Below are 72,089 nucleotides of genomic sequence, written 5' to 3'. Positions count from 1 at the left end.
CCCAAGTACCACCAGAACATTACTTGCCCCACCAGGGGCCCAAACATTTTAGACCACTGCTACACCACCGTGAAGGATGTCTACCACTCCATCACCTGACGTCATTTCGGGAACTCCGACCACAATGCCATGTTCCTTTTCCCGGCTTACAAGCAAAAGCTCAAGCAGGAGAACTCCTTGCTGATACAGGTAGAGTGCTGGTTGGAGGAAGCAGAGGATCAACTCCGGTGCAGTCTGGAATCAGCTGATTGGGCCATGTTCAAATGGTCCACAGGGACCTTGGACGAGTACGCCACCACCGTCACAGACTTTATCAGCAAGTGTGTGGAGGACTGCATACCAAGGAAGTCAATCCAGGTGTTCCCCAACAGGAAACCCTGGATGAATCAGGACATACAGAATCTGCTAAAAACCAGATGTGAGGCCTTCAGGTCAGGTCCAAGCCCACCTACAACTCACTCTCCCATCCTGGCACTTTCCCCTGCCACTGCAGGAACTGTAAAACCTGCGCCCACACCTCCTCCCTTTCGCTGCTCCTTGGATGCTGCCTGAACTGCTGTGCTCTTCCAGCACCACTAATCCAGAACTTCAGATCAGGAGACCTACTCAAATACATGGACTCCAAATTTGACCTTTGCAGAGCCAATAAGACAGCCAAGGACAAGTACCGATCCAAACTAGAGACCCAGACAGGCACCCAGTGACTATGCCATGGACTGAATGACATCACAGGTCCTATAAAAAGACAGTGTACGATAGCAAACGATGACATATCCTTCCCAGATCGTCTCAACGCCTTCTGTGCTCGCTTTAAGCAGAATTTCGGCGGAGAGGTAACACCTATTCCGACTAGTCCTGACGAACCTATCCCAACAGTCACTGCATCAGAGGCCAGATCAGTTTTCCTTCATGTGAATCCAAGGAAAGCGATGGGACCAGATGGAATACCAGGCCATGCACTCAGAGCATGCGCAGATCAACTGGCAGAGATCTTCTCGGACATCTTCAACCTCACCCTGCAGCAGGCCACTGTCCCTGCCTATTTCAAGAGGGCTAGCATCATCCCTGTGCCTAAGAAGGCTCATGCAGCATGTCTCAATGACTACCGCCAGTGGCCCTAACTTCGGTGGTCATGAAGTGCTTTGAAAGGCTGGTCATGGCATTAATCAACTCCAGCCTCCCCACAACTCCTGACCCACTCCAATTTGCCTATTAGACCAACAGGTCCATGTCAGATGCCATATCACTTGCCCTTCATTCCTCCCAAGAACATCTTGACACCAAGAGCAGCTACATAAGATCCTACTCATTGACTACAGTTCAGCCTTCAACACTATTATCCCCTTGAGACTGATTACTAAGCTTAGTGATCTTGGACTTAGCCCCATTCTCTGCAACTGGATCCTCAGTTTCCTGACCCACAGGCCACAATCAGTGAAGATTGGGGACAATATGTCACCATCACTAACACTCAACACCGGAACCCCCAGAGGTGCGTACTCAGCCCCCAACTGTATACCAATGACTGCGTCGCCAAATACCAGACTAATGCCATTTTCAAGTTTGCTGATGACACCACCATAGTCAGTCAAACCTTAGATGGCGATGAAACAGACGACAGATGGGATGCGGAAGACCTGGAAAAATAATGCACTGAGAACAACCTAGCTCTCAATGGCAGCAAAACCAAGGACTCATTACTGACTTTCAGCGGGATGTTAGTCATGCCCCCCTACACATTAACAGCACAGAGATGGAATAAGTGGAGAGTGTCAATATCCTGGGAGTGGTCATCCACAACTATCTTTCTTGGACTCTTCATGTGGACGCACTGGTTAAAAAGGCCCAACGTCTCTTCTTGCTCAGGCAGCTGAGGAAATTTGGCATGATGGTGAATACTCTTACCAACTTCTATAGGTGTACTATGGAGAGCATTCTGTCTGGATATATCACTACCTGGTATGGCAACTGTACCATTCAAGATCGGAGACGGTTACAGAGAGTGGTGAACTCGGCCCGGACAATCACAAAGGTCAACTCCCATCTATAGAATCCATCTATCAGGACACTGTCAAGGAAAGGCCGACAGCATTCTCAAAGATCCATCCCATCCTGCCAATGCTTTTCTACAACCTCTGCCATTCGGGGAGAAGGTACAGAATCCTGAACACGCGCACCAGCTGGTTTTGAAACAGTTTCTACTCTACTGTTGTTAGAATACTGAATGGACTCACAAACTCTTAACATTCGCCTGTACCTGTGTTTTTATTTTTGTTTACCTATTATTTACTATCTATGCTACTTAATTCTGTGATCTACCTGTATTGCTCGCAAGACAAAGCTTTTCACTGTGCCTCCGTACACGTGACAATAAATTCAATTCAATTCAAATCAAGTAGCTGTATTATAGAACAGTCAGCATAAGGAGTTATTGAGGCAAATTGCATCAATGCATTAATAGGACACCAGTGAAAGGAACAAAAGGATATATTATTGAGGTGAGATGAAGTACAGTGAGAGAGAGGAAGCTTGTCTGCAGCATAAACTTCAGCAGGGGCCACTTAATCCAATTAACCTGTTGCTTTTTAAAAATCCTATGTAATTCTGTGTCGAATCTGGCCAATAATGTTCATCTGACCACTGGTTCCAAAGCATATACTATAGCAATTGCCAACCAAAGATCAATATAAAGGCAGCCAAAAAGATAGAAATAAACTTGGAAGAGAGTACTTACTGTTCCTTGTAAGGGAGAACTATGTTCAAGGTTACTTTGTTATCTATGTAGAGTCTATTTCTAACAGGTCAGCATGAATCTGTAAATGTATTTCAATGAACATTTAAATATTTTTTTCTGAACGACAGAATTGAAATACAAGACAAAACTAAGTTAGTTTGGGGTATTCAAGAATGTCCACATTGATGAAAAACATAAAGCACATGATTTGGATACAGAAAGGACATATTATTGCCATTTTTAAAAAGCCATCAAAAATACATATTTTGATTTATTTTCTCATCTGGCATGTTTGCTAGCCAGGGGTGTGCTTTCAAGTTCCACTTTCAGAACTCTGCAAGTATGACTGCAACAAATTCCAGAAGAAAGTGAGGATTGCAGATGCTGGAGCTCAGAATCAAGAGTGTACTGCTGGAAAAGCACAGCAGGTCAGGCAGCATCCGAGGAGCAGGAGAATCGACCTTTCGTGAATAAGCCCTTCATCAGGAATCTGCAACAAATTCTGTACAATAGCTGAGCCGAAGCAATCTAGGCATACTCAGATGTATACCACTACCACCCCCTCTAACATGGGACCACATGAGTCTATACTCAGTATTTTCCCATGCAATTTCTTTTTATTCATTTGTGGGATCTGAGAATCGTTAGCTGGCCAACATCCAGGATTTTGACCCAGCGACAGTGAAGGAATGGTGATCCCATGTATCAGCTGCTTTTATCTTTCTAGATGGAAGTAGTTGTGAATTTGGAAGGTGCTGTGTGAGCATATTTAGTGAATTTCTGCAGTGCATTTCGCAGAAAGTACACACTGCTGCTACTGTGCATTGGTGGTGGAGTGAGTGGATATTTGTGGATGTGGTGCCAATCAAGCAGCTGCTTTGTCTGGATGGTGTCAAGCTTCTTGAGTGTTGTTGGAACTGCACCCATCCAGACAAGTAGGGAGTATTCCATCACACTCCTGACTTGTGCCTTGTAGATGATGACTTTGAGGAGTCAGGAGGTGAGTTACTCGCCACAGTGTACCTTGTCTCTGACCTGGTTTTATAGCCACTGTACTTATGTGGCAGGTCCAGTTGAGTTTTGGGTCAAAGATAACCCCAAGAATGTTGAAAGTGGGGGATTCAGTGATGGTAACACCATTGAGTGTGAAGGGCGTTGGTTAAATTGTTTCTTATTGTTAATGGACATAGACTTGCATTTGTGTGGCACAAATGTTGTTTGCCATTTATCAGCCCAAGCCTGGATTCTATTCAGATCTTGCTGCATTTGAAAATGGACTGTTTCACTATACGAGATGCTGAACATTGTGCAATCGTCAGTAAACAAGCTTATTAGATATGACAAATTGCCAAGGTCTTTTTTCCAGGGTAGGGGAGTCCAAAACCTGAGGGCTTTGATGAGAAGAGAAAGATTTAAAAGGGACCTGAGTGGCAACATTTTCACACAGACGATATTGCATATCTGGAATGAGCTGCCAGAGGAAGTGGTAGAAGCGAACACAATTACAACATTCAAAAGGTACATGGATAAGAAAGGTTCAGAAGCATATGGGCTAAATACAGGCAAATGGGACTAATTCAGTCTAGGAAACCTGGTTGGCATGGACAAATTGTGCCAAAGGGCCTGTTTCCAATCTGCATGACTGACTATGTGTCTCTGACCTTATGTTGGAGAGAAGGTCATTAATAAGCAGCTGAAGATGTTGGCCTGATTCCTGAAGAAGGGCTCATGCCTGAAACGTCGATTCTCTTGCTCCTTGGATGCTGCCTGACCTGCTGCGCTTTTCCAGCAACACATTTTCAGCTCTGAGGACACTACTCTCAAAAGGTACATGGATACCTTGCAGAGGTCCCCTGGAGTTGAGATGACTGACCTCCAACCATGACTTTAAGTTGATGCTGAGCTAGGAAACACTCATCAGATTAAAAATCTAATAGAAATTTGTACTGAATTTTTTTGGAACAGCACTTTGTTAGGCTGTATAATCCCAAAGTAATTTGTACTCAAAATCTGAGTTTTTAAATTAAATAGCTTGTGGAAGAAAGTAAATGATCATATTGAGAAATAAAGATGACTGGATTTTAAACATATGTGCAATCCATGAACTATTGAAGAGCCAGAAAAGACCATTTTACTGCCCGGTCTAATCTTCTTAATCAAAGTTGCTTAATTTAAAAGATCTCATCATTTGTTTTAAACAATAAGTTCCCACTTAGGTGTATTATTAGTGTTGATTGATTCAAGTTATTCATCTCCTGAAAAGTTTCAGCATTAAAACAAAAAGAGCATGTAGCACAATATGATACAGAATGCTACAGATTATAATTAACACTTGGAGCAGCATGGTGGCTCAGTGGTTAGCACTGCTGCCTCACTGCATCAGGTACTGAGGTTCGATTCCTGCCTCGGGTAACTGTCTGTGTGGAGTTTACACATTCTCCCCGTGTCTGTGTGCGTTTCCTCCGGGTGCTCCAGTTTCCTCCCACAATCCAAAGATGTGCAGGTCAGGTGAACTGGCCATGCTAAATTGCCCATAGTGTTAGGTGCATTAGTCAGGGATAAATATAGGATAGGGGAATGGGTCTGGATGGGTTATTCTTTGGAGGGTTGGTGTAGACTTGTTGGGCCAAAGAGCCTGTTTCCATGCTGTAGGGAATCTAATCTAAAACACTACACATTCATTATTTTAATCAGTTTAATTAGGCATTTAGAAAAAATAGGGTGAATGATATTTGTTAAATGCTTACAAGAATTAACAGTGCACAATTACGGTCACATTATATGCAGCTGGTGAGTCTGTAGGAGTGCAGTATAATTTTTCTTTTTGTAAATCTTGCTATTAGATGGTTCCTAAATCCAAACAATCATGGCAACACTCCTCCTATAAACAAGAGTAAGTTGAACATTCTTCTTCTGCCTCAATCCACGCAATTAAGGCTTTTCAGAGAGAAAATCCTTCACTGCATCATTTTAAATGACTGATACTAAACACGTCTTTTTAGAATCAGACCTCTTGGGTACCTCCTCAACTTCAGCTCTGATCACTAAATGCTTGTTCCTGAACCTATTCCCTCTGTGCCCTCTCACGTATTCACAATTTCTGTTTTCTCACCAGTGAGCCCTCCCTTCTGATTACAACAACTTCACCCTCCTTTGTCTTGTTTAGTATCTGGACTACTATACTGCCTTTAAGTGTTTTGCAGTCATTTTATGAATGGTATATGCATTTAAATAATTGATGATCAGTACTTATTATACATAAAATATAGACATCTACCACTATCCAATTGTTATATTTCCCTTTCATTATTGTCCTTACGCTAAGAATCTATTTCTACAAACATATCAGCAATCCCAGAGCTGCTATTGGTAGTTATGTTCCTGATTCATCTCATAGAATCAAATGTTTTTGCAATATCAAAACAAGCTATCAAACTCACCAAATCTATGTCACCCATCAAATTTGTGAGTCCAGCATGAGGCATATAATTTAAATACACTCGAATACGAATTGCTTTCTTCAAATGATTACTTTCTATCATTTATCTATGAATCTAGTTCTGATCTTCAAGACAAAAAGGTGAATGTATCCTTTCTAAGTCTAGCCTATCAAAGTCTTTAACAATCTTAGACATCACTTTCTCTGTATTCCTTTCTAGTTAGAAGTGTGCCAGCTTTTTCAGTTTTTCTAAAAGGTATAATCTCTCGCTTCTGGTTTAATCCTAGTTAATTTAATTTGCACTTTATCCACTTCACAATATTGAGATTATATTTGTCAAAGTTAATCCAATGTGGGCTCATCAAAGCTCTACGCAAACCTCTCTGCCTTTTGAAGGAAAGTAACCACGGTTTTATTTTTGCTTTTATAATAGTTTCATTAACCAGTTTGGATCTTGTTTATTTCTTTAAATTTTAAACTGAACTTTGTTGCAGCCACAGCCAGTTACATGATAACAGATGACCACAATTTCTGGAAAGGTCCAATCAGCAGTGCCAGATAGCTCACACAATACTTCTGGAATCTCACATCTCCCATTGTGTGTTCATTGCAGTCAAAAGGCACACAAAGGCTCTTGTGTCTCCAGATCAAGTTCTGGACAAAGGTGGAAGGTTATTGAAGCTCATTATGCCTCAACTGGCACTAACAGCACCATTTACCTCATACCAATGAAGAATAAGCAGGCCGGAAGTACAGAAACTACCTTGTTGCTTTTAAACTTTTAGTTGCATTTCAGCCTCATGCTCCTGATTTATACTTGCACTGTTTGGACAAGGCAAGCAGGCTGCAAGACCTTCACTAGGTCCACGTCTGGCTAGAATAGCCATTAATAGGTCCAGATAGTGGAATATGGAGAAGGTCATTATGTCAAACTGTTTGCCCCTCCTTATGGTTATGATATTCCAGGGTATCCATGGAGGGAACAATGCGGAGTCAAGTGGCATCGTACAGGCCTTTCATGTCTGGTGGGCTTTGCAGAGGTTGGGTACATAATTGAGGGTGTGGTGCTGGAAAAGCACAGCACGTCAGGCAGCATCCAAGGAGCAGGAGAATTGATGTTTTGGACATAAGCTCCTCAACTGGATAAGCTTACATCCGAAATGTTGATTCTCCTGCTCCTTGGATGCTGCCTGCCCTGTCGTGCTTTACCAGCACCACACTCTCGACTCTGATTTCCAGCATCTGTAGTCCTCACTTTCTCCTCCTTGGGGTACATAATCACCTGTGAAAATTACATTTTGCCTATTATGAAGTTTCTGTTAACATTTTTATCTATTTATGTTATACTGCCCTAAAAAGGGGCTGTCTAAGCCATTATTAGTTACTTCTAAATTCAGGTACCCTGTCACATGACAAAAACTCCTGGTCTCTGTAAAAGGTTTAATTGTACGTTCTGGTTTGACTTACTTCAGTCTGGAGAGAGTTAGTCTGCTGTTATCATCACTGCTTGCAAGAATCTCTCACAGAAGACCAACAAAACCTGCCTTTAGTCTCAATATCTCCAAAACCTGATTTCTATAAGAAATCGTACCTTCACCTGAAATGTGGACCAATCACACTTCCATGCCTCCAACCATATGAAACAGGATTCTGCAAGGTAGACTTAAGGAACAGACCATTCACTGATTACAGACATTCTGGACTTGACATAAATCAAATGAATTAATATTCATAACTTTTAATTTTAAATTATTCCCAATCGTAACATGTTTCGTTCCTTCTTTTCTCTTTGTTCTTCTTTGTATGTTTGTGTATGTGTTGTGACAATCATCCCTAGTGAAGATTCGGAGATGCCAGTGTTGGACTGGGGTGTACAAAGTTAAAAATCACACAACACCAGGTTATAGTCCAACAGGTTTAATTGGAAGGTCTGAGGCTGAATGTCCTGGACCACTGAAGTGTTCCCCAACTGGGAGGGAACCCTCCTGTCTGTTGATTGTTTTTTAAAGTTGCATTCTCGGGTTAGCAGTTAACAATGGTGATAGCTAGACAATATGTTGAAGGTAAAAGGGGTTTCCTGATGAAGGGCTTTTGCCCGAAACGTCGATTTTGCTGCTCGTCGGATGCTGCCTGAATTGCTGTGCTCTTCCAGCACCACTGATTCAGAATATTTTGAAGGTGTTAGCCCCCTGTGTTCTCTGTCTATGACCTGATGTTTAGATTGATTCCAATCTAAAAAGTGAGATAACAGAGTTTTACATAAATTCATGCAGTTTTTGAGCTCAGAGTTCTACATGAATGTATGTGGTTTTTGAGCAAAGTGCAATGTAACTCTGAAAGTACCAAAAAAATTCACCACACAAAATATATGTGTGCATTGTCTAGCTATCACCATTGTTAACAGCTAACCCGAGAATGCAACTTTAAAAAAAAGGGTTTTGTGATTTACACATGAAAGAAGTGAAACTATCACTGTATTCTAACAGATGAAAGGCTTAACAGACAACCAATTCTTCAATGTATAATTTCAGTTACATCACCCTGCAAATTTTTGCTATAAATCCTGTGTTGCGATCGAGCCCTCCACAATCACCTGATGAAGGAGCGTCGCTCCGAAAGCTAGTGTGCTTCCAATTAAACCTGTTGGACTATAACTTGGTGTTGTGTGATTTTTAACTTTGTAATCCCTAGTGAAGGAGTGGTGAAACATTTCCGAGACAGGCTAGTGAGTGGCTTGGAGGGTAACTTGCGTGTGGTGGTATTTCCATGTAATTGCTGCCCTTGTCCATCTAGGTGAAAGTGATTTTGGTTTGGAAGGTGCTATCTAAGGATCCTTGGTGAATTTCTGCAGTGCATCCTTCGATGATATGCACCACAACTACTGGGCATCAGTGGTGGCAGGAATGTGTGTTTATGAATATGGTGCCAAACAAGTGGGCTGAGGTTGAGAGATTACAGTTATGATGAGAAACTTAAGAATTTAGTGCCCTACAGTAGACCTGAGTCCACAAGGTTGATGTGGTCAAAGTTTCCAAGTATAAAATAACCAAATTTAACATTGTTTAAAATGGTTCATGAAATTATGATGTATTTAGATGAGCATCAGTCATTGAATCATACAGTATAGAAGAGACTCTTTGGCCCATTAAGTCTGTACTGCCCAAAATATACTACTGCCTACACTAGTCCCATTTTCCTGCACTAGGCCCATAGACTTGAATGTTATGACAATTCAAGTACATATTCAAGTGTTTTTTAAAGGTTCTGAAGTTTCCCGCTACAATTACCCTCCAAGGCAGTGCATTCCAGAACCACAGCAAGGTCAGAGGCTTGGAATCCTCCAGCAAGTAAGTCATCTTCTGACTCTCCAAAGCCTGTCCACCATCTACAAGTTAGGAATGTGATGGAATACTCCAGCCTGGATGAGTGCACCAACATCATGACAAACGCGCACTGCATGTTTCTCATTACTTCTAGAATTTCCCCTATGATGGGATATGCTCAGATTATAATTGCAGCCTAATTAAGGTCATGTACAATTTTACTCCTTTATTACATACTTTGAAACAAAAAAATGCAGACTTAGGCTCTCTGTAGCAGCAATTGGAAGCACAGACTATCACCAATTCCAAAAAGGAACATGACTGGCATTTAAAGAAATAAACTTTCCAGGTGTACAGGAATAGATTAGGGGAATGGGACAGATTGGATTGTTCCATCGAGAGATAGGCAATCAAAAGGCACAAATGCAGATACATGGGAATGGTCTGACTGCCATTACAGAATTTGGTTGCATGGAGACCAGATCTGAAATTGAATATTCAAGGATAAACAACTGTTTAGGAAGGATAGACAAGAAGGAAAGGGAAGAGAAGTTCTAGTGATTAAAAGGGATGATCATTGGAAAGGGAGGAATTTGATTGGGTAGAAATGAGAAACAGCAAGTGGCAGCAGTTATTGATTGGAAATATTTGTAGGCCACCAAATTTTGGAACATGAAATACACATGTAGCATGAAAACACTGCTATCATGGGTAATTTCACCTGCATGCAGAGTGGGTACACCAGTTGAGCACTAAAGCTGTAGAGGACAAGTTTCTGCGTGTGTTCAGAATGGTTGTCTAGAGGAGTATGTTGAGGATCTTCTATTTTAGATGTGGTATTATTTACTGATAAGGGACTAATTAACAAACTTGTAAAATAATCTTTAGTGATGAGTGACCACAATCTGATTGAATTTCACATTATGTTTGAATGTGAGGTAGCTCATTCTGAAGCAAGGGTGTTAAATTTGTATAAAGAAAATTATGAAGGTGCAAGTCACAAATTGGCTGACTTGTGGATTGGCAAAATACATTAAAAGGCATAATTGTATATAGACAATGGATATTCTTTAAATGACTACTAAATGACCAACCATAACTAAACATTCCTTCAAAATGCAAAAACTCAAAAAAAAAGTCAGTCAACTGTGGCTAACCAAGGAAATTCATGATTGCATAACGTTATAAGAAAAGGACTATAATATTGCCAGAAATTGAAGTAATTCTGAGGATTTGGAGGTTTATAGAAGCAACAAAGCGGACCAAGAAACTGGTAAGGAAAGGGAAATTAGTGTATGAATGTAATCTAGCCAATATGATAAAGAGGCCTGTAAAATCTTCTATAAGTGCATAATTAGGAAATGTTGGGCTAAAGCAAATGTGGGACTATTGAAGGCACAGTCAAAAGAATTCAGAATGGGAAATAGAGAAATAAAGAGAAGTTAAATGATAACTTTTTAATCTGTTTTCACTGAGGAAGATCCAAGTGGCCAGGGAGAGTGAAGATTTGAAGAAAATTAGATTAGTAAGAAGATTGCACGAGAGAAGTTAATGAGCTGAAAGCTGGATCCTCAAGTCCTCGTGGTCTTCACTCCAGAGTCTGAATGAATGGATATCTTGGTATTTGATGCATTGTGATTATTTTCTAAAATTCTATTGATTCTGGAATGGTTCCTATGTAAAGTGGCAAATGCCATCCCACTATTTAAGAAAGAAGTGAAGGAGACCTGTCAGCCTGACATCAAAATCTTGGCATTTAATATAAAGACTGTAAGATGCAGGCATAGAAGTACGCTATTCAGCCCAACAAATCTGCTCTGCCATTCACTGAAATCATGCCTGATCTGATAATTCTCACCTCCACTTTCCTGCCTTTTTCCTATAATCCTAGATTCCCTTATTGTTTAAAAATCTATCTATCTCAGCCTTGACACCCTTCTGCAGTAAAGAATTCCCCAGATTCGTTCTGATCTAAGAGAAGAAATTCCTCTTTGTCTCTATTTTAAATGTGGGACCTCTTATTGAATCAAATGATTCATTGTCACTTGAATTTTAGTGAATAATACAGGAAAATAGTGAAAAGCTTCAACTGTTGCCATAATCTGGTGCCATTTTGAATAATTTAAGAATAATACAAAAAACTGAAAGAGATCTATCTTTGTTCTGCCATGAGTCCTGAGCCAACTCATCAATGACACCTGTGCCACTACTCCACCTCTACAGCCTTGCCAGCAACTGTGCCAGACCTGTCATTGTAGGAGTCTCCACTCTTTAGATGCCATCTCTTCACCGCTGGGCCCACCTCACTAACACCACTGCCAATGACAGGTTCTGTGCTGAACCCACATTCACTCCACAACCAGGAGTTCCCAGCTCTACAACTGCTGCTGCCTCATGAATAACCAAGTATCTTTGTTGATGATGCCAGGATTCCCTACTATGGGCATACCATGCTGCCAACGCTGTCTTGCCAACACAGATGTCCCTGCTGTAGGACTACTGCAACCAAGAGTCCCTGGCTTGGCTGCCAGGCCCACTGCCATTGCCTCACCAAGAGTCCCACTCCGGCCACGTTCCTCCAAGATGTCACCTTGTTGGCACCACCATCTCCCACAAATGAGAAGATTGGAATAAATAGATACCCTGGCTAGTAATGATTCGATTGGTGGTAGTGTAGATTTGCAAATGGGAAATGATGTTTGATGATTTTGTTGGGAGTCTTTTTGAAAATTTTACTAATGCAGTTGATGAAGTAAAACTGATAGATGTAGTTTATTTAGATTTTCAAGTGTTTTGCTAAAGTTCTGCATAGAAGGCTAGTTAGAAAGATTAAAACATACAGGATTGGATGAACTGCATGGATTCATGATTGGTTAACAGACAAAAAACACAAATAGTAAGAATAAATGAGTCATTCTCACGTTGGCAATCTGTGTCTCATAGGGTACACAAAGATTAGGATTTGGCCCCAGCTGTTCACAATATATGTCAATAATTTGGAAATGGGGACCAAATGCAATATTTCCAAATACATGGATGATGTGAAACTGAGTGGGAATGTGTGTTGTAAGGAAGAGATAAAGCAGCTTCAGGAGAGGTTTACTGAATGGGTAACAATAGGCAGATGCAATATATGTCAAAAATGTGAGGTAGGAGAAACAGATGTACAGAGTATTTGTTAAATGGTAAGAGGTTGGAAAGTATGGATGTAGAAAGGGACTGAGGTGTCCTTGTTGATAAATCACTGAAGGCTAATATGTAGGTGCAGAAAACCATTAGAAAGGCTAATGGAATGTAGCCTTTATTGCAAGTGTATTCAAGTACAGTAGCTTCAATTTTGTATAAGGTTGGTTAGATCACACTAGAGTTATGTGTGTAATTTTGGTCTTATGCAACAAAAGTTTGCCAGATTTGTTCTTGATAAGCACAAACTATTCTATGAAGACAGAATGGGCAAAGTCAGCCTATATTCATTAGAGTTTTGAAGTAGAGGTGATCTCATTCAAATCTACAAAATACTTAAAGGGATAGGCATGGTAGATGAAGTAAGATGTTTCCTCCATTTTGGAAAGTCTAATGCTTGAGGGTATGTTTTAAAAATTAGTGGGATGCCCCTTAGGTCTGAAATGAAGAGAAATTATTTTATTCAGATGGGTTGTGAATCTTCAGAATTCTCAGGGCTACAGAAAATAGGAATAAATGGATCATACTTTGATTAGTCTATAGGTTGATAGATTTCTGATCATCACTGGTGAACAGGTTTGTGGGGCTTGAATGAATGGAAGGAACCGAAGTGTTCCATGAGCTATGGCAGTGGCGCAAGTTCGGTGGGCTGAATGGCCTACTCCTATTCCAACATTCGCGGAGCTGGTACAGACTCAAAGGGCAGAATGAACCTTCTTTGTCGTAAATGGCCCCTATTTGAAACCTAGCCATTGAAGGCCGTCTCGATTTCCCTCTGCTCACCATCAAAACGTACGAGGGTTCGCACTAAGCCGCGTGTACGAAATGCGCCAAATGATGAAATGAACAGCCCTTCCGACCAAGAAAATACTGTCAGCAGGAACCTACCAAGTTTGGTCCAGATACCGGTGGATGTGGTGATTGACAGCTATTTGACGAATAGTAAATAGAACTCGCTGAGTGGCGAGATATTGGCTGGGCGACTGACCAATGGATGTGGAGGGACCCGCCCACCATGTCCGCTGATTGGCGTATGGCCTAACACCGTTTGTTTTTACCTCTTTCGTCTGTCGGGCAGCTCGTTCAGTTTGTTTATTTAAATCTAACGGTTGGAGCTGCACGTGCGGTAGCGGAGTGCGACAGGTTTCTGTATTCACCGGGTGAGTAACCCAACTCGAGCTGGGGTTTTAGTGCTGCACTCTTTATTTCAAAAGAAACGCAACGAAGCGATTTTTAACAAAAAAAATACCATGGGCGAGAAACGTAGAGCGTCTAGCACCAGTCTGGATCGAGGGGGAAGGCAGATGGAGAGATGTTTTTGCTGGAGGTAGACTGGAGAAAGTTGGAGGGGAGGAAATTTTTCGAGGATGCTGGGGAGGGAAGTTCGAGAAGGTTGGATGGAAAGCTTGCGCGAGAAAGCATCAAGGAAGAATCGAGAAGGCGGAGGGGAAGGTTACGAAGAAGAATCGAGAACAACGGAGGAAACATCGAGAAGGGCGGAGGAACAGTCGAGAAGGATGGGGTGGGAAGTGGGAGGAAGAATCGAGAAGGACAGTGGAGCAATCGACAAGGATGCGGGGGGTGGAATTTTAAAATGGATCAACAGGGAGGGAGAGGAAATTCGATAAGAAATGTTCCGCCTGGTGGGATGGAGGTACTGGGCTGGAGGGGAAGAAGCTTCGAGAAACGGCTGAGGTAAGGCGGAGTGTGCTTTGATTAGGAAGGGCGCAGCGGCGCTCGGCGGTAAGAAAACAAACACCGGGAGGCTGGGGGAGAGAAATCGGTAAAGAGGTAAATTTTAAAGTGCGCGGCGAAACCGCTTTCCCAACCGGGTTCTTCGTGAACTCCATCTCGGGAGTCACAGCTGCTCACAAGGATCACGTTTTAATTTGATTAATACTCGATGGTAAACATAACACGCAACGACACCACTGTCCCTTCTATCTGCTCATTCTCTGAAAGCTATTAAAGAAAGTAGACCTTGGAGGCTCCAGATGTCTCGTTCACCTTGCTGTAAAACCGAGGTCTGTCCGACCTCCATTTTATAGAAATTAGCAGCCTGAAATTTAGGGCTTACTTGAGTTTTGAGGCTGTGTTATTTCTTTGACTTACCACCTCCCCCAAAAATTGTGGTGATGTTTCTGGGGAGGAATTTGGGGGTGTCTCAGCTTTTCAAAAACTGCTCGAAAGAAATACGCATTTATTGGCTGGAAAATCGTATTTCCATTTGTGGAATTGTTTTCCAATATTTTCTTTTACATCTGCAGCAGACACAAAGTCATTGTGTCATTGCTCCACATTGCAAGAATCATTTTAGTAATGACATAATTCTGTCAGAAATCTAATACATCTTTCACATTTTCCTTTTTTTTAAACTTGTGAAGGAATATAAAAAGCTTTTGAGCCCCTCTGCTGTTAAAGCAAATAGTGGCAGATATGTCCCTCGATTTCATTTAACCCACTTTTTTTTGATATGCATTACCCCTATTTTAATTGTCCATCAACCACCTCTTGAACATTTCAATTAACAGCAACCCCAATTGTCTTTTGACTCATTAATTGTGTGGATTTCCATTCCCAGCCCCAAAGTTTGTCTTCCTGTACTACTCCTTTCTGGAAGGATGTAGGTTGCTCTCTAGTTTAAGGTACAGGCCATTCTGCATCCCAGTATCTATTCTACTGGGAATCAAAACTGCCCATTCTGTACAATTCTTTCAACAGAGTATCAACAAATCCTATTCATTCTTGCCTGGTCCAGTCTGTAGCACTAAGAGTTGAATTGTAGATTATTACCCTTGGTTCTGTTTCTTAATTTGGAATTTAACTTTTTGAAATTCCTTGGTAGAATCTTAGACCTTCTGTTATCTATCTTGTTGATCCTTGTGTGAAACAGGATGCTGGCTGCTCACACTGCTATTCTAGGATTATTTGATCCCTCTCCATAAGCTTGTCTGAGGAGTAACATACAGCTCTAGATCATGATCACAAAACTATTTTATCTTAAACCTCTGACTGTACATTCCAATCTTCAACCCCCTTGCAACACTCAAACCACTGCTTGCTTGTTCTTTGTCTGCACTGTTTTCTCCCATGGGTAACCGCTTGTTGCTCGCTGTGGTGAAACTGTTCAGTGGTTAGCCGCCTCTTTAGAAACATAGGAAATGTTAAATGAAAGAGCATGGCGCATCTAATACATCCTAAGAAATCCTAGCAGTTGCATAATTCAAAGGATAAATTAATTTTGTTACCTCTATATCCACATTGCTGGTATCTAAACACCAATTGCCTCAATTTCAGCTCAACAGATGGTCCCCTTTCTGCCCTCACCTGTGGTTTCCTACCCTAACTGCTGATGGTCACCCAGTCTCCTGTGAATATTTTACTACTAGCAACCTGTGAGGTGACAACCTTCTGGAATGCCTGCTCCAGAAAACTTCCTCCCTGTCAAATGTTGCTGTGTGCCCAGTTTCCCCTCAAGGTCTGGATTGTGGTTAGCCACCTTGGACTTGTGCTATTTTCTATTGCAAGATAAAATATTACTTTATTTCTGATGAAAAACAGACTAGAAAAATAAACAATGTGTATTCAAAAACCAGCCAATTGCAATTTTCTTTACATATAATCTCATGGTTAAAGCAAATATTGGGTGCTCCAGCCAATTAAGATGGTATGTGAGCTGTATCCTCCTGTTGTATCTTCCGGATTTCTGTTGCCAGGAGCAGTTCGAACTTGGAATAAGTGTGACGAATGCTTCATTTCACATGGGAGACGGCAGGTCCAAGTCACGGTATGAAGAAAGGACCCTGTGGGATTAATTTTTCATATTTCTCATTTTGGATGTGTGGTCCAAGCAGTGACAGATGACTTAAGATTTTGGAGCTTTTAATTTAAGCGTGGCGGAATGCTAATTGAAGCACGGTAATTGACTTGACTTTTGTGTTTGATCTTAAATGAAAATTTATAGCTCTAGTTTCAACAGTCTGTGTGAGAGCTTCTGCAGGTCAATTAAAGATGAGATCATGTATCACTCCAGTGCATAAGTGAACTGTTAAAGGGTTCTTCGTATGCCAGCAGGTGATCTTGTATATTTTGTTCCTAAGATTCAAGTCTTGAAATATACAGTGAAAAGTTTTGTTTTGAGCATGATTAAAAATTATTGGGACAAAGTCCAAATCAAAAATTATGGCCTGTCCTATTTCTGAAACACCGATATCAACTAGAACCTCTCAGTGTAGCAGGCAAAACACCAATCTTTAACTGTTTGTGTTTACTAGAAGCGGATGATCTCCTAACCAATATTCTTCCCTCAACTAACTTAGTAAAAATAGATAACATCTTTAATATTTTAATGTTAGTGCTTTGTAAATTGACTGTCATGCTTTCTATATTACACAACCATTTGAAAACAATCATTGATTCAAAGCTTTGGGGACATTCTGAAATGGTGAAAGATGTCATGTAAAGTAGCTTTGCTCCACTTTTGCTTTGGTTTGACCAGATAGACCAGCACATCATTTTTTCCCAATACATAAATTAAGCACTTAGAAATATTAGTTTAAAAAAGCACTAAACTGTCTGTTTATTCAGTTGTGTAATAGAGTTTGAACAAGAAGCTTATTCACTGCAAATTGAAATATTGACTTTTGTTAGTTTTTGAATCTGACCAATTATTATTTGGCCTTTTGTTTCTCAGCCTTCTCACCTGTTTATTTTCTTGGCACTGAATCTTCATCACTTTCCACCAATTCTTTCTCAGCTGTTGTACTCTGTTTTCCTCTAAAGATATTACTTGCCTCCAGATGTTCATTTATTTAATGGCTTGAGCCAGTTGTTTCCTTATGGTCCAATGCCTGTGCTTCCATCAAACTTAAGGTGATGGGTTTATGGCTGACAGCAAACCAAGTGGTTGTTTGATGAACCTGTACAAAGTTCTGATTGCAAATAGTAGGTGGGAAGACCTTGCCTCTTAAAACTCTATCCCTTACCTCAAATTAATGCTCTCTAGCTAATGCATGAGTTCCTACTATGCTGTTTTTCTTTTAGACGTGCCTTGCATTCAGCCTGCAGTTTCATTAGCTTCAACTGCTCAGAATAAGTGTTAAGGCAAGGCAACATACTATATTATGTTTGACGAAAGTAATATTTTTGCACATGGAAGGGTAAAGTGCAAACTGGTCAGTTCCTTTTTGTTAGTAAAATGAAAATATTTTGACAGATTATTGCAAAGTCAAATTTTAAATTGCAATATGTGATACATGAACTACATTTTGGCATCAATTTCAAGATCTTACAGAGCAAATGCTGTGTTCTTAAAGTCCAGTTACTTTTAGTTTACAATACTTTAAGTTAATTGTATAACTAGAAAGAAGGTAAGTTATATTCCCTGATAAACTGTTATAATAAAACCCTTTTGGGGAAATTGTTCGTTACACTCATGCAACAATTTCAGAACTGTTTGGTGCATTTTAAATTCAAATAAATCAATGTTCAAAGTTCAGTTACAGTAAATAGTCAGCTCATCTTCAAATTGCTGCACTGTCGACATTGATTCAAAGAGTGATTAATTAAAACTCTCTAATCAAAAGTATGTGCTACATGCTGTACTTTAGGTTGTGTGCCTGACTGAATGAAACTGACTGCATTCTTTGCAAAAAAAAGTTGTGATCCTGAGATTGACCCATTTTCCGTAGCTGAACTGCAGTGCTCACTTTTCAAAACTGCTGGTAACTAAGATGGTGAGTGTTTTTTAAACAGAGGTACCGATTTTTAATTGATCTGTAAAATGTATACTAAAATTTATAGGTTAAACAAAGGGAGGTTATTACTTTGATTCTCTAGAAGCAAATGATATAATTCTCATGGTAATTGCAGTTCTATTGGTAAGTGAATTATGATCTTTCGCTAGCAACTGAATTTGCTTCAACAAGCTTCTTTGATATTTATAATTACTGTATTTTCAAATGGCGTTGTCTTTCAAAATATTTAAGTATTAATTGTTCTTCATTTAACTACTATGTTCATGTATATTTGTACAAAGTAAGGTAGTAATTTTAGAAGTTGTGATTCTTGACAATGCTAGAATCTGTCCTTTTTAGTAGGAAACAGAGTTGGCCTGTGCTTTCCTGAGCTGTTTGGGATTGGTAAGTAACACATACACAAGTTATAACCCACGTTGCTTCTAGTAATCTTTTGAAATGTTGATCTATGGAAGCACAAGATCATGTACAACAGAGCCCAAAACACCATTGCTTCTGTTTGCAAGTATACTTACTGTTTGCAAGTATACTTACTGTTTGCAAGTATACTTACTGTTTGCAAACTTGGATGTGAATGTTACATTTTCTCAAAGCCAATGGAATACAAGTACTTGCAGAGATGGCGTCTAATGTTTTCAGTTGTGGATTACACTGTGAGATCTTGGGAATTTTGCATCATTTTTTTGGAAATGTTGACAAGCATTTACAATCTGCTTTTGTGGCAAATGTTTTTATACTAACAAAACCTTAATGCAGCTTGTAACATCCAGTTCGGTCAGCTTGCAAACCAAGGCTGAGTCCTATGGAATAACCAGACTGGTTATAATGCAACGTAAGATGAAGAACCATCAGGTTAAAGTAAATCGAGCTAAAAATCCTTGAGATTTTAGCCTTCAATTCAAATTCGTGGAACTTTTGGTACATGGTCTTAGGATTTGTAGAGTAAATTGGTATAGATACAGTTAACATATAAATTGATTATTGTTTAACTGGCTTATTCTTGTCGCCATGCTATATTTTATTTTGTTGTATGTAATCTGTGTAAATACTTTTAAATGCAAAGATGGTATTTCACAGAAGAAAACAAACTTATCCAATCCAGTCATCTGATGTTTTTTTTTAAATTTTGTATGAATGTGTATGTTTTCAAAGTAAGTTTTTAGTTTGAGTTGAAATGTGGAATATCATTGACACGGTATCTAACATTTTAACACTATCTAGGTTGTAACCCTATTATGATATCGAAATTAGTTTAGAGATTGCGGTGGATTTAATTCATTCTACGTTCTTATACGGTTCAACCAGGAGGGGGGTAAATAGTCAGGTCTGTTAATTTTTAAAAATTTATCTATTTCTCTAATCATATTATTACATACCTCTGGAGCAGGTGGGACTTCAACCTGGGCTTCCTGATTCAGGGATGCTACCATTGCAACATAAAAGTCCCCTTTAGGTGGGACTTGAACCCTTCTCTTTTGGCTCTGAGGTAGGGCACTGCCACAAGAACGTCAAGTCTGTTAATGCTAACCCTACCAATTAAATCCACTTGATACTAATGCTAACTTTGAGGCAAAATTAAAGGCTACTTGGGAGAAGTTCTAAAATTATTCCCTAATGTAATCAAGCAGAAGGTGGTATTATGCATGGTACGTTATATTAAGCATATTTGTGCCATGTATCTTTTTTGCTCAATTTGAACCTCTGGCTATCTCTTCTCAAATGTTTTTCATAATTTTGCTTTCTCTTCTCCCTAATATATGCTTGCTTAGCTTCCCTTTCCATTTATAGTATTTGATTCAACCACTAATTATAGTAATTAGTTCCATCTCACCAAATCTTGGGTAGTTTTAAAGAAATTTCTCATGGAATCCCTATATGTTGTTCCCCTCAAATGGAAAGATTCTTGTTTGCTCCCTTCCTCCTCTCCTCTGTTTCCCCCCCCCCCCCCCCACTCCCACCCCATTCTGTAGAAGATTTTTGTAATTATCAAGGCTTCTTCTGTTAAGACAACTCTTGTCTTTGTTTTGAAGAGAAAGATGTCTAACTCTCTGCATCCCATTCCATTTATTAAAATGTTTGTAGATTGCCTTCTCTGCACTCTCCCAATACCTCTATGCCCTTTTTCTTCTTTTACAATGATTGCTCAGTTCTGTTGCTCTAGACATTAAGCTTAGTGCTTAGTTTTTAAAAAAATGGGCTTGTTAATGTGGTTTAGTGCTGAGATGTGAAGTATTACGACAAGGGGGTAAACCCCTCTGCTAATTTAAACCTGACACAGAAGCTAACCTCGTGCCATAATCTGTTGAATTTCGAGAGGCAAATAACTATCCCAGAGGTCACTCTTTAAAGTAAAGATTAACAAATTTATTCTTTAAGTCCAACAGAGAATATTAAAACCAACAACAATTTACAACTCCTTTCTCTTAAATCTATCTTTTACCTCCCCACTCTACAATACTGGTTCAATTTAAAAACCCAGATTAACATTTGCAAAAAAATTGAATTTCAAAACCAGCCAGTTGTGGAATCTTCTTTGTATTTTCCTCAGTTGCCTTTTCTTCAGTATTCTGCTTCATAGGCCTTTCATATGGACTGGTCTTTCCGAGAACTATTTGGCTAGCAGACTATACTTGGCAGTTCCTCCCCCTAAGTGTTCAAAATGACCGGTTTCATACCCCAGAACATCAGATCATTTCATTGGTTTGATGTTGTCAAAATACTAAATTCAAATTTTATTGGATTTTTGTATCTGGGGCATAATTTGAACTGGCCAAATTTGAATTTGCTTTTGTATCATGGCAACTCATCTGCACTATTGGTTTCAAAGAACTTAAAATGTAACATTTGATTTTCAGAGCACTTTGTGCCTGCCAGAAATTTCCGCTCCCTTGAAGGTACAGTACACAGTGATACCTTCATAACAAGGTCAAGTGGTATTGTCAGTTGGCTGATGATTCGGCAATCCAGGCTGATGCTCTGGGGTTTTGCGCTCCGATTCCACACTAATAGATCTGGATTAATGATGCATAATTATATCTTCCTTCACAGGAGGAAGTCTTGTCCTTGCTGACACAAAACTCTCCATCCCCAATGCAGCTTTTGGGTTGACTTGCCCAAAAGTGAATCTCGCCATCTCCCTTTGACATCAGTGGGATTTCTAGTACTGAACCCCCATTCAACATCCTGGGGTTATTGTGGACCAGAAATTAACTGGACCAGAAATTAACTGGACCAGCCATATAACTACTGTGGTTACTAGAGTATATCAGAGGTTGGGAATTCTACATTCAGTAACCCATCTCCTGAGTTAACAAAACCTGCCCACCTTGTATATGGCACAAATCAGGAATGTGTTGGCATGCTGTCAATTGGGGACATGCAATAACTCCTTTTAAAAACAAAAAAGCCTAATACCAGCCTGCTTGATTGCCTACATGTGGCCTGCCAGAACATATCGTGTAGCCTAATGTCTGCTTTACTAGTAGACAAATTTGCACCTCGCTCACAGGGTTCTAATAATTAATGGTTATGTAATGTTACACAAAAGGATGGTTAGGGCAGGAGAAAAGTGAATTAAAGTGAATGGTGATTGCTTTGCCTTTTTCATGTTATTTTAATTTGGCGTTTCAAAGGGCGTAAGATAAAGGAACAGAAATAGTCCATTTGACTCATGTCGTTGCCACTGTTCAATGAGGTCATGAGATAATCTTCAGCTTCACTTGTCTGCATGGAGTCCTTGATTCCCTTATTGTTAGAAATGTTTTATTTTTCTGTCTTGAATATAGCTAATAATCCAGTCTCTAGAGCCCACTGAATACTGAGGGAAAAACAATCCTCCGTTTTAAATAGACATTCCCTTACTCTGAGCTTATACCCATAAATTATATTTTGCTTCAATCAGGTCTCCTTTCCATCTAAACTGATTTCAAGCCTAACTTATTCAATATTCCCAAACCATACCAAAGTATATCTCCTCTTTTAGATAAGGGGGATCAAAACTATTCACAGTTCAGGTGTGGTGTGACTACTGCCTCATAGTTTTAACAAGACTTTCATACTTTTATACTTGATTCCCTTCTGAATAAAGACCAACAGTCTATTTGCCTTTCCCATGACCTGCTAAATTTTGATGCTTTTTTTTCTTTTGTGATTGGTGGTAATGACCCTAAATTCCCTTTTTCTGCAGTCTTTCCCCATTTCTAATATTTAGCTGTTCTCTTCCTTTCAAGTTCTGCCTCATTTTCCCACATTATTTTCTGTGTGCCAAGTTTTTTGCTCCTCATTTAACTTGTCTGTGTCCCTCTGCAGACTTTTTGCGCCATTGTCACTACTTGCCTTCACACCTATATTTATTTCGTCCACAAACCTGGCAATAGTGCGTTCACTTCTGTCATCCAAATCATTAATGTATAGTAAATTATAGTGGTCCAGCATAGCTACCTGTTACACTGCCCTAATTTTAGATTGCCATCCTGAAAATGACCCCTTTACCGTAACTCTGCCTTCCATTATCCCATCCTGTATGAATGCTAATATCTTACCTCTAACATACATAGAATATTACAGCGCAGTACAGGCCCTTTGGCCCTCAATGTTGCGCCGACTTGTCATAACAATCTGAAGCCCATCTAACCTACACTATTCCATGTACGTCCATAACACCTTATTGTCTGTAAGTCTATCTAGCATCTTATCAAACACATTGTGGAAATTCAAATATATTACATCCACTGGTTCCCATTTATCCAATTTGTTACCTCAAAGAATTGTAATAAATTTCTCAGGCTTGACGTCCTTTTCATGAAGCCATGCTGACTCTGCTTGATTGTGATATTTAGTTCTGAATGCTCTGCTATTATATTCTAGTAACTATAGGCCGGTGAGTCTCACTTCTGTTGTGGGCAAAGTCTTAGAGAGAATTGTAAGGGATAGGATTTATGCACATCTGGATAGGAATAATGTGATCAAGGATAGTCAACATGGTTTTGTGAAGGGCAGGTCGTGCCTCACAAACCTTATTGAATTCTTTGAAAAGGTGACGAAGGAGGTTGATGAGGGGAAAGCAGTAGATGTGGTATATATGGATTTTAGTAAGGCGTTTGATAAGGTTCCCCATAGTAGGCTACTGCAGAAAATACGGAGATATGGCATTGAGGGTGAGTTGGAGGTTTGGATTAGGAATTGGCTGGATGGAAGAAGACAGAGGGTAGTAGTTGATGGCAAAGTTTCTTCATGGAGTGCCGTCACTAGCGGTGTTCCGCAAGGATCTGTTTTGGGACCATTGCTGTTTGTCATTTTTATAAATGACAAACAGCAATGGTCGTAAAACAAATCCTTGCGGAACACCGCTAGTGACGGCACTCCATGAAGAAACTTTGCCATCAACTACTACCCTCTGTCTTCTTCCATCCAGCCAATTCCTAATCCAAACCTCCAACTCACCCTCAATGCCATATCTCCGTATTTTCTGCAGTAGCCTACCATGGGGAACCTTATCAAACGCCTTACTAAAATCCATATATACCACATCTACCGCTTTCCCCTCATCAACCCCCTTCGTCACCTTTTCAAAGAATTCAATAAGGTTTGTGAGGCACGACCTGCCCTTCACAAAACCATACTGACTATCCTTGATCACATTATTCCTATCCAGATGTGCATAAATCCTATCCCTTAATATTCTCTCTAAGACTTTGCCCACAACAGAAGTGAGACTCACCGGCCTATAGACTGAAGTTAGGGGTAGGTTCTTCACTCAGCGAGTCGTAAGTTCATGGAATGCCCTGCCAGTAGCAGTGGTGGACTCTCCCTCTTTATGGGCATTTAAGCGGGCATTGGATAGGTATATGGAGGATAGTGGGTTAGTATAGGTTAGGTGGGCTTGGATCGGTGCAACATCGAGGGCCAAAGGGCCTGTACTGCGCTGTATTCTTCTATGTTCTATGTTCTATATTCTTAATAATAGGCTTGCTATTTTCCTAATGATAGACGATAAGCTAACTGACCCAAAATGTTCTTTTTTATTTTGTCTTTATTTTTGAATAAAGGAATAACAGTCTTTTAATCCTGTAGGAATTTTCCCAAATTAAGAGTTCTTGGCTACACTGTCTTATATTACAATTTGCAATTTTAGAATGCAAGCTGTCAGGATCAAGGCTCTTACCAGATTTTAGCCCCATCATTTTCCCTTGTACTTTTGTGGTTGTTTGTTCTTCCCCACCTGCCCTTAATTATTTAGTATTTTTGGAATGCTGTTAGTATCCTGCACTGTGAAAATTGCAAAGCATTTATCAAATTTTCTCCATGTCCTTGTTCTTTTAGTATTAGTTCCCAGCCTCATATTCTTTAGAGTATATGTTCATTTTGTCCATTCCCATTTCCACTTCGTATATTTAAATAAGATCTACTATCTGCTTTTCTTTGCCTGTTAGTCAGGCTGCTGAATTGCTCTTGCTACCTTTTTTTGATTTTTTTTTCATTTAACAAAGTCACTTTCTCCCAAATTACATGTAAGTCTCTCCAAACACAATTTGCTCACTTTTCTTGTTTCAGTGTGAGCACAAAGCCCCTTGGTTCATTTTCATGAAGTTCAAGGGGGAGAAAGAGAGTGAAAAAGGGATGGGTGAGAAAGAGGGAAATATTTAAGACTGGGAGAGGAGGAAAACGTAGACTGCAAGTCAACTCCTTTCTGATTTCTACTTGTAAATTGTCAAAGTCACCTTGGGGTGTACCCCACCAGACATAAGGTCCGCTTTAATTAAACTTTGTTCCAGTTGACGTTCCTTTCCCAAGTGAGGAATGGTGCTAATTCTCTGTACTTCTTGACCAAAAGGTCTCTCTTGAGCTTGACACGCAATGTTTAATGGTAATTTCAGTTAATTGTTCATTTAAGTTATCAATTGACTGCTTGGTTTTTTTGTTGAAGATCATTTCCAGTTGCAACTATAATTCTTCGTGAAACTTGCTCACTGTTGTAATGAGGAAGAAGAAAAATTTAAATGTGCCCCCACATAAAAGGTTGGCCAACTTTTTTCTTGGAAAGATAAAGTCAGGCAGAGATGGTTGAGAACTCCACTGCCTGCAAGTGTACCCCCTTCCCCCAGCTCTCTAAGCCATTGACTATTTGATCTGTAACTATATTGTTATTCCTTCACTAGCACTGGATCTACATACTGGAACTCTCCCTAACAGACTTTTGGGTATGTCTGTGCTATGTGACTGCAGAAACCCAAAGCTAATTCACCACTGCTTGATGACTATTCAAAGTGGGCAATAAATGCTAGCGAGGTAAAAATAATGACTGCAGATGCTGGAAACCAGATTCTGGATTAGTGGTGCTGGAAGAGCACAGCAGTTCAGGCAGCATCCAAGGAGCAGCGAAATCGACGGTTCGGGCAAAAGCCCTTCATCAGGCATAAAGGCAGTGAGCCTGAATCGTGGCGAGATAAGCTAGAGGAGGGTGGGGGTGGGGAGAAAGTAGCATAGAGTACAATGGGTGAGTGGGGGAGGGGATGAAGGTGATAGGTCAGGGAGGAGAGGGTGGAGTGGATAGGTGGAAAAGGAGATAGGCAGGTAGGACAAGTCCGGACAAGTCATGGGACAGTGCTGAGCTGGAAGTTTGGAACTAGGGTGAGGTGGGGGAAGGGGAAATGAGGAAACTGTTGAAGTCCACATTGATGCCCTGGGGTTGAATTGTTCCGAGGCGGAAGATGAGGCGTTCTTCCTCCAGGCGTCTGGTGGTGAGGGAGCGGCGGTGAAGGAGGCCCAGGACCTCCATGTCCTCGGCAGAGTGGGAGGGGGAGTTGAAATGTTGGGCCACAGGGCGGTGTGGTTGATTGATGTAGCCTTGACAACGATAGGCAGATCCTGTGAATGAATAAATAAAAACTGAGATCCATTTGTCTGCTGAGATACTCTCCTCTAATTAATGATCATCCTCTGCTATTTCTGCACACATTCCTAGTTTTTAGTTTCTTATAGTGGAATATATTTTTCTTATACTGTGAACTCCATTTTAAGTGTATACCATTGTTCTACATTTTGTTAGCCAAAATTATTGCCCATTTTATATTTGCAAGTTCTATTTTCAGCTGCATTTCTTCAAACTATTAATATTGATTTTAGTATACTTGTTTTTTTCCCAATTATTATCTTATTATCACTGTTAGTGAGAGATTCCCTTGTTTTTAACTTTGCTTATCAGCTCTAATACATTGCCCATTACTAGATCCAGTTGCAAATCTTGCCTTGGGCTTTCCACATATTAGATAGAAAAATTTCCACTCCACATTATAGGAACTTTTAATTGTCTTACTCTCCCTATCTATTACTTCTATCCATTTAATAGGATTGCGTGTGAATTTTTGTGTATTCACTCACGGAATGTGTGGGCGTCTCTGGTTAGAACAGCATTTATTGCTGATCAAATCCATCATTTAAAAAAAAATAAAAAATTCAGGTCTCTAATTTGCTTAAATCTTTCTATCTCAACATTTTTTCTCCATTGTTGGGTGATCTGTAGAAGAGACTTATTACTGTGATTGATCCTTGATCTTTTATCTTTACTTCCTGGTCATTGATATAGGTTGTGTTTTTGTCTTGCTGATAGTTTTGCTTCTTCTTTCTAGTTCGATTGTTAGTCCTAGTGCATATCACCTCTCCACCTACATTTTTTTTCCCTTTTATTTTAATGAACTCTACAGTGTTTGATTCCTAATTTCTATTTTCTTCTCGTAGTCAGTCTTAGGCATCATTAGATATGCCCAAACAATATGCTTTGCTCTTGTTCTAAATTCCTTCGGAAGATTGGAGAATACAGAACTGGAAATTGGCATTTGCGATTTGCCAGTTTCATCCCAAAATTTAGATTCTTTATACTTTCAAGTAGTCTTGTCTGCCAAAACAGCATCTACAACCCATAATTCTGCTGCCTGTCAGAATAGGCTACTTGATAATACAGTTTCTTTTAGAGTAGGAAATATTTTAACTTTTTGTTATCAACTTCAAGTTGATGTCCCTCATCTTAGCCTCTGTAAAAATGTTTATGTATTTCTGAACATATTAAATTTCTGAAATTTCAATTCCAATGTGCTTAAGATGGTGAGGGTTCAAAACAAGTTCAGCTGCTAAGAACAGAAGAGAAATTTTGAATTAGTGAAAATTAATTTCAAAATTATACTGTATGCGCGCAGAATGACTGGGGAGAAGAAAATCTTCCATTGTGGATGACAAACCCTGGGGAAAATGTAACTGAAAAAGTAATTGAGTTGGACATCAGGAAGGTTTGTAAAGGTAATTAGATGAGCGCCAAGTAAACACTAGGGGGATTAATTTAGGACCAATTCATGCTATTCTGCAACTTTTCCTTTTTAGATAATTGCAGGAAATAATTGATCTTGGGTGCCTTTTATATAGTCCACTCTTTGGATAAATGACTGTTAATATTACAATTTAAATTCATTTTTACTGCTTGTGCTGTTGGAAGTATGGACTCTTAGTTTCTTATTTCTCAGTTTTTTTTATTAATGTCTGTTTTTGGCTTGTCCCTATATCCTGTTTCAGTTCTATTTTGAATAATGGTCATCTCAACTGCTCTTTTTTTTGTTTGTACTCCTAAAGTCTTTAAGTAAAATGCTTTGAAGTGTGAATCTCTAAGCTCTTCATCAAATATAATATACCGTAATTGTTTTTAATAATAAATTTGTGACTTCAGTTTGCATTGACTTAATGCCATATTTCTGATGTTTCATACTTTCTAAACTTGTGATTTGTTTTCTTACAGTGAAATGTTGTGGAGCTCTGCTGTAGAGCTATTATGGCTATAAATCCATGAGTTTGAGTGAGGCAAATTAACACTCTAATTCTATACCTGCTCAATCAACAGTTTTTCTGTACTATCATAAAGTCCACATGTATATCTATGACACTTTTGTGCAAGTATATCTATAGATATGATTTGGTTTTATGCCTGTGGTTTATGATTTCACAAACCACAACAGAATAAAACTGAATTATATCTCTTCAAAATATTTCTCTAATTGTGTTTTACATGAACCTGGTTTAGGCCTACTGCAAATGATGTGCATTTTATGGCAGAATTGTTCATTAAATCTAACTTGCATTTGGCATTTTAAGTAGAATTATGAGAAATTGTGAATAAAATGTTAGATATCTGGTACTTAAAGTAGATAATTTGTCACATGAATGGATAACTGAGTTTACAGTTGCTTTGCTTGGTTTCTCTTTTTTTTCAAGAAGTAAATATATCTTTAGTTTTTCTTTCTGTGCCCTGGCCATTTTTAATTTATGCCATAAAGTGTGTATTTAACATGCACCCTCAGTTGTGGTGGTTATGAAAGAAAGCCAGGTGATTTTAAAAAAAAAACAAAATGATTACTCTTAACATTTCAGTTTTTTCAGTAGACATTTTTGATATATCATTGTGCACTAAGATGTTTTAATAGTGGTTATGTTTCTGTTTGCCAGACGTTTGGTTTTTCTTTGTGTTTAAATCTAATAAGTAAAATTCTAATGCCCTCTTTGTCTTTGCTGTCTTACAGGAGTGTAACTCTATTCCTCACTAGACCTGTCAGCAACAGCTAAGAAATTCAACACCAACAAATTAAGCACTGGCAGTCTTGTGGAGTGCTGCTAAAAGAGCATGAGAAATAGTCAGAAGTGAAGTTAACAAGATAAATAGTAGTTGACATCCCAGTACCTGTACGACTGGAATCCCATAATTTCGATCAGGGCAGCAAACTAAAGGACAAAGTATTACCATTTTGTATTGTATGTTCTTTTTCTCCCCCTCTTATTTGCTTTACTGCTGTCAAGTAACAGGGTTGGCCATTGCCTGAAAATCCTTCTGTAAACTGAATTAAACCTGTACTGTAATAAAATGTTTGGGTTAATGGAAACAGCTGACTTGGCTGTTGTAGGATTTTATTTTGTTCTTGTATTGTGCATTGGCTTTTTTGTGATGTGGAAGACCAACAGAAGTACTGTGAGTGGGTACTTTCTTGCAGGACGCTCCATGACCTGGATAGCAATAGGCGCTTCATTGTTTGTAAGCAATATTGGCAGTGAGCATTTTATTGGGTTAGCAGGATCCGGGGCAGCCAGTGGGTTTGCAGTGGGAGCTTGGGAGTTGAATGCAATGTTGATTTTACAAGTATTAGGTTGGATTTTCATTCCTGTCTATATCAGGTCTGGTGTATATACCATGCCAGAATACCTTTCAAAACGTTATGGTGGTAACAGAATAAAAATCTATTTTGCATTGTTGTCATTGCTGTTATACGTTTTCACAAAACTTTCCATTGATCTGTATGCTGGTGCACTGTTTATCCGGGCGTCACTTGGCTGGGACCTGTATCTTTCTATCGTTGTTCTGATTGCATTGACTGCAGTGTTAACTGTTACAGGAGGACTTGTGGCTGTCATCTACACAGATGTCCTGCAGGCCATTCTTATGATTGGTGGAGCTTTAACATTGATGATCGTAGGAATGGTTAAGGTGGGAGGTTTTGAGGAGCTCAAACGGCGATATATGTTGGCCTCACCAAATGTTACAGCAGTTATTGCTACTTTCAATCTAACCTCTGTCAATGCTTGCCGCATTCACCCTAAAGAAGATTCTTTAAAAATATTACGTGAACCAACTGATGAAGATATTCCTTGGCCTGGTTTCCTATTGGGTCAAACACCAGCTTCTGTTTGGTATTGGTGTGCTGATCAAGTCATTGTGCAGCGTGTCTTGGCAGCAAAGAACATCGCTCATGCCAAAGGAGCTACCCTAATGGCTGGTTTTTTGAAACTCTTGCCCATGTTTATCATAGTCATACCTGGCATGATTTCCAGAGTTCTCTTTACTGATGAGATTGCTTGCATTAATCCAGAACATTGTATGCAAGTATGTGGTAGCAGAGCAGGTTGCTCAAACATTGCCTATCCACGACTAGCATTGGGAATCTTGCCAGTAGGTCTTCGTGGCCTAATGATGGCAGTCATGATAGCGGCTTTAATGAGTGATTTGGATTCTATATTCAATAGTGCCAGCACCATATTTACTCTTGATGTTTACAAACATCTTCGAAAGGCTGCCAGTTCTCGTGAACTGATGGTAGTAGGTCGTCTGTTTGTTGTCTTCATGGTAGCTGTAAGCATTGCCTGGGTTCCTATAATTGTAGAGATGCAGGGAGGACAAATGTACCTCTATATTCAAGAGGTAGCAGATTATCTCACCCCACCAGTAGCAGCCCTGTTTCTTCTTGGTATTTTCTGGAAGCGCTGCAATGAGCAAGGGGCTTTTTGTGGAGGGTTGGTTGGATCTGTTCTGGGAATTACACGCTTGATTTTGGCATTCATATATCATATGCCAGAATGTGATCAGTTTGACACCAGACCAAATTTTATCAGAAACATTCACTACATGTATGTAGCAGCAGTTTTATTTTGGGCCACTATTATTACAGCTGTAATAGTGAGTCTGCTGACCCCTCCTCCTTCCAAAGACCTGATTTGCAGCACCACATTCTGGGCATTAAAAGACACAGAAATCATTAAAAGTGGTCAGAAAGAAGAATCTGATAAATTAACAGAAAGAAGTCTGGCAAAATGTAGTGACCGTGTTAGATGTGCAGACAGTTCTGATTGTAAGCAGAAAGATGATGATTCGTCTCCACTGACTGCTCAAATAGAATTAGTTCTATTGATGCCTGGAAGTGGTGAGCCCAAATCTATGAGCCCTTTGTGTGTTACTGAAGATCAGATGCAAAATGACTGCTATGTAAATGGCCAAACAACTACTGAGGACCAAATGAACAAAGAGGAACATGACTTGCAAAGGAAAAACATTTGGTGGAGATATTTTGATCAATGTTGTGGAATCAAAAGTTACAGTGTGAAAAAATCAGCAAAAGATTCTGTAGAAAGTGAAGCTATTTGCTTACAAATGTTGCAGGAGAGCCCAAAAATTAAATTTGTACTGAATTTTGGACTTCTTGTTGTATGGTCTGTTGGCATATTCATGTTTATCTATTTTTCTCTGTAAAATAAATAGTTAATGTGATTTTGTTCCATTTTTCCCATGTCCTTTGGTAGTGATTTTTTTTTGGTCAAGTTTGGAAAAAGTTAAAATAGTCCTAAAGGTCAGGTTTTAGAGTCAGTCACTGGTTAATGAGTTTTTACATTTTGTTTTAAGTTAATCTTTCAGCTGTAAATGATTTTAGGTAGTATGAGACAAGTGTTTGGAATCCCCTGTTTGACAAGGTATCTTCTCATTTTCTGAATGATGGCATATGCAGCTTAACGTGATTAGCTGGATGAAGTCAGAAGTGTATGGATCTGAATTAGTTTCAGATGTGGCTGTAGCAACATTAATTCCCAAAATCAGTATGTGATCCCACATATCTTGTATATTAATTCTTGCTAATTAAAGTCAGCCATTTACTTCATAACTTAAGTTATTGTCTTGTATATAATTTAACAGCTATTGCTGCAGTTGGACTGAAGATGCAACCAACTCATGGTTGTAAGAGAATAATGTGTGTAACTTGCTGTATCAATCTCAGATGCTTGTTTCTTTGGGAGGATGATAGCAGTACAGGATAAGGATCATTAACTAGTTGCTCTGTAACTTGTACTTTTGATTTAATTTTATTGCATAGCAAAAGAAATTCCAGAGCTTCACACAATTGGATTTGTAAAGCACATGTGTATTCCATCACCAGCATTTGGCACACACTTCCTGAAAAAAGTTGTGTGCAGTTATAAATGAAAATTGAACTGTGAAAATCTAGCCATCTGATTGTGGCAGACAAAAGGTTGTCCTGCCAATTCTCAAATCTCCTGTCCTATTATGGCCATGTCTCTAACCTTTCTCTTTCTTCACACATGAGTTTTCAGCTATGTACACTGCTTCTGATGCACCCTACTTCAGTCTTGTTACTGCTGCCTCTAGCACTTGATAAGATCTTGGATAATGTTTTCTGTGACTTCAATCATGGTGTTTTATTCTTTGTCATCTCGAAGCAATCTCTACAATTGCACCTGGTTGGTAACTCCATCTTCCAGTGCTGCCTTTGTTTCCATTTAAGCCAATCTATGCAGCAAGTGCATCTTCAAAGTGACTTGTCATGCATTTCAAAATTCTTAATCATGGACGATCCCACCCCAAGGATGACTATTCTCCTCTCCTGAATGAATGAATGCACAGTTTCGTCACCCCATCAGCTACAAGGACAGACTTCCTTTCTTCTGTTTAATGATAACTGTCAACTTCCCCATTACCAATTCTGTTGATCCCTTGAATGCTGTCAAATTGTTTTCATAAACCCTGTAAGCACCATAGCTTTACCTCAAAAAGTTGGGGGAAGTGTTGAAGGTTAGTGTCTTGGATATATACCCAAAACCATTGTTCCCTTGCTACTGATTCCATGTATCATCTGGACATTTGTAACCTTGGGGTAATGTTTAATCCTGCGTAGAGCTTTAAACTCCCCATCCTGTACACTTATTGATGACACTTGCTTCCTTGTATATAACATTCCACATCTTTCACTCCTATGGTTGGTAAAACCTTTACAGTAGACTTTAATTTTTAACTACTCCAATGCTCTTTAGTCTGCTGTGCTTAATTTATAACTAAGTTACTTTAAAACCTGGCAATTCATGTCAGTTCTTTGCTAAATCTCAAATATTCCACTCTCCCAACACCCACCCACACAGTCCCTGCCACCTCCCACTGAATCCAATAGCCATTGTAGGTTCTTGGCCCACCTTGCAATTTCTTGGAACTTTGTAACTCCTGCTAAAAATTCTAAACTCCCTTATATTAAAAGGCAAACTAAATACAGCCCACTTTCTGCATTTGTAGTTTATTTCAACATGAACCACACAATTCAAACAAACTGATCTCTTTGTGTTGAAGGACTCTTATTTCTTATTGCTTTCTTTAAATTTTGCTGTTCATACCACAAGTTTCAGATTTTATAGTTTAAACAGACTTAAAATTTAGTTTAATTGCCGGGGTGTATGGCACTTAAGAAACTATATTTTGTTTTGAATTATTTAGCATCATGACTTTTTTGCCAACTCAATTTGTCTGCTGTAAATTCCTGCTCACTTCTACAGCTGGAAAAACAATACTGTTCAGACACCAGTTAAGGCTAAGCCCAATAGACTATATTTGCACAACCGTAGTTTATGGAAGCAAACCCATTTATTAGAAGAAACAGCAGCTTTGTAAAACTGTCCTGAATGTGGCTAAATATCCAATCTTGTAGGTTTTGGCAGTTGTGCTCTGGACGTTCTGTTTTTCATATACAGAGTCTTGTTTGACCGTAATGTGAAATCAAATGTAATCCTAACCTTAATGATTAGTACATGCTCAGTAGTTCTGCTGTTTGAATTTCTGTTGATTTTAATGGGAACGTTTTTCCTTCTCTAACTAGAATTTGTTTTCTGGGAACAGAAATTTTAATTGAATGAACCCTTGTAATTTCTATGATGCAATTAGTCACTAAGTTCATCTCTTGTGATTTAGTTGTAGTCTAACTGTTATGACTCAATTTGGCAAGTATCCAATACTATGACACTTTGTGCTAAAGAGTTGGGGAAAAAAAATGCTTTGAAATGTATTTCTCGTATTTGGAGGAGGGAGAATTTAAAAAACCTAAGTTTAAACGAAAGCTTGGAACCAGCAAATATATTAGAACCATTCTTTGAAATTATTGTTCAGACTTAGGGTGTCTGGGAACTCAATGCCAATTGAGCATGGTACGATCAAGGTGGATATATGTATGGAACTGCTGTGAAATAGTTGAATTTGGTATATATGAAGTGCAAGATGAAGAGGAGTCAGAATGCACTTGATATGGACGGGATATTTTTAGGCACCAAATATTATTTAGTTTCATAGTTATGGAGCAGAAACCTAGAACATTCCTTTTTTTTTGCATTTTGAAGACTTGGTATTCTCCTAAAACCAAACAGGTATGGTCTTGAAGCTGCCAATACTGTTGTGGTTGAGTTGCATATATGCTTTTTCATTTAAAAAAAAATGATTTTTAGGAAGAAAACAACTGTTTGGAACAACTCTAGTTTACGTAGAGGGTGAGATTATAGTTAATTCTATGCAGATTGTATGTTCAGTGTTTAATGTAAATGCCAGTGCTAGACCATTAGACTCTACACCTTGTCAGTTTGGAGAATCAAGTACATTGTCTGTGTGGGTCACTGTGAATGAATTGTATTGAGTGCTGAAAATGGCGCGAAAGAGAAACCAGTGTTTGCTTTGTTTTGAGTTTTTGATTTTGTATTTGTGGGGTTGTCATTTCAACTTGGGAGTCTTAAAGAATTTGTGGCTTGAACGCTAATATAGCTTGTAAGAAATACAACAATGGAAATGAGCTGTGACTTCTGAGGAAATGACCAGTAACACATTAGGGAAGTCGGTTGGGCTTGTATGAACTTTGGAGTAGAGAGATTGAAGCTGAGTGAGAGGATTAAAGATTTGACCGTTCTTTCTTCTGGATGATTTCGTAATAAATCACCCCCCCAAAACCAGTTCCAACTGAAGGAACATCAATAGCTGGGATCCTCCTGTGTTTACCTCCCATCTTATAACGAGATTCTATGGTTGCATTAAACTGAGGAGGAAGGTGATGTCTAATAATCCAAAATTATTGCCACAACTGTATCTAATCAAGGTAGCAAAGGTGGTGGGCTTCAAGAATATAATATTGTCAAGTTTTGCTAAAATCTATTTTAACTACTGCTAACGGGCACATCTTGCCCTCCTTTTTATTGAGGGTGTACAGAACACTCATTAATAACAGCTGTCTCTGTTTTCTTGGTGGAAGAGGGACACTGCAGATTGGCCAGTACCATAATATATCCCTTAACTCAATACTGTTAATTTATTAAAATGTAAATAGATGAAAATGCTTCATCACAAATAATTTTTCTGGCAGGGAACCTGTTAGTGAGTTATTCAAATATCACGAGTTGCATCACAAGTACATGCTTTACTTCCCATTCTGGTTTTTTCTAAGTCTTCAAAAAGAGAAGAGATTTAACTAACTTTTGTAACCAAAGTCCAAGTTTTTGTATACTGCTGGTTTGTGATTTTGCTGAAAGATAACTATAGCAAACATTTCCATTCCATGAGAGGGTAATAGTGTGGTGATTGTATGTAATGAGTAAAAGAGAAAGTTGTTTATACAACCTAGACATAAATAATAAAGACAGTACACTGCAGGGTATGTTATTTCAAGTGATAAGTATTTGCTTTAATATACTGACTTTTTGGTGTGGTTAATCTTGCTGATCTGTTAAAGGTAATCTTCCTGCACTTGTAGAGGATTGTAACTCACTTGGATTCTTCCCTGTCTCTCCATGGAATTCTGTCTCTCAAACCATGTCTATTCTTTGTCTAACCTCAACTGCACTTCCAATTCCGAGTCTACACCATTTATACTCTTATTTATTCAGTTCATCGTTATTTTCAAAAAAATTCTGTATTGCATTCAAAACTGACTTTTGTTCTGTGTGCCCCTTTAAGCTGCTGCACATCTTTTGAGGACCCCCATACAAGCAGCCCCTCTGTTAAAGGCCAACCAACAACTCGAACTCTGCTAATTTATGCGAGGAACTATAGTGAGGTAAAGGTTTGAATGGCAATCTACTGTGCCATACATGAGTCATGATCACTATCCCAAATAAAGCCTGACAGTGGCCTCACCACTAAAATCAAATAACTGAATAGAAATTGGTGATTGTAACCTGGACCCTGTTGTTGTTACTATGCTACTTAGTCTGTTTTGTCCAAGAAATCTATCTGGATGTTTTTTAAAAAAAGATCCTGTGTTCACATGGGTGAATTCAATTATATTATTCTCAAATCATAAGTTCAGATTGAAAGACACTGTCCCATAGATCATGGCACCCAGTTTGGTAGTAAAGACTTGCACAGTATTCTTTTGCAGAGTCTGCATATCAGTGATAGTGTACTATTTTTTTTCCATCCAATGCAGGTTCACTTTACATATTGGCATGGTCCAGGTGTGTAATTTGCATGCAAATTGTTCATTGCTACATTGATAATGTTGACTGTGTATAATTGCTTCAGTCATCTTGTCCCTAAACTCCTTATTGGGTAAATCTGACTCAATAGCTTGAGGAAACATGGAACATTTATTTTTAGTCAAATTTTCAGAACCCTATTGTGGTGAGTCCAGTTAAGGATCCAATAAGATGTTTTGCGTGAGCATTTCATAGCCCTGTTTGGCTTTGCTTGCTGAATGCACTTCAACCTGAAGCATGAATGGAGCCATGCTAATATACAATTTTTTTTAACCAGGAGGAGATTGAACACATTGGTCTCAGGTAAGACAGGGCAATTCTATTTTTATGAAACCGAACCTTTGAGCATGGGGACAAGTTTTCCCATAAATTTTGGCTTTTTCTTAACAACAAAATATGATTTAGGAAATTAAAATGACTTCTAAATGTACCTGCACCAATGGCCTCCTCCTGTCAGCAGCTGCATGCTGCCAGCTCAAGATTATGTTGGAACATCTGTGTTGAGATGTGGGTTGGGAGAGAAGAAATAAATACAAGTTGTTTACCACATGAATTAGTAATCCATCTGGATCCAAATGGAAGTGACTTGTAGCTGAGTGGTTATGAATGTAGTTTGAATCTAAATTGACTAAATACAATTGTTCCTGTGTTCAGAGATACTTGTTTTATTTTGGGGTTGGGAGGGGGTGGGGAGAGGAGAGAGAAAATCTTCTTGATTTTATGTTCCCCCAATATTGCTAGTCGAACCTAGGCAACCAGATCTTTCAAGTGAAAATTTGTGCAGTATAGAATGTAGGAGGTTTTTCTCTAAATTGGGGGGCTGTTTAGATTTAAACTGCTTTTTTGCTTTTGTCAAACTCTTCATTGATTCTATTTGATTTTATAATCTTATAAGCTTGCTTTAAAATATTTTGAAAGTGCATCAAAGTAAAAACGTGTTTAGTAATTTACATCTTGCTTGGATCTATATGAGTGGTAGCTTGTGGAAGATGCTAGGCCAGAAAGAAAATGGGGTACTCCATACTTAGAGTATATTCCGTACATTATTAAATTTTATTGTTCAGCCTCCATTGTCTCCTGTTGACAAATGAGCAAACTCCCTTAGACTGTCATTCTTAGTATCGCTGCCAGATAATACTGAAAGCTCAGTTGGTTCCGCAGGGGTTGATCTTGTAACTAATCTTATCACTCACTACTTCATAAAATCTTTGGAAGCAACAAGAATGACATGCTTTTAATTATATTAATATTTGAATTGTTGCATTATTCATTAATGGCATCAAAACTTTTATGGAGTGATCTAACAATAAATGAGGGGCTAATTTTATCCACTTTTGCCTGTTATGTAGTCTTGAAAGGAATTGGATATTAAGTTTTTTTTTGTTTGCATAAATTGATCTGGCACATAAATTCAGATCTTCAAGAATTTATGTGGGTTGTGCAAAAGACTTAGTTAGGGGGACTTGCAATTACAACATCCAATTATATGGTAAAAAAATCATTCAGTGAGTTCTAGAAGATAAGAGGAAAATAAGTAATCAGAGGTCTTTGTCAATCTAACTGTACAGAAATGTGTTCTAAAAGGCAGTGCACATCAGCCCACCCTTCCATCAGCTTTAATTTTGAGTTATTTAATGTTTTAAAACCTCTTCTTTTAATTTTACTCCAGTCAATAGCTAATAACAAGCTATGTAACAAATTTAGTGTTACCATTAAGGTTATAAGGGTTTTAAAAAAATAAAACTATACTTTGAAGATGTGTACATTTTGGGGTTTATAATTAACTTACAGGTGTCTTGTAGAAAACCAACTTTGTTCAAGCATAATTTTTATATATACAGTGTATATGTAGACATCTAAATTGTATAATTATAGTGGATTGCAATTCTTAAGTTGGTTTGATAAGGCTCTAGATATTCATGTCCTGGTTTCATGTTACTTAATTATGTAATATCTGCATAAATAGTGAGTTCTTTATACTGTTGGCTGCATAAAAGTACAGATACAATTTTCTTGTGGATGCAACTGAAGAACATGGATTGTGAGGGGAAAATGCATGAGACCATATTTGTCAAAACTGCCGCCTTTGGTATTCCATAACCAATTAAACCTTCCTCTAAGCGGAAAGGTTCTTTGCACGTGAAACACTGCATGTTTAAGTTGCAGATAAATTTTTGAATCTCTTGTGAAACATTTAACTGGCCCAATAAGAAGCATCGAAAATCAAAAAATACGTATTCTGTCTTGGTTTAGAATCTATTTGCATATAATGTTGATTTAAAATGTACAATTTTAGGAGCAGAGAGAAAACCCTGTATTGTATTTTTAAATTTTAAACTGTGTGCAGTCCAGAGGGTTTGATATTCCTTCTATTCCTAGATTGATTGACATACAGATGAAAGTCAAGCTGCCAAGAAGTTTATGATTAAATGCAGTGTTTAGCTGATAGAAATCTTCCTTTTGTGAATAAGAAACCATAGTTTATCCACTTTATTATAATTTTGAGCTATGCCTCAAGTTAGCAATTTGGCCATGTATTTGACCAGTGAATCAGGTGTGTGCAGGTGGAGACTGTTTAATCATCCTGGTTTTAACTGGTTTGGAGTGTCTTTGGCAGTCAGAAGTAAATAGATCAGAGTGATACTGATTGGTTGAGCATTTTTATTGTTCCCTGCAAGATTGTTTTAACAATTGTTCATAGTACAACGGTATCTCTTTTACTTTCAGGGGAAATATTTGTGGAGACTCTGAAGCCATACCAGGAAGCGCTTTGACGCCACGCTACTCATTAACATTTTAAAACCAAAAAATACAAACCAATCACAAACCTCTGAAGCAAATCAACTAAACAGAATTTCCATTATGGAAATTAATTCTTGCAAGAAGAATTAGCATGGAACTCTGAGTTCCGGGGAGGGAGGGGAGTACTGTGCACCTTTTATTTTCTGAACTGAGATGCTGCATCATGCCCAAAATTTTGATATTTTTAAAATTTTAATCAACTTGAGTTTTAAAGCCAACTTACAGTCCCTAACCATTGTCATGACTGCTATAATGACCATTCACTTAGAATTCGATATCCCTAAGCTTTGTCATTTCATGTCCTTATCAGTTGTTTTTCCAACTACAATTCACTATTTCGCAAATCTTATAATTGATTTGCTTTAAGTTGGTAATTCACAGGATTGGTAAACTGGTATTCAGTTACTGAATGAACCACTATATGTAGTTGTTTAGCTGATACTACTCCATAATTTGCTGATTCTGATCTCTGATTAATGAACTGCAGTACATTGGACCATATGTCTATGGCTACCCTTTCCTGTGAAAAATTGCTGCTTTCGTTTTGCGCTGCCTCTGTGGAGGTAGGTAATGTAGTTTATTTAATATAGAGGTTGCATTCACTATAATCATAAAACAAAGTTTAATGCATTTGAGTCTTTGTGTGTGTGTGTATATATAAAAATATAAATTTCAGATCTGGACTTTGATTTTTAAGATAATTAAGTTTTAATATACTTGATACTATGAGATACTATTAAATACTTGCATGTGGAAGATACAGAATGAGGTAAAGGTACCAAATCAGTTACTGGAATTACATTTTATGGATTTTATTTTTTGAATTATGCTTTTAAATTAGACAGTTAAATGACATGTTACTGTGCAACAAATATTGAGAATAGTAATAAAACAAGTTAGTCAGTTGAAAGAAATGCTGGTTGGTCACTTAGTGGCAATTACAGGTACTTACTATAGAAATTGAGTTGGTTTGATTTATCAATTGGTCACAATGTTAACAGATTTGCTTCAGTTTACAGTATGTGGGGATCAGTTCTTGCGTATATTCTACAGGTTTACATTATCCAGAGCTGATTTAGAAGCAGACTAAATATGGTGCGTTGATGCACAAAAGGAACAACACTAACACAAAGGTCAGACATTCTCCACTTTCTTTGGCAGATCCTATCAAACATGACTTGCAGCCTGTCTGGTTGGGGTGGGTGGATGCATGTGTAATTGTTGGATTTTTTTTGGATGGGAGTGGTGGGGAATATGCTCAGCGGGAGGGTGAGGTGGTCTATTACTTCATTTCTGTGGTAGCCGAGGGAGTTTAAATTCTAGGTTTAATCCTTGGTCTGCTCACTTTCTTAATCTTGGAGCAGTAGCAGCTACTAAAGTTGCCCTCTGGCCTAGGTTAAGTGTTCCTTATTCTGATGCTGTCTGGTAAATCTGTCCGGTAGTGCAAAAATGGATTTTGCATGAGGATATGGTCAGAAATTGGCTGTGACCTTTATCATTTGAAGTAGCCTGCATTTAAATCAAAGCATGAATAAAGACCACTTGAATGAGGTACAAGAGGGTGCTTGTTTCAGTAGACTGTACCTCTGCAAGCAATTAACCTGTTTAGAAAATGAGGAAAGATTTGGCAGCATGTTGAAAATGTACAATATTTTATGTGGGCTCTTTATTGCTTTGAAGCCAGTACAAGAAAAATATTTCTAAGGAACTTCCAATTGATTGTCTTTCATCAGGACATTGAACTATCCTTTTAAAATTGACAGAATGCTTGCAGAATACAGCAGGTGACATCTACTTATAAAAGAGCTATGTCAATAAATCTGAAGAGGAGGTAAACATGTTTAAAAAGGAATATAATGATTATGAAAAAGTTGATTTATTGGCAGCAGTTTTTTATTAAGACTTGTTAAACATCAAATGAATATTTTAACGGACAAAGTGAAATACAAATATGGGAATCAAGAAATGGGATTTGGTATCTATCTTAAATCAGATTGTCTCTACAATTAATTCACAATTAAAGTGGGATGAAATCAATGAAGCATTAAATGGTAATAGTGCACCATGAAGGAAAAAAATTAAGGCATTGGATACATCATTACATGAATAATGGAGAAATGCTTCAGAACCGATGTCTCTGCTCTTTAAGACTGCACAAAGTGGGATAAGACAGCTAATGATGCTTGGATGAGATTTGCTTGTATTTCAGAAAATGTTTGGTAAATTCTAATTTTGAAGGTTAATAAATGTAGTACTTTCAAAAGCAAAACACTACAGATGCTGGAAATTTCAATAAAACCAGCAGATGTCAGAATTGCTCAAATAATTTGGGCAGCATCTATGAAGAGAAACATGTAATGTTTCAGGTAATGTGAGCTGTTTCTTTTTCCACAGTAGCTCCTTGGCCTGCTGAATGTTTCCAACAATTTTCTGGGTTTACTTATACCTATTTGGATTGAGGTTGTGGTGACAAATGAATATAGCTCTGCTGAGACAATTTTTAGTTTTGGAATTCTTCAGGAAATTGTTCGGTGTTTCCTGTTATTTACACTATTCCAAAACAACATGGAGAAGGGTACTATAAGTAACGGGGGACAAAGTTTGGAAGTGTTGAATGACTGTTCATTAAAACTTTACAGTGAATATGAAGCTGTTAACTGGTCAGTTATAGAAATACCATTAAGATCTGTCTGTAAGACAGATCTTATTGATAAGATACATATTATGCAGGCATTTAGGGGAGGTGACAGCCTAGTGGTATTATCACTGGACTGTTAATCCAGAAGCCAAGGAAATATACTGGGATCTGGATTTGAATCCTGCCATAGCAAATGATAAAACTTGAGTTCAATAGAATAAAATCTAGAATTGAAAGTTTAATAATAATGACTGTGAATTAATTGTCAGAAAAAAGCATCCAGTTCATTTAAGGTCTTTTAGGGAAGGAAACTCCCATCCTTACCCGGGTTTGCCAACAGGATTGCAGACTCTGGCAATGTGATTGAATATTAACTGCCCTTTGGCAATTAGGGATGGGCAATAAATGCTGGCATAGCCAGCAACAGCCTCATGCCATGAATGAATTTGCAAAAAATGCAATATTGTGTACAGTTTTGGACACTTCCAGAGGATATTGATTTGGAAAGATATAGCCAGTAGGATGCCTGTAGAGCATTTGTGTAATTGAGACTCACTGAATTAAATTAGAGAAGTGTTAGAGGAAAGATTTGAGGGGCAAAAGGTTCAAGTCTCTTTCAAAACCCTGAAAGATATGGACAAGTAAGGATTGAATATTTGTGGGAATGCTTTATCACTTCCTGTTTTAATGACTTTTCCTTCATTTGCTTGCCTGACCTGACTCCTCTGTACATGAGGTGGGTGCAAGGCTTGTTGACTGGGCATCATCAGTTTCCCTTGTTACTGACTGCAAGGTGGTACTTGGGACCATTCAGGTATGATTGACCTAATTTTCACTCCTGTTTCTGGGAAGAAACTTAGCTTAAAGTCCCACTAAGTTTGATGTTCTGATTCAATTCTATTCCTGTTGCGTGGCAAATAATTATTTTGATTTGTAGATAGCAAAGCTTTAGCCAAGATGGTATGGCCTTAGTAAATTTACTGAACAGTCTCCTTTTTAAAAATGGACATCTGAATATTTGATCAAGTAATCCGAAATTAAACTATAAAGAGATAAAAATATAAATTAAATATTCCACTAAATTACAGTTTCAGTCCTGTTAGGGCTGTGGAACTGTGCTCACTTGAACAAATTGAGGTTCATTTTCTAGTTTTTGATACGCTGGGGACACTGCTGAAATTGTTTGTTAATTTAGGAACTGTTTGCTGCAGGAAATTAAGTGTAGTGATTCAATAATTGAAACTTAGTTAACTGACATATTGGGAGTTTGGATTGATTTGCTTTTTTTAATTCCATGCTTTTATGATGTTGTATTTGCTTCAATTTAAGACATTAAGGGCCCAAGTTTTCCAGTTGTGCTCAGAAATGCATTAGAGAACACCTTAGATCAAACTTGGAGATTTTTTAATGGAAGCACAAGGACCTTGAGCATCACTGTGGTGAGAATCCATATCAGTTTGAGTTTTAATTATTAATGCTTGTATATATCGAGATCCTTGTTATATCAATGACAGATCTGCTTTAAAGCAATCCTGGTTGTTATCTCAGCACAGTGGTAGAATTTGTGCCTTTTTAAATCAAAAGGATTCAATCCCTACTCTGGGGCATGAGCACGTAACTGCATTATCTTTAAATTGACAGATTAACAGCTGCTTCTCTTACATTTCCTCCACCCAAAAAGTATGCATCTGGCTATTGATAAATTAAGCCTGTTTAATTATATTCTCCTTTTTGCTAATGCAGTAGTCATTTATGCCAACTTTCTTGGCATAATATTCTGGACACCAAAGGGAAATTAATTTTTGTGTACACCTGTCAGTACAAGAGGAAATGTTGGGCCCTTAAAGTTGAGTCTAGTTACTGTAATACTTGAAATTGGTATGTTAATTCAAATTGCTGTAAAATTATTTTCATAAGAAATGTTATTTCTGGTAATGGATTGTTTTATAAAGTGTCTTTTAGGAAAATAGTATGTTTTAAGCTCAATTTTGTGAACTGTAGACTCAAAAGATGTTTGTCAAGTTTATCATGTATAAATGTTATGTTTATTATATTTTCTGTATCCTGCTATTTTTTTGTGAAGGTGTTCTGTTTTTTGTTTGTGCTATGGAGAGGCTGTTTCCAGTTGCCTTGTGCAGTTGAACCAAGATGTACTGTCAGTTGTGTTCACATTGATTCTTGATTTTAAAAATGTTTGTTGCTTGACTCTAATGTGAAGTGTTATTGTTTCTGGTATGTGTTATGTACTACTGTTAAACCCACTTCTGTTTTATCAAACTAATCAGAAAAATGTACGATGTGTTGAGGTTTTCATTCTGTTGACCTTCTGTGTCTTTTAAATTTCAGAATCTTTTGTCAAGATCCATCTTTTAAAAAGAGGATGTGTACACAGTCTGAAGGTTCCCATTTGAAGCAACTGGCATCCAGGAAATGAATGGAATAAAGTGAATATATTTTTAAATACAATTTGAAAATCCCATCAAAAGTAGCTTATCCCCCTTGCCCTGACCCAGTGAAATTCGTGATAGCTGATTAAAACTATGTCTAAATACATAAACTTAGTGTTTCGTAGGTATCTTGATTATTCCACCTCTGTAGAAACAAAAATTAGAATTCTTGTATATGACAGCTGATTATCCCATGTTGACAAATACCAAATTAAACATTTTGTCCACAGACTAGTGAACTCCATTTAAAGACTCCTTTCACTTAGCCATTCTACATTAACTCTTAGCTCTCTTTGTCTATGACAAAAGTATGCTTTGTGGAGCCTGAATGTTGGAGTGCCTGCTGCTAGAAAAGAAACTCTGTTGTATTTGGAAATAATTTTGAACGTGCTAAATAGTTTTGTAATAGCAGAAATACTTAATTGATCTGCCTTGTACATCTAAGTTTAGGAATAACAACTCAAAGCACAGCATTTAAGCATAAACCGAATTAATTCATACTGTTAAGTGACTTTTTGCTTTTGAGATGATTGATAAGGAAGATTTAATTTTTAAAGCATTACAAGTATTTCTACACTTTTAAAACTATCTAGTCTTCAAAATTATAGCCACACATCAAGGTAGTGGCTGACAGCATAAATTTCATGTTTTGCTCTGCTAGATATTTTTACTTTCACACTAAGGGTTACCTGCCCATATTACCACTTGATTGCAATGCAATGCCATACATTCTAATGTGCAGCTGTCAAACTGTATGCTGTAAGCTCAGACACATTTCTCCATTCAAAACATGCCATAAAGGTGTATTAATAGTTTGAAACTTTGGCCAATTAGTTTGCCTACAAAGTCCACTCAGTTTATCAACCAAGGTGTCAAAACACAACTGACTTTGGGAAGTAGATCTTTACACTCTGCAGTTTAAACTTGAGGAATTCCTGAATGAAACTAGATTTTTCTCTGCAGTGGGGGAAAATTTTACCAAACAGATTTACTAATTTCTTAGCTGGTTAATTCAAGATTTGGCTGAATAGGGAAATCAGGGTTGAAGAGCAAGAAGTACTGGCTGTGATAAGAGTTGTAGCAGATGTCATGAGGTTGTGGGCTGCAACATTAAACTCCAAGGATTTGAAGTAAATAATCTTTTGACTTCATTTGTATCTTGTGTATATGTAAAAATTTTCCTGAGTAATTGCTTCACACATGACTAAGAATGGGAGCCTCCAGAGAAAGTACATCTAGTCCTTACTTTTAGTAAAGGTATGATTCATGAAATTGTACATGCAACATGTGGATGGAACACCATTCAGGAAAAGTTTTCATACTTGTGCTGTTAACATAAATGCAGAAATGTAAACTTGAAGCATATTAACATTTACAAAATGCTGATAATTTACCCTGTTTTGTTGGTATGTGTTTTTGCTGAACTGAAAATTAAAAAAATATTAAAACATTTTTGTCATCTTTTTCATAGGTTTTAGAAACTGGAAGTGTGAGATAGTTAGCATACTTCCAAATGGGTCTTCCATATGAAGATGCTGTAATGCTAAAAAATAGTGCTGTGGAAATTACACTGGAGAAGTTGAAGTTTCTCCTTCAGAAAAAGGCATGAAATTTGTTGCTGGAGTGGTTAGGATTTGAGGTGTGACAACTGTTCATTGGATGAGTTCTTCAGGCAATGCTTTCAGTCGACCTGTCTCGTTTAAATTTCTAAACAATGCTTCTCAATACCTGTACTAGTTAAATCTATATTTTTTCAATGATGGGGAAAGTCATTTTCATTACTGTTTGTGTTGCCCTGAGTGCAGAGAATAATTTACACTTAATTCTTCAGATAGATGTCTGTTATTAACAAAATTAAATTCAGACTTGCATCTTTCATGAGTGGTAGTCTTGGTAGTGTTACAGTAAACCAATTTGCTCAGAACAAGAGAACACACAATTTTTTAAAAATTAATTCATGCGATACAGGCATCACTGGCTGGCCAATGTTTATTGCCCATCTTTATCTCTAAAAAGGTAGTTAAGAGTCAACCACATTACTGTGGGTCTGGAGTCACATTTTGTCTAGACCAGGTACAGTTGGCAGCTTCCTTCCCTAAATAGTGATGCAGATGGTTGTTTCCAACAATGATTTCATAGTCAACAATAGACTAATAGTTTAGCGATAATCCTACTAGGCCATTCCCTCCCCTAAAATAAAGCAAGAATTTTTTTTGTCTTTGAGCATGGGATTTATGCTCACCTGAAGAGGCTATCTAGACTTTGGTTTTACATCTCAGCCAAGGTGCCTTCAAGTAATGTAGGATACTAAGGAATACAAATGTTATATGCAACTCAATCATAGAACAGTTTAGAATAATCAGTAATTATTCTTTCCTATTGAAATAATGCTCATCACAACCCAAATTTAATGACTTTATTTACATTAAGTTAATTAGTTGATAACGTAATTTAAACATGGCAAGTTTAGGAAAGTAATAACTCTATGGTGGACTGTGGATTGGAACATCTTGCAGTTGCTATTTTGGCCAGTACCTGCTTGCTTACGGTAGTCAATCTAAATGTTCTGTTGCAGGAATTTAGAAATTGCCTTCCATTTTTATAATTCATGCTTTATGGGAAGGACAAGGTATTTTATTTGATGGAAAAGGACATTTTGGGAAAGCAAATCTTAGCAGGACTTATACACTTAAGGGTAAGGTCTGAGGAAGTGTTGCTGAACAAATAGACCTTGGAGTGCAGGTTCATAGCTCCTTGAAAGTAGAGTCACAGGTAGGTAGGGTAGTGAAAGTGGTATTTGGTATGCTTTCCTTTATTGGTCAGTATTGAGTACAGGAGTTGGGAGGTCATGTTGCGGCTGTACAGGACATTGGTTAGGCCACTGTTGGAATATTGCGTGCAATTCTGGTCTCCTTTCTATCGGACAGATGTTGTGAAACTTGAAAGGGTTCAGAAAAGATTTACAAGGATGTTGCCAGAGTTGGAGGATTTAAGCTACAGGGAGAGGCTGAACAGGCTGGGGCTGTTTTCCATGGCACGTTGGAGGCTCAGGGGTGACCTTTATAGAGGTTTACAAAATTACGAGGGGCATGGATAGGATATATAGACAAAGTCTTTTCCCTGGGGTCAGAGTCCAGAACTAGAGGGCATAGGTTTAGGGTGAGGGGAAAGATGTAAAAGAGATCTAAGTGTCAATGTTTTCATGCAGAGGGTGGTACATGTATGAAATAAGCTGCCAGAGGATGTGGTGGAGGCTGGTACACTTGCAACATTTAAGAGGTATTTGGATGGGTATATGAATAGGAAGGGTTTGGAGGGATATGGGCCAGGTGCTGGCAGGTGGGACTAGATTGGGTCTGGTCTGCATGGATGGGTTGGACCGAAGGGTCTGTTTCCATGCTGTACATCGCTATGACTAATAAAGTGGTTTATATATTTTTGCTTCACTGCAGTCAAAGCACCACAGGTCAAGCAGCAGAAGTCAACATTTCAGGTCAAAAGCTGCTGTGCTTTTTCTAGTTCTGCACTTTATCAACTCTGACTTTGCAGCATCTGCAGTCCTCACCATCTCCAAGATACTTCACTATAGCCCCAAAGAAAGATTGAATTATCCTTTTCATTAAATGAAGCTCAGTGTTAACTTGTAGAAGTTTATTTTACTTTTTGAAAATACACTTAAATACTTAAGCTAAGAGAAATATAACCCGTCAGAGAGAAATTGCTGATATGTAAACAGTGACAAGGAGAACAATGAACACAAATATGATAGCTGTGCACTCTGACAGTGATTTACAATTCAGTAAACATGTAACATTTGGCTATATAGTGTCTGGTTTGGCTTAGGAGATTCATACTTCTCAAACACAAGTCTATCAAGACTCTACAGTTAAACAATGTACCTATCCCACATATATAGTAGAGCAAGCAGTTTAGCTCAACCTCTGTGGTTGCAGTATTCATCGTTAATTCATTGTTCTAATTTACATTTTAACAGTTCACAGCAGCAAAAGTTTAGTAAGACAATCCTTCCCCAAGGCAAAATTAGATTTTCCTATTCAGAGTAATCACTACAAAACCTAATTGGAGTAGCATTGCTCTGCAGTGAATGAAAGTTTGGTTATACTTTCTTGCTTCTCAGCACTGACTTAATAGTTTACAGTCTACTGTAAATGAAGGCTCCAAACTAATGAAATGCTTTTCTCCCATCATCCTCAAAATTAGAAAACATTCAGCATGCTTCCAGGACACTAACCAAAAAACATATAATGGCCTGGTACACTAAGGAAGATAGAGAATAGACAGACTTTTGGCCTCAACTGTTCATTATTAAAAAATGCCCACTACAGATCATCATCAAATGTTTATTGTAAATTATTAAATAGTGGTTGCATCCCTTCAATCAAATTACTGTGGTAATTCTGTATGACATACGGGGATTGCATGTTTAACTCCATCTTTTAATAACTTCAGAAAATTTGTAAGGTTCAAATAGGCAGAAATTCTTGCACATGCAGAATTGTTAGTTTCTGACTTGAGTATTTTGTTCTTTGATTCTTTAATGATTGAGACAATGGTTAGAATATGCACCTGCCCATTAAAGTGTGGCATAACATTTGTTAGTACAAAAAGAAATTTTTTTAAAAACTTAGACATGTTACTAACAATTCCCATACAAATAATAATAGAATATGTTTGGGTTTGAAAGTTTTGAATTGCGTTCTAAAAGTGCAGCTTCCAGTTCAAAAACTCCCAGAGTTCTTATGCTCACAATGTGTTCCTCAATTAGATAGGAAAAGTTTTAGCTTATGTAAGTTATACTAGTTACATCACAATGTATTTTACAGACAATATTATGCAAAAACAAACTAACAATACCATTATTTTGACAACAAAGTGCAAAAGCTGAACAACACAATCAGCAATAGAGTGTTCACATTCTAAGTAGTAACACTGTTAGTTCAAAATGATTAACAACTGTTGAAATAAAGTAGGGCAGCATTGAATAACCATAACAACTGAATTAAGCCACACTGCCAAAGCTCCAACTCATGAGGCTTAGAATTGTTTAACCAGCACAGGGGTATCACTGATATGCCATTAATTTTGAAAAATTAAATTTTAAGAACATGTTTCAGGGTCCCCATAAAAGTCTTGGAGAGGCTAAGACTAATTTCCAAACAAGGGTGAGCATGTAAACACTACACCAATGTTTTGATTTCAAAACTTGTGCAACTAATAATTCCACAAATTATATCCTGTAAGCATTCACTGAGGTACAGAAAAATATACTGTTCTTCTATAATGTGGTAGTTGCATTTTTGTACAATATTATAGAACAATCACACTAAGCACCGTTTCTAAAGTGTTGGCGATGTAATTGCTTAACAGCCAACACGTTTTAAAAGTTTGCGCTTTAGAAACCGTGTCCCCAATTTGTCAATTGCATTACAGCAAATTTGTTAACAAAACGTGCATTATAGCAGAGGGACCTGTATGAATAAACAAGCAAATGTTTTACTGAGAACTCTGCATATACATATGATGCCCTTGTGGTTGTTAAAAATATGAAAAACCTGTATAGACCCATCGTCAAATCCTTTAACTTAAGGAAAAGAACCATAAAAACCTTTTCCCAAATAACAGTTGACTAGACAAAATCCACTATGAATCTGAATAGAAGGAATTCAACAAACGGATCTTGTCAGGTTGGACTTTGAACAAAAAGTGGCTCAAAAACTACTCAGGAAATGACCACAAAAATTAAATGTAAGCAGTATATAGCTTATATTTATGACAATATTTGACCATTTAAACAAATGATTTGCACAACGTGAAAAATATTGTTTAGATATTAGATTTGCTTAAAGTTCTTATTTGACAATTGGAGATAAAGACGTTTCAGAATTGTGCGAAAGCTTAAAAATACACTTTAAATAACTATCCTTCGTGAAAAATGTACCTACACACAATAAAACTACACACTCTCTCATTCAAAAAACTGCATCAAGGTCCAACATGAAATGAATGCAAAATAATAGTTTGCTACAGTGGCCATAAAATATTTCTGGAGCATAAGTGACTTTAATTCCACCTACAGTCATAAATTACTACCCTTTAATGCTTATATAGTGCTTTTATAGAAAAATTAGCAAAACAAATTTAGCTTACTAGTTATTTACTGGAATAATAATTTAATAACTGATAATTTAGGTGTTTTGTTTTAATTCAAAGTGCTGAGTGTTTATCATTATTTTATTCTGCCAATCATAGTCATATTTGTATTTTAACAGAAATAGTAATGTCAATCCAGTGCTGAAACAAGGAAAAATTAAGCTAGTTAAGATTTTTAAAAAAGGATCTTTAAGTAATAACTGAAAATAATCTATGCACAAATTTACAGTTCCTCAACAGTTTACCTTTGTAAGTGACCATTGTGCTGGTAAACAATTGGCACATATTGTAGCCTTTGAAGTTTTATTAATTTAAAAATATAGTACAGCTTGAATAAAAATGGTATGGTCCATCTACCCATAAGTGGAATTACCTTCTTAAAAATACAACAGGTATTAAATTAATGTTTTCAAATTTTGAAAATTCTTTTAAAGGGGAAAAGTAGTCATTAGTATTAAGTAATGTGCTTCATATATTAAACAACTGAATGTGCAAAAAGAGACAGACTAGAATAAAAACTGAAGTCCTCTCATATGTCATAAGATTGGCTTTTTCACTTTTCTTGAATGTGATAGCTAATTATCTTAATCTCTTACTTTTATTTTTCCAGTCTACACTTATTCAATCTGAGATATTGAAATCTAATTTTGCTGATGTTTACCACCTTTAACTAAGAATCAGTGCAGTCACATTTTCTTAATGGGACAAGATTGTACTTGACATTAAAAATTATTTAGCTTTTCAGGTGATTTTAATTTTTTGGAGGGGATGTAATTTATATTATTGGTCTTGTGTCTTGAATCTTTATTCTCAAGACAAAACTAAAAATAATTATTAAAGATATTTGATAAGTCAACAAAGAATTTCTATATGATTTTCAAACAAAAAACCAGTGACAACTACTTGAACTGATTTTTTAAACCAAATACTGCAAATCATTGGAACTTTCATCCCTCACATACTGCAGAAACATTTTTATCACCAAACTAAAACTAATAGTGCTCATTAATGAAAAGTATTTATGGGATATAATGGGACTATGCATAAAATCTGTTAATTTAAGTTTGTTCAAAGTCTAAAAGTGCAATAAAGATTCCAAGATGTTCAGTCAGCAACACATGTAGACATCATTTTTTAATTCTTCAAATTAATTATAGGTTTTCCCTCTTCCTCTTTCCATGAATATAAGTATTACTTTAGAGTGGATGAAACAAGTTGCCATGACGCTCCTTGTTAAGCTTCTTAGAATTGTTGTGATATTATAGGTAGATTGAGTTTCTTTAGTCCAGTACCTCACCTAGTTTGTTGGTTCATCTGGTGAACTGACTGAGAAATCTGTTCTCTTCGAAGAGCCTAGTAAGAAGTTGAACTTCAAACAAAGTTTACAAGTCTCTATCCAATTTCTAAACAAACTTTTTTCATGAGAAGGAGACACTGACCAAAGTGCCTAAAATTGTTAAGTAAATATTCTTATTATTCACATGGCAAGGAATCAATAAGTTATGAATTATTCTTTAATGTGCTCTATAAGGGTCACAGGTTTCATTTTATCAACTCTGCATTTTGTACTTAAGTTACGATTAAAAGTTCTTCTGAACTGGTTTATAGTAATTAGTGAGATACCACCTTGACTTGGTGCTTTGGTTTTAAAATTTGACATCTAAAAAATGTTTGAATCAAGTGCTCAGAGGCAAAATGGTTAACTTCATTTAATGAAGCATACGAAGAAGGGACTAAAAAGTTATGCTGATAGATTTAGATTAAGAAAGATAGGAAGAGGTTCATACGTGGAGCATACACATCAGCATGAACCAGTTAGGCTGAATAGCCAGTTTCTCAGTCATATAACCTTACCTGCAAATGTAATCCTATGTTAGGACACAGTCAAAAATGCATGTTTCTCACCCCAACCTGAAGATTACCAAAAATACAGTTTGACTTCTATAATTTCCCCTATAAAAACTTGTGCAAGTCACTAAACTTCCACCTCAGAACCAAATCAGTTCAGTTGAGAACCACGGGCCAAGGTTTGGACAAACCAGTTCAAGACCTGCCTTGCTATTATGTTTATCATCACATAATCTGAAAATTTTAAATTGGAATGTGGAGACGATAAAGCAATGCATTAACAAATGGAAGAGACATCTACAAACTGTAATTCCATGTTTTTAAGTGTTACGTATAAAACAGTACACAAAATATGTTCCATGGACACTGCAGTATTGAATGTTGCAGCATTCCTAGACAGCTTTTGCACATACTTGATAAAGTTGCCATATATGGCTTTTCAAAGTACAGAAATACACATATACAGTATATCACTTTTATGCTTCATCAAAAAGTTGAAGATCCAGACGAACAACTATCTCGCCAGTAGGGACTTCATGCAGCAGAAGTCGCTTTGTAACAGGTCCTTTAGAGCCTTGGTCTTTTTTGATATCAGCAACACGAATTTCAGTACGCCCCAAAAAATCTGAGGTATAGGAACATAGAGAGAATTTATAATAAAATCTTACTTTAACCCAAAAATTAAAGAACAAAGGTGTATATATTACTGGCAATATATTTTTGAAGTCACACAAATACATAGCACAGAAAAAAGCACTTCGATCCATTAAGTCCATGCCAGTCAAAAGTAAGCACCTATTCTAATCCCAGCGTCCAGCACTTTTGGCCCATAGCCTTGGCATTGCAAGTATACATTTAAATACTTCTTAAATATTATGAGGGTTTCCATTTCTACCATTCTTCTAGGTAGCGAGGTCCAGATTTTCATCACTTTCTGGGTCAAACAGGTTTACCTCACATTCCTCTAAACATCCTGTCCCTTATGTTAAATCTCTGGCCCCTAATCATTGATCCTGTGGTGATGTCATTTCTAATGGTAATATCATTTCCTGCTCCACTACAGGAAAATGTTCTTTCCTATCTATGCCCCTCATAATTTTATATATTTCAATCATGTCCCCCATTTCAGTCACCTCTCCTCCAAATAAAACCATCTCAGTCTGTCTTGATGACTAAAACTCTCCAGGCCAGCCAACATCCTGATAGGTCTCCACTACCACCTCTCCACTGCAATTGTATTCCTCCTATAATTTGGATTAAAGGATTGCACACAATACTCAAGCAGGCAGAGCTGATGTTTTATCTGGCTCCAGCATAAACTCCCTGCTCTTAGTTATGATCTTTGCCTTGTTAAATAAAGGCAAATATCCTATATGCCTTTTTAAACATTTTATGTGCCCAACCTGCTACCTTAAGGTTCTGGTGAATGTGCACACCAAGGTCCCTCTGACCTTCAGTCCTCTCCAGGGTCCTACCATTCATCATGTATCTCCTTGCCTTGTCTGGCCTGCTTTATACCCGAAACTTATCTGGATTGACTTTCAATAGCCACTGATCAGCCCCTCTATTCTCTTGTATTCTAAGACGACCATCCTCACTATTTACCATCCTACCAATTTTCACATTATCCACAATCCTCCTATGTTCAAATCTAAATCACTTATATATACCACTAACAGCAAGGCCCTGACACTAATCCCCAAGGATCCCACTGGGCACAGACTTCCAGACAAATCCACCCTAAACCTGTGCCCTCTAGTTCTGGACTCCCTCAGCCCAGGAAAAAGACTTTGTCAATCTATCCTATCCATACCCCTCATGATTTTATAAACCTCTCAGGTCACCTCTCAGCCTCTGATGCTCCAGGGAAAACTGAAACCCTCCAACTCTGGCAACATCCTTGTAAATCTTTTCTGAATGCTTTCAAGTTTCACAACATCCTATAGCAGGGAGATCAGAATTGCACACAGTACTCCAAAAGTGGCCTAACCAATGTCTTCTACAGCCGCTACATGGGTCTGCTACATTGACGACACCTTTGTCATCACTAAACGAACCAAATTAGAGGAAATCTTCAAGATCATCAATAATACCCTACTGGCGTAAAATTCACAAAAGAAGAGGAAAACAACAACAAACTGCCATTCCTAGATGTCACAGTAGAGCGAACAGCTAATGGGGAACTTTAAACCATCGTCTACAGGAAAACACATACAGACCAAATATTGAATTACAGAAGTAATTATCCCAACATCCACAAATAAAGCTGCATCAGAACATTATTTCAATGAACCAACACACTGCAGCACAGAATAACTACGCAGAGTAGAGAAAAATCACCTATACAGTGTATTCCAAAAGAATGAGAACTCAATAAACACAGGCCGTCGATTTCTCAGCAACAAACCCAAACAAGCAGGCAAAACATATCCAGAAACCCTAGATGCTCGCCCCTACATCAAAGACATCTCAGAACTGACTGTCAGACTACTCTGACCCCTTGGTATCATGGTAGCCCACAAACCCACCAACACATTAAAATAGCAGCTAATGAACTTGAAAGACCCTATATAGACAACAAGCAAAACCAATGTCATTTACGAAATAACATGCAAGAACTGCAACAAATACTACATTGGACAAACAGGCAGAAAACTAGCCACCAGGATTCATGAACATCAACTAGTCACAAAACGACATGACCCTCCTCACAAGTATCCTTACATAAAGATAAAGAAGGACATCACTTCGACTGGGACAACACATCCAACCTAGGACAAGCCAAATAGAGACACACACAAGAATTCCTAGAAGCACGGCATTCCAACTGGAACTCTTTCAACAAACACATTGACTTGGATCCCATTTATCACCTTCTGAGAAAAAGAACAAGAAATGATATTACCATTAGAAATGACATCACCACAGGAAATGACATCACCGACCCAAAGAAACCCAAACATAAATAGAAAGCAGGAATCATCAGTAATGCTTCATTCAGAGGCTCACTGAAGATGTTACCTAGTATGGTGATGAAACATCTGAAAATGAACCTTCCAGCTCAGTGAGCAAACCTACATCCAGACTCTGACCAATAAAGAAAAGCATATCAAATGCCTTCTTCACTATCTACCTATGACTCTACTTTCAAGGAGCTATGAACCTGCACTCCAGGGTCTCTTTGTTCAATAACACGCTGTAGGACGTGACCATTAAGTGTGTAAGTCCTACGAAGATTTACTTTCCCAAAATGCACCATCTCGCATTTATCTAAATTAAACTCCAACTGCCACTCCTCAGCCCATTGGCCCATCTGATCAAGATCCCATTGAAACCTGAGGTAACTCTCTTCGCTGTCCACTACACCTCCAATTTTGGTGTCATCTGCAAACTGACTAATTATACCCCTAAGGCTCACATCCAAATCATTTCTATAAATGATGAAAAGTAGTGGATCCAGCACTGATCCTTGTGGCACTCCACTGATCACAGGCCTCCAGTCTGAAAAACAACCCTCCACAACCACCTCTGTCTTCTACCTTTGAGCCAGTTCTGTATCCAAATGGCTAGTTCTCCCTGTATTCCATGAGATTCAACCTTGCTAATTAGTCTCTCATGGGGAACCTTGTCAAACACCTTACTGAAGTCCCTAAAGATCACATCAACTACTCTGCCCTCATCAATCCTCTGTTACTTCTTTAAAAAAAATCATATTGACTGTCCTTGTTTATTCTCTGCCTCTTCCAATGCAGATTAATTCTGTCCCTCAGAATTGCTTCCAATAGTTTTCTCGCAACTGACTTTTGACTGATGGGCCTATAACTTCCTGCTGATCCTTTCCTCACTTCTTGAATCATTGTACCACATTGGCTGTCCTCTAATCCTCCAGCCTCTTTCCTGTGGCCAGACAGGAATTGAAAACGTTTGCCAGCACCCCTGCTATTTCCTCCCTTGTCTCACATTTCCTCCCTGCCATTTTATATGGGCCTGTTGATGTATCTACTTTAAACCTGACAGATCAAAGTGTCCTCTTTATCAATGTTAATTTCTTGAATTATATCATGATCCTTCCCCCTGATTTCTAGAAAGATATTCTAAGACAGGTACCTTCGCCAAAGCACCTGGCAATGGCAATAACATCCATCCATCTTTGTAAAATATCGTAAGTTGATATTGTGATGTAATGTGAGTTATTTGTTGATATAAGTATCATTTTGAGTGTTTAGATTTCAAAACAGTTGCATACGGGTGCTGGTTACTTTTGTGAATTTATTTACAACAAGTTAGTGAGCCCATCTATTACACTCTCAGCTACATTCCCCCCCAGCCCCAGTCCCAGTCCCACCACCCCCCTCCCATTTATCTCACCACCTGCTCAGCTCACAGCCTGATTCCTGATGAAGGGGTTTTGCCCAAAACATCCATTTTCCTGCTCCTCGGCTGCTGCCTGACCTGCTGTGTTTTTTCAGCAACACACTCTTGACTAGTTCAAATACAATGTTGCAGATTTTTATGACATTTTGCCACTTCTGGCCATGGTTTGAAAATAGCATTACTTGGGATCATGGAGAGTGAGCTGACTGGGTCATGCTGATGCACAGCATTGCATCTTCTTTCTCAGGGGGCTTAGGAAATTTGGCATGTCCATAAGGACTCTTACCAACTTTTACAAATGCACCATAGAAATCATTCTAGCTGGGTGCATAACTTGTACGGCAATTGCTGTGACCAGACGATAAGAAACTGCAGAAAGTTATGTACACAACCCAGACTATGGTGAGCGCCAAACTTCCATTCTTGGACTCCATCTACATCTCATTTCTACAGAAAGGCTGCCAACATCAAAGACCCCTCCTATCCCAGTTATACTTTCTTTCAACCTCTTCCATCAGGCAGAAGGTACATAAGCTTAAACACATACACCAACAGGTTCAAGAACAGCCTCTTCCATTCTGATGAACGGACTTCTCTACTTTCAATGTTGATCTTGCACTTCCTGTTCAGTCGTAACTTTATGTGCCTCACTCTGTCGAAACACCATATGATCTTACATGTCCTTGTATGTTATGATCTGCTTTTACTACTCAAAACAAAACCTTTCACTGTACTTAGGTATGTGTGACAATAATAAATAAAATCAAGTTAAATCAAATCAATAGCAATATTAACCAAGGGGAACAACCCCCGATTTTTGTAAATTGTGCCCAGGTTAATGAACAAAAAGAATCCACATAGAAAATCCAATCTTTACTAGAGAAATGTATCTATATCCAAATTTTCATCTTGATATAAAACCCTTACCATCTGGTGAGAACTGGTCACGCTCAAATACAGTAATACACAGTACATCCTGTTCCAGATCTTTAATGAAGAACTGACAGTTCGAGTTCCATTTGGGGTTCAGAGTATCTTGAATGGTTTTTGTGATGTGACACTGAGAGCCCATAGTCACTTCACAGTAAGGATTACTCTTACCTACAAGAGATAGGAAAAAAAACTGATGAAAATCCGAGAAACAGTCTAATGCAAAACAAGCGCAGTTAGCAATTTATTAACTCGTTATTTATAGCAATTCAAACGAAGAGATACCTTCCACGTTGTTCTTGTTCCTCCTCTTCCATTTATTACTTTTTTACTTTTTATCAAAGTCATTTCATCTCAGCTACCAGTTGTAGCGAATCTTGATTGAGCTCCCACAAGGGAGGAATATAATCCCGAGGATGATGTCAAAAACATCACACAAAGGGCCAACTATTCAAGGAGAAACTATCCCACACAGACTGCCACTCTGCCCCTTTTTTTAAAAATGATAGACGGGAGCTCTGCATTTCCAAGAGCAGATTCTGCTCAGGGCTTTCTCAGAAATGCAGAGCCACACTTTCATTCTTTTGTAGTTCTTTTGTAGCATACAGTTGTCACAGGAAGACAAACCAAGCCCTCTTTTCACAGTCATCAGCTGTGGTATTCTGACATTTTAAAATCCAGATAGCCTCTTTCACAGCTGCTGTCAATAAAGGGCAAGTATATGTATGTAATGTTAGTGTACTGGCAGGGTAGGGTGCCAGTTAAGTAGGTTGGGGGGTGGGTCAGATACCAATGAGGAAGGATGTCAGGTAAGAAGTGCGCCAACTAGGTAGACTGCCAGGCAAGTGATGCAGTATTTCAGGGAGGTGATGCTGGTTGGAAGAAACAGGACTGGCAGGGGGCAGGGAGGATAGAGGTCAGGTCCAGGATGAGTTTTGGCTGCAGAGAGTGGAAAGGTGTTGAGATCCTGGAGGTCAGGTGGTGGTGGAGGTTGAGTGGTTCAGGATAGTGGCAGGGGCTGGCTGTAAGGTAAATGTGGGGTCTGTCAAACAATTCATCAGGAGTTAGGATATGTACTTAATAGACTAACCTTTCCTAAGTAGCTGGTTTGTTTACTCTTGTCGAAACCTTCCAAACTTGAAAGGGATTTTTGGATGGTTCCAGGAAAAAGAGAATTGCCCAGTGGAATCTTCCATTTCCTGGACAATTCCTTCAAAGTTTGAGCTTCTGCAGGGTCCTTATGCACACCTCCAATCTTGACTGGAAAGACAGCTGACAGGCCAGCAAGAATTTGGGCACTTTTTAAAAGTTTTCCTTAAGTTTGTAGATGTGGGCTTACAATCCTGATTTATCCAGATGTTCACCAGATGTTCACCAGTGGGAATTGCTTCCTTTCCTGTGCCAGAGTCACAAACTATGTGCCCTGATGCCATCCATCACCCCATATTTCTCAACTGAAAACTCTAAGTTTTAATCGGCATGTTGACATGCAAGATTTTATCCAAGATTAAAGCAATGTTAATTGGTTCTCTGGCTCATGATGGCTCTTTTACTGAAGTTACTCCATAAGCTGAACAACCTTCATGGACAGTCACCATTATTGTCACAAAGATCATTAAACTTTCCAATTGGCTCAGAAAGTTTTAAGATTTTCTTTTGATAAGGAAAAAAGTACACGGCTTATTATTTAATAATTCAGCAAACCTCAAAATATGCAAACCTCTTCATCCAGTTAAAGAGAAAATACTTTACTCCCGCAAGGCTGTTTGCTGAGCTATGATGCCATGATTAAGTTACCCCAGTAAATGTATAAAACGTAAGTGTTAGCATGCTGTTCTTTCTACAGAAACAATGAGGATTGATAAGGACAGAGCAGTGGACGTGATCTATATGGACTACAGTAAAGCATCTGACAAGATTCCTCATGGTAGACTAGTTACCAAGGTTAGATCACATGGAATACAGGGAGAACTAGCCATTTGGATACAGAATTGGCTTGAAGGTGGAAGTGGAGGGTTGTTTTTCAGACTGGAGGTATGTGACCAGTGGTGTGTCACAAGTATCGGTGCTGGGTCCACTGATTTTCGCCATTTGAATAAATGATTTTGATGTAAACATAGGAAGTATAGTTATAGTTAGTCAGTTTGCAGATGACACCAAAATTGGAGATATTGTGGACAGCAAAGAAAGTTACCTCTGAGTACAACAGGATCTTGATCAGATAGATGATTGGGCCAAGAAATGGCCGATGGATTTTAATTTAGATAAATGTGAGGTGCTGGTATTTTGGAAAGGCAAATCAGGGCAGGAATTATACACTTAATGGTAAGATCCTGGGAAGCATTGCTGAACAAACAGATCTTGGAATGCAGGTTCACTGTTCCTTGAAAGTGGAGTCCCAGGTGGACAGGATAGTGAAGAAGGCGTTTGGTGTGTTTTCCTTTATTGGCCAGAGCATTGAATATAGGAGTTGGGAGGTCATGCTGTGGCTGTACAAGACATTAGTTAGGCCACTTTTGGAATATTGCGTGCAATTCTGATCTTCCTATCGGAAAGATGTTGTGAAACTTGAAAGGATTCAGAAAAGATTTACAAGGATGTTGCCAGAGTCGGAGGGTTTCAGTTTTCCCTGGATCATCAGAGGCTGAGGGGTGACCTTATAGAGAGGCATGGATAGAGTAAGTAGACAAGGGCTTTCCCCAGGGTTGGGGGGTCCAAACCTAGAGGGCATAGATTTAAAGGTGAAAGGAGAAAGATATAAAAGGGGCAACTCTTTCACACAAAGGGTGGTGCTTGTATGAAATGAGCTGCCAGAGGAAGTGGTGGAGGCTGGTACAATCACAACTTTGAAAAAGCATCTGGATGGGAAAATGAAGAGGAAGGATTTAGAGGGATATGGGCCAAATGCTGGCAAATGGGACAAGATAAATTTAGGATATCTGGTTAGCATGGATAAGTTGGACCGAAAGGTCTGTTTCCATGCTATACATCTCCATGAGTACATGACTCCACAGAATGCAACATAGCTAATCCAGACTTCACCTGAACATGCAGCTAGAGTCACGGCATTGTCATCAGTAATAGAAGTTTGAAACAGTGTATGGTCTCTAAAAGAGGGGTGCTGAAGCCAATTATCGTGTGCTTAGCATTAATCTAGCTGAGATTAACCAACTAAGTACAGTAGTTCAGATTCTGAATCTTGAGTCTTCCTGGTCTGTACTCAGTGGTCACTCTCACTGAGAATGAGATATTCTCTGAATCCAACACATTAAAGCATGGTAGACAAATTTGAATTTAAACTCCCAAAATGACTCAAGTACTTGACTCTCAGGAGGCTATGAACACTTAAATAAACCTTGCCAGTCCATGGTTGTTAAATGTGCATACAAATAGAGCAATAGTAAGACTTCCCAGTTTGAGAATACAAATTATTACCCCAAAAGCTGATATTATCTCTGGGGTTTGATGTTGAATATGAAATACACAGGAGACTGAGAAAATTCTCACCATTGGATCTGCATGCTTTCAGCTCTATGCCCTCGACTATATTCACCATTAGCCTTCCAATGCCTGTAGCCCTTTGAGAACGAACTGAACGAGAAAGCAAAAAAAATGAGCACATATTTGAAGATGGACTACATCAGATTTGGAGGTGCCAGTGTTGGTTTCAGAAACCAACATGGTCATTTTAAAAGATGACAGACTTAAACAATCCAGGTCTTTTTCAATGTATAATTTCAATTGCATCACACTGTAAACTTTTGCTATAAACTCTGTATATTACAATCTTATTCTCTATGACCACCTGATGAAGCAGCAGCGCTGCAAAAGCTAGTGCTTCCAAATAAACCTGTTGGACTATAACCTGGTGTTGTGTGAGTTTTAACTTGGTACATCTGAAGAAACTTTTTCAATACAAGTACTAACAGCATTACTTACCCAAATAGGCCTTCTCGCGCTTCTTTTTTTCTGTTTCAATGTAGAGTTCTGAAGCAGCTTTAATCTTTTGCACCCAAGCTGTTCTGTGGAATGAAAAAGCAATGAGTAGTATGGAATAAACACAATGGGGTTTGGGGGTTGGTAGGGGTCCTTCCATTTCTGTGACATTCAATTCTAGCCCAGAGCTGATGGATGAAGATCTTGTCTGTTTGCTCACTGTAGTGACCTTTGGGTGCAGACAGCCTGAATTTAATTTCTATCGACAATGGACTTGAGAGCACAAAGTTGCCCTTAGTTTGGCAACAACACATAGCATCACTCTGGAAGGCCACACATGAACTGGTGAGGTACAGTCAATGTCCAAATTTGAGGTTGAGGCTGAAATGTATTCTTGGGTCGGAATAGGAAAGGATTTAAATTAAAATTATGTTCTGGGAGGGCTTTGTCATGCCAATCAGTATCTGAAAGCTTTGTTTCCACAAGAAATAATTTGAACACTTAATAGTCTAACTTCTCCTGCCTAACTATTTTACTTAGTCTTGTCAGAACCACCCAGAATCTCAGGAATTACAAACCATTCTCCAACTACCTGGTTCAATAAATTCCTGTAATATTGAATGTTTTGTTAAAACCATGAATTAATCTGCAATATTTTCCAGGTCTGTATCCCAGAGGAATTCCAGCAGCACTGTAATTAATACATCAATTTTTGAGTCACAGATATTTATACCAACACAACATCAAAAGTCTCTTAGTTAGTAGAAAACACGCTTTGCTTACCACAGACTAATTCTATAAAAGGATCTCCAGCAAATGTGGCTGCAGTGCATTTCAACATGATCATAAATCACTCCTTAGCAAAAATAAATATTTAACTTAGTGGAATATTATCCTTGAATAAAACCAGGCTAGAAAAAAAATGCTTAAAATAAGTGTGATTATAGTTCAGTAAGCTCTATAACCTCAGATGCTGAAGCTGCTTTTATAATACGTGAGGTGAGAATGCAGGGATTTAGTCACATCATCATCGCCTCACATTTGTACATCAATGAACCTTCCTTAATGACGTACCACATCATTCATCATTCTGTTGTACACACTCAGTTTGGTTGCAACATTATCTGGGTCCCTTACAATTCACAAATTAGAAGTACTCCTTACTAAGCACTCAATTGTAAAATACAAGTTCAAGAGTTCCCTTTTGACAGACATCAAAGAAAATTAAGTATCTTGGGAATTTGGTTGTGTGGGAAAAGTCATGGTTAACAATTAGCTTGTGGTCAATGTCTGTAAGCAAGCAAAGTCGATTAAAAAACAAAGAACGCAGATTTCACATTTGTTGTTGGGAAAGTGTTAGAATCAATCATCAAGGAATCAATATCAGGACATTTGGAAAGTCAAAACACTATCCATCAGAGTCAGCATGGTTTTTTGAAGGGCAAATCATGTTTGACTAATTTGCTATGATCAGCCATGATCATAATGAATGATGGTGCAGGCTCGAAGGGCCAAACGGCCTATTCCTGCACCTATTGTCTATTGTCTTCAAAGGTGTAACCAGCAATGTGGATGTAATTTATCTGGCATTTAATAAGGTGCACGCACAAAAGGTTAATTCACAAGGTTGGATCATATAGGATTAGGGATAAATTATAAGCCTGGATAGATGACTAGCTGATGGATAGAAGACAGAGTCGGGATCACTTTTTTTTTCTGAATGGCAGATGTAACTAATGGGGTGCCACAGGTTTTTGTCCTTGGATCCCCAGCTATTTACAACCTACATTAACGACTTGGATCCAGAGATAGAAGGCTCTACAGCCAAATTTGTGGATGACACAAAAATAGGTGGGATAGTAAATTGCAATAAGGAAATAAGAACCTTACAAATGGATGCACATAGGTTAGGAGAATGGGCCAAAATGTGGCAGATGGAGTTTAAGTTGGCTTAGTGTGAGGTCACGCATTTGGGTCGGAAAAATGGGAAGGCTTAATGGGGAGAGACACTGGGGTGCGCCGGTGCAGAGGGATCTAGGCGTACTTGTTCATGAGTCACAGAAAACTAACAAGCAGGTACAGCAGATAGGAAAAAGTGAGGACTGCAGATGCTGGAGATCAGAGCTGAAAACGTGTTACTGGAAAAGCGCAGCAGGTCAGGCAGCATCCAAGGAGCAGGAGAATCGACATTTCGGGCATGAGCCCTTCTTCAGAAATGAGGAAAGTGTGCCAAGCAGGCTAAGATAAAAGGTAGGGAGGAGGAACTTGGGGGAGGGGCGTTGGAAATGCGATAGGTGGAAGGAGGTTAAGGTGAGGGTGATAGGCAGGAGTGGGGGTGGGGACGGAGAGGTCAGGAAGAAGATTGCAGGTTAGGAAGGCGGTGCTGAGTTCGAGGGATATGATAGCCTGCTTGGCACACTTTCCTCATTCCTGAAGAAGGGCTCATGCCCGAAACGTCGATTCTCCTGCTCCTTGGATGCTGCCTGACCTGCTGCGCTTTTCCAGCAACACATTTTCAGGTACAGCAGATAATAAAGAAAGCAAATGGAATGTTGGCTTTTATAGCTAAAGGAACAGAATATAAAGGTAAGGAAATATTGCAACCATATAAGGTATTGGTGTGACTGCACTGTAGTTTTGTGCACATTTGTAGTCCCCTTATTTCAGAAACGATGTGGTGGTATTGGAGGCAGTTCAGAGAAGGTTCACAAGATTGATTCCAGAGATGAAGAATTTGTTATATGAAGAGAGATTGAACAGTTTAGGCCAATACTCTGGAATTTAGAAAAATGAGGGGAGATCAAATTGAGTTACTCGAGATGATAAAAGGCATGGATAAAATTGACATGGAGCAGATGCTTCTGTTTGTGAGGCATTCTAGGACAATAGGTCATCGTCTTAGGTTAAGGGGTTGAAATTTAAAACAAAGATGAGGAGAAACTACTTCTCCCAAAGGTTTGTGAATCTGCGGAATTCACTATGCCAAAATGCAGTGGATTCTGGGACAGTGAGTAAATTTAAAGAGGAGTTAGACAGATTTTTAATTGGTAATGGGTTGGAGGGATAAGGAGAGAAGGCACGATCGAATGGTGGAACAGATTCAATGGGTTGAATAGCCTAATTTTGCTCCTATATCTTAACAACTTAGGAAGTAGGAATTGTTTGAAAAGCTCTGGCAGTGTCTGTGGAGAGAGAGGAATCAGTTAACATTTCAGGTTGAGTGACCCTTTCTCAGAAATGTCAGTTTATATAGAGTCATGTGGGTCATAAACTTGTACAGCATGTAAACAGACCCTTCAGTCTGACTCTTCCATGCCAACCAGATACCTAAATTAATCTCATCCCATTTGCCAGCATGTTGGCTATATCCTTCTAAACCTTTCCTATTCATATACCCATGCTGTTTAAATGTTGTTACTGTACCAGCCTCTACCACTTCCTCTGGCTGTTCATTCCATTCAACCATCACTGAGCCAGAGATACTTGAAACCAAACAGCACAGGTAGTCTGCTGTGCAGGTTTATTATATGCAGAAGATACGGTGGGGGGAGGGGGTAAGGAGTAAACAATAGATGGAGATAGAGCCCAAAAAAAGAAAAGAGCTGTTGGACAGAAAAAGGAGTGGATAATGATCAAGTTAGGATGGTGAATAGCTGTTAATGGAGACTGTGGGTGGCTAACAATGGGTGGTGTGTAATAGCAGACTATGTGATAACAAAGCCTGGTTTGTTCGGGTTGGGGTGAGAATATGGGAGAGCTCAAGCCCTAAAGTTATTGAACTCAATATTGAGTCCAAAGGCTGCAGGGTCCCCAAGGGGAAAGGGAGATCCTGTTCATTCAGCTTGCAAAGAGCTTCACTGGAGGACAACAGCGAGCCTGAGACAGAGATGTTTGGGCCAGGGAACAGGGTAGTGTGTTAAAGTGGCAGAGAACGGGAAGCTCAGGGTCTTGTTTTGCAAACAGAATGCAAGTCTACACTTTGTTTCACCAGAGACCACATTGTGAGCAGTGAATGCAGGAGATTAGATTGTGTGAAGTTCACTGTACTGAACACCTGCATTTTGTCATCAAGTTCCTCTTGCCCGAAACGTCGATTCTCCTGCTCCTCAGATGCTGCCTGACCTGCTGTGCTTTTCCAGCACCACTCTAATCTTGACTCTAATCTCCAGCATCTGCAGTACCCACTTCGATCAAGTTCAATAACTATAGAGTTTGAGCTCTCCCATTCCTCACCCCAACCCATACAAACCAGGCCTTGTTATCACATAGTCTGCTATTACACACAACCCATTGTTAACCACGAATAGTCCCCATTAACAGCTATTCACCCTCCCAGCAAGATCATCATTCACTCCTTTGTCTGTCCAACAAGGTTAAGGGTGAGAGGGGAAAAATTTAAAAGGGGCCTAAAGGGCAACTTTTTCATGCAGAGGGTGGTGCCTGTATGGAATGAGCTGGCAGAGGAAGTGGTGGAGGCTGGTATAATTACAACATTTAAAAGACATCTGGATGGGTATTTGAATAGGAAGGATTCAGAGGGATATGGGCCAAGTGCTGGCAAATGGAACTAGATTAGTTTAGGATATCTGGTCAGCATGGACAAGTTGGACCAAATGGTTTATTTCCCTGCTGTACATCTTTGTGGCTCTATGACTCTCTCTTTGGGCTCTATTGTTTATTCCTTACCCACTTCCCCCACCCTATCTACTCCATATAAACTGGCATTTTCTTAGCTATCATCATTTCTGACCAAAACATTAACTCTGATTTCTCTCCACAGATGCTGCCAGACCTGCTGAGTTTTTCCAGCAATTTCATCAGCAGTCCTTTTGGTTTTGAAAGATTGCAGATGCTGGAAATCAGAAACAAATGCAGAAATTGCTGGCTAAACTCAGGTCTGGCAGCATCTGTGGAGAGAAAGCTTAATCAATTAACCTAATATTATAGGATACATAATTGCAATCAATGCTGGTAACGGCATCAAATTAGAAAAGTCATGAATAGAATCCACTTTTGGCTGCTTACAACAATATTAAGTGCCTTTTATGTACTGTACATGTTTACAATTTTGTAATCTTTTAGCAATCTTGCCTCCATAAGCATTAGAAATGAACAAGACTAGGGTCTGTTCTCTTACCTTTCATTGATGCTCTCAGCACGAAGTGTGTACACCCTGTCAATATGGGAGATGTGGAAAATAGGCTCATCACCAGATGGGTCTGTCGGCAACTTCACCAATACCTCATTCAGAAAAATAGGCTGAAAACATTACAGAAACAGAAAGGTAAATAAGCATAGAAAAACTCCTATTTGTGGCAGTCCTGTTCTTACATGGGTTAAATAATGTTTAATAAAATATTATCACATCACCTGACTCACTGGAACCTTCTAAATAGCAACATCTACAGTTTTGAAGTATTATACACCTGGAAGCCTTTTCACACAAGATCCCACACGGCAGACAGTTAAGAAAAATTGAAATCCATCACATACGCAGGGAATGTGGTAAACTGGATCTAAAATTGGCTCAGTGACAGGAAACTAAAGGTAATGGTCAATGAATTTTTTTGTGAATGGAAAGTGGTGTCATGTCCCATTCTACAGAGTTCAGTTTTGACATTCCTACTTGTGTGTGATATTTGTAAATGATTCCATTAAAATGTGGGAAGCATGAGGGAATTTGTAATGACACACAAGTTGGAGAAGGTGAGGACTGCAGATGCTGGAGATCAAAGTCGAGAGTGTGGTGCTGGAAAAGTACAGCAGGTCAGGCAGCATCAGGAATTCCTGATGAAGGACCTATGCCTGAAATGTTGATTCTCCTGCTCCTCCAATGCTGCCTGACCCGCTGTGCTTTCTCAGCACTACACTTATGACACAAAAGTTGCCGAGGTAGTTGGTAGTGAAGAGGATGGCTATCATTTGGAAAAACGGCAAATGGAATTCAACCCAGTTGTGAAGGACAATCAAAGCAAGGGAATACCCAATAAACAGAAGAGTAATGAGAGGGGCAGAGAAGATGTCAGAGCTTGGAATGCATATCGACAGATCCAGGAGGGTGGCAGGATAGGTAGAGCTGAAAAATGTGTTGCTGGAAAAGCGCAGCAGGTCAGGCAGCATCCAAGAAGCAGGAGAATCGACGTTTCGGGCATAGGTAGATAAGAATGCAGATTAGGTAAACAGGATGTTTCCTTTATAGAGTTAGGTATTGAACAGAAGGGTTCAAGGGGACGTGAGGGTGGTGAGCATCTGAATTTGTGTTGCACAGGGAAACCCTCAGCTCATTTAAAAGGAGCCTGGATCTACACATGAAGCACTGTAAACTGCAAAGACTGAAGGACCAAGTACTGGAAAGTGGGACCAGAATGGCTAGACGGACAGGACAGTGGAAAAACACAGCAAGTCAGGCAGCATCAGGGGGTGGAGATGTAGGTGTTTCGGATATAACCCTTCTTCAGGACTGTAAGGGGAGCTGCAGATGTTGGGGGATGGGGAGCAGGGTGGTGAGGCAGGGGTAGGGGCACACAGGTATTGGGTATGATCTGGTTGGTCAATGGGAGGAATTATCTGGTTGGTAGCTGGAAGGGAGGGTCAATCAGAGGAATGGAAGGGAGGGGCTGGGAAGGGGAGTTATTTGAAATTGGAGAATTCAACATTGTGTCCTCCAGGCTGTCAGCTGCCCAGGCAGAGGATGAGGTATTGTTCCTCCAATTTGCGGTCTGATTCACTGTGGCAATGAAGGAGGCCAAGGTGCCACTATTTTATTAAGCAAGTGCATAAATGATGGGCTGAATGGCCTCTTTCAGTGCTGTAACTTCTCTATGGCGATATGGAAGTGTAGGGATTGGCCACAGTTGCAAGAAACACCCAAAATGGACATGAAGCCAATAAAGTGGCTGCCATGTCCACCTATCTGTGGTATTTGGACTTCCAGAACTCATTAATATGCCACTGGTGGTTTTCGAGCTCAGCAGGTCTCCTGTTATCACCGTGAGCTAGTGTCAGACTGAGCCATTTGGGTGGTGGTGGTTGAGAAGGGGAGAGGATGACGGGGGCGGGAGTTCAAGTGTTGCTCCTTCCTTTTGGTGATCCTGCTCAGGTGGAAAGCTTCAGCTTTGTGAGTAAATTCCATTTTAACTGTCTCGTTTGGCTGCTCAACACCTGGCACACAAGGATTCGGATATTGAAAGAGTTTGTGTGACAGCTGAGGTGGGTCATCACAATGTTCAATTATTGCCTACATGATTATCAAGTTGAGAAATCAGTAGCTGGCAATTCAAAATTACCAATGAATTGTATCGTATCTTTGAGCAAATTACTCAAGGTGTTTCTACTCTCCTTTCCATTCTCCAAGGACTTGTGCTAAATTTGCATCCGAAACTGTTGCTAAATCAGAAATTTGCTTGTTTCTTATCTAATTTCTGCAACTAGTTCCCTGTTTACTGGGGCTCTTTAACCTTAAACTGTACATTCGTACGTCACATCCAGTGGTAGTTTTTGCAGCACATCCTGCATTTAGGTAAGAGGACACACATTCGCCCAACGTGAAGTGTTCTCTACCCTAGCATTAGTACGGTTTTTTTGACAAGAGCTGGAAACGTAAAAGATTTGGAAGACAATCTCTGTAACATCTTTAACATCCACACACACTTTATATCAGAGCCTGCAGGTAAACAGAACCTTAATAATGTACCTCTCATTAGTCACTGATGTTGAGAACGGCAAATATCTGTCACAGCCAAAGCTGAGATTAGATGACTCAGCACAAAGTAGGAATCAAATCTTGGGTCTTACTGGTTTTGTGTCACTCAGCACAGCACTTCAGGGTGCTCTAATCTGGTAAATCAACATTGCAGGTTTCACTTCATTTTGTTTGCAAGAAACGTGACAGCTCCAATGAACTGTTAAATTTTACTCACAGTTTTGTACATTTTATACTGTAGATTCGACTTGGGGCTGAAGACCTTGTCGGTTCCTGAGGAACCTAGTGGTTTGATGATCTGTGTCAGTAGCAGGAAATCATTGAAGAGAAAGCCATAAAGCTCCTTGTTACTTTTGGCTTTATAAAGTTTACCACTGTGTAGGAATTTTCGAGGACCCAAGCAATTTGTGACGGAGTTAAAAACAAGTTGCTGAAGTGGAAGAAAAGGAAATAGCAGTAATTATCTTTAAAAGAAAAGGATGTAACTGCAGTGGGACATTGAACACTCAAACTCAGAAACAAGAGTCCATTTGTTGAAACCCTCCTCCCCTTTCAGATCCTGATGAGTCACGTGCAATAAGATGGGACAGATCTGGAAATTCATTACACGTCATTGTTCTTTTCTTTAGGAACATAGAACATTTAGCTCCTTCAGACTGAACTACTCTATTGAAATGCAGAGAGATGATGGCTGGTCTGTGATCTATCCCCACACCCCTAATATGAGTAAGGAGTGGGCAAGATGAGCACCTAGTGAGAGTTATATTAGATTAGATTAGATTACAGTGTGGAAACAGACCCTTCGGCCCACCAAGTCCACACCGACCTGCCGAAGCACAACCCACCCATACCCCTACATTTACCCCTTACCTAACACTATGGGCAATTTGGTATGGCCAATTCACCTGACCTGCACATCTTTGGACTGTGGGAGGAAACCGGAGCACCCGGAGGAAACCCATGCAGACATGGGGAGAACGTGCAAACTCCACACAGTCAGTCGCCTGAGGTGGGAATTGAACCCGGGTCTCTGGCGCTGTGAGGCAGCAGTGCTAACCACTGGGCCACCGTGCCGCCCAGTTGTTGGCTGCACTGAGCAGAGCAGGCAAGGTGAGGACTCTCCGAGAAGCAGACAGACTGATGGTGGAGAGTTTCCCATGTAACTGCAGAAAGTTCAACACCTGTCCTTTCACCCCCCTCCCTGCTCACCGTCCAAGGGCCAAACCAGTCTTTCCAGGTGAAGCAGCATTTCACCTGTAGCTCCTCGAATTTTGTGTATTGTATTCGCTGCATCCAATGTGGCCTACTCTACCCTGGAGAAACTAAACGCAGACTGGGTGACCACTTTGCAGAATACCTCCGCTCACGTAGCTGGTCATTTCAACACAGTATCCTGTTTGGATGCCCATGTCTGTCCTCAGCATGCTGCAGTGTTCGAGTGAAATACAGCACAAACTGGAGGCCCAACACCTCATCCTCAGACTAGACATTTTACAGCCTTCTGGAATTAATACTGAGTTCAGCAGCTTTAAATAGTTTCTTCCCTTTCTTTTAGCTTGTTATCATGACTTCCCTCTCACCATCCCACTTACTATACTTTCAAGTCTGGCAGGAGACACATCACTGTTCTGCCATTCTCACATTCTGATTACTTTAAGATGAACCATCGACATCTTTTCTTCACCGGCACCCGACATCCACTATCCCCCCCCACCCAAGACAAAGTATAGCATAAATGCTGCCCCCACCACACTTCACTCTGATGAAGAGTCATCTAGATTTGAAATGTTAGCTTGCTCTCTCTGCATGGATGCTGTCTGACTCGCTGTGATCTTTAGCATTTGCTGTCTTCAGCACAGATTCCAGCATCCGTAATAATTTGTTCCCACCGCTCTCATTATTCCTACCTTCCATCATCCGCTGCTCAATTTTTAACTAACGAACTGTCTTCAATTCTAACTGGTTCAACTTTTGCTACCAGACTCTTTTGAGGAACCTTATTATTAAATACCTTCAAAACATCCACAAAATTAACACTCGTCAACATTTGCCTGTCCAATACTTCAGTCACTTTTTCAAAAATGTATTGTCATGTTGGTCAGGCATAATCTACCATTTACAGCTTCAATTCATGAATTATTGACCTTGGCTTTTGATCATAAGATTTGAACATTACACTTACTGTTGCTATGATTATAGGATCACAAAGATCCATTCATTCAGTGAAATGACACACTTTGGCTGCTTTCAGTACTCACCTCAGACAAACCTTCACATTGTACATGTGTCTGGATCCACTCCAGCCTGTCAGAATTTTCTTTCTCTCGCACACCTTCGTTCACCTGAGAACACAGCTCCTCAGCCTTTTCAAGAGCCTGTTTCAGGTGGCTAAAATCAGGATGATTTTCTGGGGTGTTTTCCAGAATCTAGGATATGTATTTAAAAAAAATAAAATCAAGTGAGCTAAGGGCCTTCAAAATCCCATTTCAGAACATCTGCTTGATTATTTTTGAAGAGATTACAGAATGTTAATATTTAAACACTAACTGATGAGACAGTTTCTACAGTTTCTGAACCAGAGTTACTAATAGCACTTTTTTTTTTTATACAAACAGTCTTTCTGGCAGAAGGCAGAAAGCCTGAAGAATATTGCTTTAGAATGCTGAAGAAGTTGGGCCAAGGGAACTAAAGTGAGCAGAAGAATTCACTGAGGGCTGGAGAA

The 72,089-nt window shown here is 38.8% G+C and overlaps 2 protein-coding genes across 15 annotated transcripts in view; one reads left to right on the top strand and one right to left on the bottom strand.

The window, feature by feature from the left end:
- The first annotated feature begins 13,693 nt into the window (after window positions 1–13,693).
- On the top strand, window positions 13,694–45,856 carry LOC122555350 (sodium/myo-inositol cotransporter-like). Of its 14 annotated transcripts, none has more exons than XM_043701274.1 (8): window positions 13,694–13,839; window positions 15,977–16,597; window positions 18,289–18,414; window positions 18,775–18,819; window positions 28,995–36,098; window positions 36,797–39,884; window positions 40,375–40,454; window positions 43,289–45,856. In XM_043701274.1, exon 5 carries the CDS (start codon window positions 29,333–29,335, stop codon window positions 31,484–31,486), a length of 2,154 nt encoding a protein of 717 aa, XP_043557209.1. In that variant the 5' UTR covers window positions 13,694–13,839; window positions 15,977–16,597; window positions 18,289–18,414; window positions 18,775–18,819; window positions 28,995–29,332; the 3' UTR covers window positions 31,487–36,098; window positions 36,797–39,884; window positions 40,375–40,454; window positions 43,289–45,856. The 14 variants fall into 14 exon arrangements, 13 of the variants coding, with proteins under 13 accessions (XP_043557209.1, XP_043557199.1, XP_043557208.1 ...); XM_043701273.1 differs by lacking the exon at window positions 18,775–18,819 and having other exon boundaries at window positions 13,695–13,839; window positions 36,797–36,822; window positions 39,809–39,884; XM_043701268.1 differs by lacking the exon at window positions 18,775–18,819 and having other exon boundaries at window positions 13,695–13,839; window positions 36,797–36,822; window positions 39,247–39,884.
- Window positions 45,857–48,042: 2,186 nt separating this feature from the next.
- Window positions 48,043–72,089, bottom strand: part of itsn1 (intersectin 1 (SH3 domain protein)) — a 207,869-nt gene continuing 183,822 nt past the window's right edge. Inside the window, exons 36-42 of the mRNA XM_043701257.1 lie at window positions 71,626–71,793; window positions 69,585–69,797; window positions 66,803–66,924; window positions 61,669–61,751; window positions 61,237–61,320; window positions 57,727–57,900; window positions 48,043–53,050 (exon numbers count right to left, since the gene is read on the bottom strand). Coding sequence (XP_043557192.1) covers window positions 52,902–53,050; window positions 57,727–57,900; window positions 61,237–61,320; window positions 61,669–61,751; window positions 66,803–66,924; window positions 69,585–69,797; window positions 71,626–71,793 — 993 coding nt within the window. The 3' untranslated portion in view covers window positions 48,043–52,901. The remainder of the gene's footprint in view (window positions 53,051–57,726; window positions 57,901–61,236; window positions 61,321–61,668; window positions 61,752–66,802; window positions 66,925–69,584; window positions 69,798–71,625; window positions 71,794–72,089) is intronic.

Source organism: Chiloscyllium plagiosum, chromosome 12 (genome assembly GCF_004010195.1).
Source record: "Chiloscyllium plagiosum isolate BGI_BamShark_2017 chromosome 12, ASM401019v2, whole genome shotgun sequence".
NCBI classification, from domain to species: Eukaryota; Metazoa; Chordata; class Chondrichthyes; order Orectolobiformes; family Hemiscylliidae; genus Chiloscyllium; species Chiloscyllium plagiosum.
Note: the sequence above shows the minus strand (reverse complement) of the source record. Positions and strands in the feature narration are given on the sequence as shown.

What these genes read in the sequence shown, in the direction of transcription:
- LOC122555350 (XM_043701264.1), top strand. Translation starts at nt 29,333, where the DNA reads ATGTTTGGGTTAATGGAAACAGCTGACTTGGCTGTTGTAGGATTTTAT.